The 72,089-nt window shown below is 43.6% G+C and overlaps 1 protein-coding gene and 1 long non-coding RNA gene across 2 annotated transcripts; one reads left to right on the top strand and one right to left on the bottom strand.

Moving 5' to 3' along the window:
* Window positions 1-28,863: 28,863 nt before the first annotated feature.
* LOC142071064 (uncharacterized) lies at window positions 28,864-71,142 on the top strand. The gene is made up of 5 exons (XR_012667016.1): window positions 28,864-29,232; window positions 32,497-32,586; window positions 56,911-57,034; window positions 58,637-58,811; window positions 70,973-71,142. It is a non-coding gene; the product is annotated as an uncharacterized LOC142071064 (long non-coding RNA).
* LOC142071248 (uncharacterized) lies at window positions 62,999-69,271 on the bottom strand. Its single transcript, XM_075126148.1, has 3 exons — window positions 68,358-69,271; window positions 67,510-67,969; window positions 62,999-63,005 (listed from the first exon to the last, which is right to left on the bottom strand). The coding sequence occupies exons 1-3, from the start codon at window positions 68,935-68,937 to the stop codon at window positions 62,999-63,001; spliced, it is 1,047 nt and encodes a 348-aa protein (XP_074982249.1). The 5' UTR covers window positions 68,938-69,271.
* Window positions 71,143-72,089: the final 947 nt, after the last annotated feature.

Raw genomic sequence — 72,089 nt, 5'->3', positions numbered from 1 at the left:
TGTGAGAACTCAAAGTTCAAAAATGATGGGGATTTTCCTTTCTAAATCCACACAAAGTAAGAAATTAGAGTTAATTAATTTACCCACTGAATAATAATTTTCCTACCTGTGTGTTCAATTAGACAGCTTCATCCCTGAACAATGAACAAACAGTAAAAAAAAATATTTCAGGATAACAGTTTATTCTGTAAGTATACAACAATGGCTAGATCCAGAAGTCCTCTCTCAGGCAAGACTCCTCATTGATTTCTATTGTACAGGATCAGGCCCCTACTCAGACTAAGTTCAAATAAATTGGAATTAATATAATCTACTCTACAGACTAAAGTACGCATTTACATTCTCAGAACCTGGTGGAGTGGATTTGGACATGAGTTATTCATTCAATGATCTGCTAGAGCTAGCAATCAACCATAACCTTTTCGCTATGGCAACTGCATGATTTATATAGTAAACAACAGCACGTCAAACTTGACGGCTTTATGACTGTATCTTAAGCTATTCATCAAACTAGTTTCTGAAGGATCTGTACTTGCTCTATTTTTATTTAGACTTCATTTCAGATATGGTAAGTCAGAAATAAGTAAGGTTGCATCTCATCTGCATGCAGCAGAAAAAGTAGTTGAACTGTATATTCCATCTGCAGAAAACAAATTTTAAAAACCATTGTCACCAAAGATAAACAAGTTCATGTAAAAACATATTTCTGGTTATTCTTATTATCAAAGCAGAGGACAGTGATGGATAATTCCAGTTTAATTTATGCCCCAGACCCATCACCAAGATGACAGTAAGGCTGCAATATATAATTACTATTATTGAATTAATTATTAAATACAGCTATATTTCCTACTTTAACTATGTCACTGTGACGCTAGCAGGCCAGCTTCTTGCCCAATCTACAGGCATTAGCTAAAAACAGACAAAGTCATCGCTAGAGATCAGATCAGTTCACCTGTACATTAGTTTTACTAAAAATAGGTATTAGTCTTATAAGAATGTACTCAGCATTGAGACGCTATGAAATGCTTATAAATTGCTGCATGCATTAATCTCACTTGTCATGTCTGTGTTCCATGCTGTAAGAAAATATGTAAATTTTGCTTTATAATTTTGAAAATGTTTGCTCTGAACTTGTGAACCCAAGCATGGGAATCGTCTCCCCGCCCCCTGCCCTCCCCACCCAATCCAGGAGAACTATCAAAGTTTGAGTGGGCCATTATAATACAAAAGCATTGTTAACTGACCCATCCACCCACAAAGAAGTATGTACATAAGGTCTCATCCCATCACTTTGAATGTTGGAAGAGGGAAATAAAAATAGTTGTGAAGATTTTTCATCTCTTTGCTCTTTAAACTCTTACAGGGCCAGAGAAACGAAACTGAAGCCAGAGATCCCCAGGGGTTATCTCCTGGGTCTGCCCTGAAAGACACTTTGAATTGACAGATCCCTACAACTCTGTCATTCTTAGGATTTAGATGGCAACTCATTTGTGTGTATATGTTTGCTCATTTCCTTTTCCTCGTTAATAAACCTTTAGATAGTTAATATCAGGATTGGCTAAAGCCATTGTCTTTAGTATAAGATCTAGTACCAGACGATCTGGGATAAGTTACTGGTCTCTTGGGACGGGAAGCAACCTGAATATGGTGTAATTTTTGGTGCAAGTGACCATTTATCATGAAGTCCAGTCTGCCTGGGTAGCAAGATAGACTGGAGAATCTGTGATTCCATGGTAAGACTATGACAGTGATCTGGGAGTTTACGTTTGTTACTGGCTTGGTGAAATCGAATTATAGAACACATCACCAGATTGGAGCATCTGCCCTGTTTTTGACATCCTGTCCTCAGGTAGGCACTCACGGTAGTGAGCAACTCCAGACAGCATGACAGCCGCTTTGCGCTATGGTACTATCAGTCTCATCAATGAAGCAGGGTTGATCCAGGTCAGTACTGGAATGGGATAGGATAGGAGATCCAAAAAGGCGTAGCTAAGTGCGTCAGGAAGTGACACTTGTGACTCAGGAGGTGGAACTGTTCCTCTTCCATCTGTATTGCACTAATGCCCAGTTATGTTGTTCAGTGCTGTTGGAGATCATAACTTTCAGGAAGATGTTAAATTGATGTCCTGACCCCCTGTGGCACTTTTTGTATGAGTGTGGATGTTAATCCTGGTGTCACAACCAAATTCCAACTCAGGTAATTACATTCTGCCATTCTAAATATTCCCTGGCAGTTTCAGTTATGGCATTATTCTCCTCAACTGTTGTCTCATGTTACTGAACACCAGTTGTGTCCCCCAGAAGTGGCTACATTTCAGTGATGGGTAAAATGATGCTTATAGATTCCTTATCTACTCCATAGTAGGAGGGTATAATCAATGGTGTCAAAAAGAAGAGGAGGATGGAGAGGAGGTCCCAGATTTGGTGAGGGAGGAAGAAAGATCTTGCTGTTAAGACACTGGACTTGGGAGTCAGGAGATGTGCTCAGTTCTGGGCTGTCACAGAAAGTGATCTTGGGCATGTCACTAAATATTTTTGTTTCAGTTCTCCAGTGACAATATGAGAATTGTGATTTCTTGTGAGGACAAATTAATAAATACCTGGGAGGCCCTGGGATGCTACTCTGAAGAAGGCATTATAGGCTATATAAGCTGTATTTTAAAAGGATCTAAGGATGAAGTTGGATCAGGTTTCTTTGTGCCAAAATGCAATTTTAATTTAGTATCACTAGGTGCTTATTTCTAGCTTCAGAATACTTTGTATCATGTTCATGACTGTTTTAAAAAATCCCCAGTGAAAAACTAATCTTTTTTTAAAAGTTAAACTGATTAGAGTAATTCATGTATGCAGTGCAGCTGTAGCCCTGTCGGCCCCAGGATATTAGAGAAGCCAGGTGGGTAATATCTTTTATTAGACAGAAGCTGGTCGAATAAAAGATATTACCACACACACACACACACACACACACACACACACACACACCTAAAGTAATTCATGGCAGGGACGGTTTTGCAGTGTCCAGAGATCGGGATGAATGCCACCAGAGACAGGGTTTTCCACTGTGAATGTTCAACTGTTCGGTTCAAACACTATTCAGAGATTTCCCTTTCTAAAATGTTTTCATGCACTTGGGTAGATTACACTGAGACTTAACGGATTTCAATGCACCATACCTATCACTAGTTCAGAAATTCTTTCCAGGGCTTATTGAAATTAATGAACTGGTTGGTTTGATTCTCAAAAGGATTCTCAAAAGGGAAAGGCAGGGGTAGATTAGCCTCAGCTATACACAGTCTTGCATCAGTTTAACCAAAGGAGTGTTTTTAAACTTATGTAACTGCATAATAGGGTGACCAGATAGCAAGTGTGAAAAACTGGGATGGGGGTGGGGTGTAATAGGCGCCTGTATAAGACAAAGCCCTGAATATCAGGACTGTCCCTATAAAATCAGGACATCTGGTCACCCTACTCCATAATTCTGCACAGACATTTTTATTTTGGTTTAAGAGTGGTTTATATTGATCCAGCTTAGGTCAACTCCTTACTGACTGAAACTAAAGCAAAATAAGCCACTCTTAGGGCTTGTCTACACAGGGAAAGTAGCTGGCATTGCCATAGCAGAATAACTATTGTATTATAGCTATTCTGGTAAATCTCCCTGTAGACACTCTATTCCAGAATAAAGTCAATTTTATTCTGGAATAATTTCATTATTCTGAAATAGTCATTTTTATTCTGGACTAGAGTGCCCACTGGGAGAGTTATATTGGAATAGCTCTGGTGCAAATAATAGTCCCTGTGTAGACAAGCCCTTAAACTGAAATCAGAGTGCCTATGCAAGGTTTTTCACTGGTTTATTTAAATTCAACTGGTACAACTTTCTCACATTGGGCAAACCCTTACTTCCGCTCCATCCCCAGACACGTTAACAGACTTTTCCAGTAGCGGTACTTGCTGCAGATGCATCCCAAGTCTTCAGGGCAAATTAATCATTAAACACACTTGCTTTTAAACCATGTATTATATTTACAAAGGTACACTCACCAGAGGTGTCTTCTCCAGCTTCATGGTCTGGGAGCCCACCTTGGGAGGGTTGGGAGGGTATTGGATCCAGGGGGATAAACAGTTCCTGGCTGTTGAGGAGAACAGTTTCTCCACTTGCCTGTTGTGCGCTATCCTCCTCCTCATCTTCCTCATCCCCAAAATGCGCATCCCTGTTGCGCGAGACTCCCCCCTTGCAGGTGTCCACGGACAGGGGTGGGGTAGTGGTAGGGGCATCCCCTAGAATTGCATTCAGCTCATCATAGAATCAGCATGTCTGGGGCTCTGACCCGGAGTGGCCGTTTGCCTCTTTAGTTTTTTGGTAGGCTTGCCTGAGCGCCTTAATTTTCACATGGACTGCTGCGGGTCCCTGTTATAGCCTCTGTCCACCATTCCCTTGGAGATTTTTTCAAATGTATTGGCATTTCGTCTTCTGGAATGGAGCTCTGATAGGACGGATTCATCTCCCCATACAGCAATCAGATCCAGTACCTCCCGTTCGGTCCATGCTGGAGCTCTTTTGCAATTCTGGGACTGCATGGTCACTCGTGCTGATGAGCTCTGCATGGTCACCTCTGCTGATGAGCTCGCCACGCTGGCCAAACAGGAAATTAAATTCAAAAGTTCCCGGTACTTTTCCTGTGTACCTGGCTAGTGCATCTGAGTTGAAAGTGCTGTCCAGAGTGTTCACAATGGAGCCCTCTGGGATAGCTCCCGGAGGCTAATGCCGTCGAATTGCATCCACACTACCCCAAATTCGACCCGGCAATGTCGATTTCAGCGCTAATCCCCTCATCGGGGAGGAGTACAGAAATCGATTTTAAGAGCCCTTTAAGTCGACAAAAATGGCTTCGTCGTGTGGACGTGTGCAGGGTCAAATCGATCTAATGCTGCTAAATTCGACTTAAACTCGTAGTGTAGACCAGGGCTCAGGATGAAGGATCCCAAGAGATAATAGCACTCACGATCACTAACTATTTGGCAAGAACCCTTGGGAATGTTATGCTCCTTGGACATTCAACACTCAAAGGGAAGTGTTACAACTACTGAAAGGCTATTAAGACAAGTTAAAAGAAAATAAACCTCTGTGGAAAAATGCACAGGTGTTTGACTGGCTAGGGCTTATTATTGCTTCTCCTTAATCTTTTTCCTTGTTTCAGCTGTCCATATTTTTATTAAAAGGACATTATTTAAAAAGGGCACTGTGCCCAAGAGAATGGCTCTTACCTGGCTGATTTACTTCTAGAACATATACAAAATAGACTTTACACTGCAGTCAGCAACAGCACAACTTCTAATGAAGGATACTGCATTATACAGAAATCTATTAAACCATTACCTAAACCCATCAAAGAGTTCCAGTTGTTACTCACCACTTACAAAGGTGTAGGATTTAATCATATAGCAACTTGTATTCATAAAATACACACACACCAAACAAACTGCTGTTTGTTACTAATCTCTTAAAACACAACCAACATACATTAATGGACAAATCTTCAAAATTGCACGTACAAAAATGAAGACACACAAATATTCTAATTTATATGTGCACAAATACACTGGCCAGGCACATCAAAACAGTATATAGATTCGTGGATTTTTAAGGCCAGAAGGGACAATTATGATAATCTGCATAATGTAAGCCATAGGACGTCACCTAATAATTCCTACATCAAGCCTGAACCATTTGAGAGTCACTGTGCCTGAGCAACAAACCACTTCAAGGACAACTGATGCAACCAGTGTTATGTAGTCACCACAGCAACAGTTCACTCGCCGAGTGCAGATGTACCCATCGTCACAAGACACAATCTGAGCATACTTCCTGATGACCACTACTGGTGACATGACATCAGGCACTAGGATGATGTGATAGAAGAAAGCAAAGACAGGCACACCTGCAGTACAGCACCCAGGTAAATATTTTGCTGTGCCTCCTTAACAAAGAAGGTAGTTCCCCCTAACCAGTACCAAGGAACAGTGTGTTCCCTGTATAACCCACACACCTTCTGGGTGTGTTGTTCTGGCCCATCGGGGGTGGGGGGGACAAGAGGGGGAGAGAGAGAGAGAGAGAAGAAAAAAAAAAGAAAAAACCACCACCGTGCACAAGCCATGTGGCTTTTAGCTAATGCAGTAGAGGCTCATTCTCTCAGCTCCAGAGGTCCCAGGTTCGATCCTGCCCGCCAACAACCAGGGTCACCAACACCCCCACCAATAGCTTATTTCTGTCTACAACTACTTCTCTCACATCTCTTCAGTATCCTTCTTCTCCTACGCCAGCAGGCCCATCTATGCCCAGAAACGCTAAATCTGGTAACAGCAGAAGCAGCAGCAGCATCTTTTCAGTGGGAGAGTCTGCACCTCAGCCTCTGACCAGTGGCTCCCCAATTACCTAGTTCTGTCTCTTAAATTTAATCCATTAGACCGACATTTTGAGGACACACCTCTAGGAGGTTTTCAGGCAGAACAGCCCGGTCAAGAGATGGCCAGTGCAGAAGAGCCCGTCTATGGCTCTCAATCCCTATGTCTGGCTATGACCCCTGGATAATGACATCTGTTGTATGAAGAACCACCTCTGCTACCTGACCCCCTTCACTTTTTGGGGAAAGTCCTTTTATGCCATAAGAGAACCAATGAGAACTCTGAGCTTTTTCAGGGGGCTGGATTAATCTTTTTTAAAAATGCAAAGCTTAATTAGAATCTCCAACAAATGCTGGCGAAAGAAACAGTTCCCAGGCTATTTAGTGAAGGACTCAAACAGGGTAGTAGCCTAAAGGAGCTCAGGCCTCAATAAGTAGATTGACACGAGGCGTTTGATGCCACAACACAGCAGATTCCCAGAAGGCTGTTCCCCTTGTAAAATGGAGCTAATAATTAACGTAAGGCTTAATTAGACTCTTGAATACAGGGAAGAGGGGGAACAGTTCCCAGGCTGTACAATTATTTAGAATCTCAAATGCTGGAAAAATAACCAAGACCAGTGTGGACTGATTCTCAGCAGTGCTCAGCAAATGCAACATGCAGTCAGGGTTATACTTGCTGGCAGAGAAATGAATTTTAAAGAGTTTGTAGCCATTCAATTGCATCCACTGGGTATAGATATATACCTACAACTAGTCAAATCATTCCCCAGCTTAGCAGACTTTCAGGACTTCACCCTGGCCCCAGGGCCGTCCTTACCCATACGCAAAGCACACAACTGCGTAGGGCACCAGGAAATTGCCCTGCGCAGCTGCGTGCTGCTCCAGCTCTTCCCAACACCCCGCCCCTGCTCTGCCCCGGCCCCGCCCCCACTCCCCTGAAGATTGCAGCCAGGCCCTACCCTGCACTCACAGCATGGTAAGTGGAGCGACCTGGCCCCAGCCTGCTCCCAGAGGAGTGGAGCAGGATGGGGCGCGGCATGGCTGGGAGCTGGGGAAGCGGAGCAGGCTGGGGCTGGGTCACTCCACTTCCTGCAGGAAGTGGCCAGCCCCTCTCACTCCCCCCTGTGGAGGCCTGAGGCCCCATACAGCCCCCCCCACGGGGGGGCTACGTAGGGCACCAAAATAGCTAGGGACAGCCCTGCCTAGCCCCAAGCTCTCTCACAGCAGTGTCTACAAGAAACACATTCAGTCTACCATCTCGGTCTGCCAGGAGACCGGCCTCAATAATATACATCTTTGGTACCTCCTGGCTGGGTAACAATGCTGAGCACAGTTGGGCATAAAAGCTACAGCCCAGAGTTACCTACAACTGGTACAGCATGCAGCAGTGAATCTCAGCAATGGTGGTTACCGTGAGAACATCAAAGCTGTGCTCCGTTGGTCCTAGAAACACTTAGAAGTCAGTAATATGCAGCATTGTTCAGTCTCCTAGCACATTATCTATTAATTATTTACATAGATAGAGACATTTTTTGTCCATCACTCTTGTAACACTTTCAGCCATGTTCTTCAAACTCCCTTAGTCTCAGGGGCTCTATGTAAATTCCCATATTCATAATGCCAACATTCTAAGGGATCATCTGTCCATGAACAATGTACAGAAACTGCTGCATTATGAGCACAATTAATAATCATCATACTTAGCATTTACAGACCACTTACGTACTCAGTGTACACAGACACTAAACTCCCCGCCTCCCCCATTTGTAATATGCTTCGAGATACACAGATGAAAAGTACTAGGTATTATTATTATGATTAGGTCACTAATTCTCAAAACACCATAGGAGGTATGAAAAATGTGAGAGAGAGGTAGAGCGACTTACCCAAGGCCACATTGCAAGCCCGTGGCACTGCCATGATTAGAACTCAAGAGCTCTCAACTCAGAGACTATCACAGATATATCACAGGTGGTAGAGATGGGCAGACAGATACTGGTGAGACTGTATCTTGTGCTCTGATAGTTTAGATCACTTTTATGTAAGCAGGGATCCAAAGGCAAGGAAAGTACTTCAGCAATACTTGTAAAGGAGCTGAGATGTCAATATGGGAAAGAAAATACATTTGCATTCTCAGGAAAGAAGGAAGTTTTGATGGATTCTCTGGGGAAGGAATAATAATTTCTAGCTCTAGTTCAGTGCTTTTCATCGTAGATATCAGATAGAGAATGAAGAATTTAAATACCAGCAGTAGTGAGTCTCCAGGTCATTCCAAGAATTATGTTGGCAGAGCAGAGATAAGAACCGAACAGGCAAATGGCATGGCTGGATCCAGATTTATTGTGATAGTGCTTATGATGGAGAGGGTCAACTCACCATGCTAGCGCCTTCTGCTGGTCATCTTGCAGATCAGCTGCACAGGTCGGTATGCCGACTCTCAGTGGTGTCTTGCCTGCCATCAGTCCTGCTCCTGGACCCGTGTCACTCTAAAGACTGCAGCGTCCTCTCGGGACACAGCCCTCCAGCTGTGCCACACTCTGTGTTCCCCCTTCCGGGGTACAGTACTGCAGTCTGACAGTCCAGCCACTTCCTCAGTGGCGAGTGGGGGAGGAGGGGACCCAGCCCTGCCCCCTGCTCTAGGTCCCAGCCCAGGGACCCTGTAGATGGCAGCCACGTGCTGCGCCCCCTCAAACCTCTCAGTCTACTTCCCCGCAGCCTCAGCACCTTCTCTGCCCTTATCTCAGGGCCTCAGCATGCCAGTCTTAGCCGCCAGGCAGGAACTCGCCCTCACTCCCCTAATCCTGCCCAGCACTGCTCTGTTCAAGGTTCTAGCATTCTCCCTCCTCAAGCCCTAGGGAGCAACTGAACCTGCTCTGCAGCTCTTCTTATATGGGCCTGCCTGGCTGCTCCTCACAGCTCCTCTCTTATTGGCTGCTTTCTGCGCTGCCTCCCTAGCATGCCATTAACCCCTTAACAGGCCAGTGTGGGGTGGACACCCCATCACAGTGCTAGTGGTTGCAGCTGTAGTATCTCTGCAGGATGTTGTGCAGGAACACAGGTGCAGAGAATGTGGTTAAGTGCTGTGAGGTCAAACCACCTTGTCTCAAAAGACTAGTATTTTATTAAAATGATGGACATGGAGTTTTGCTTATATATCAACTGCCTCACATCTTCAGATTCTCTGCTTCTGTGACTTAGGCAAAAGATAGCCAAGTAAGCTTCTTCCTCTTACTCAGTTTGAGATTTAAAGCTATACTAACTATTTGAAAACTAGAAGCAAACAACAATATCCCATCATCTATCATTTCTACATCAATGCTCAAATCAAATGCTCGGCCTTCATGAAAGCACTGGTTCTGTATTAGGAACTAGAATGCTGCCAACTCTCTATGTCCTTGGTCACCGTCCAGTTAGTCCCTCACTGTGGAGTGGTACCATATCTTAGCCCAGTAGTAGTAATGCTTTACATCTGGTTTCCCCCCTCCTCCATTCATTTCCTTTTCCAGGCCAACATGCTTTGGTGAGGATGTCTAGCATATTTTTCCATTTTTTAATGGTTTAAAGAAAACAGATATATTTCATGAAACAAAAACTCTCAAGAAAGAACCAATAACGAGCCAGAAAAAACTTGTATCTTTCTCCTGGAGTGTCAGTTTCGTAGAGCATTAAATTTATAATTTGAGGTCTCTAACGTTACTAAATTTAGAAAGCCAAGTAATAGCACTTCTGTGTGTGCCAAAGGATGATCTAAGGATGAGAGAAGCAATATATCTTGTTAACAATTGAAGGAGTTGGGAACATTCCCATACTGAGAACATGCTTTGTAAATTTCAGTTTGAGTAGCAGGCTTAGATGTATGGAATATTTCAGCTACAACAGCAATACCTCTGTGTTCTGTACTCACAGCAGAGATTATCCTTAAGGGAATTATATAGACATACCGTCAGACAAAGCTGACACATCAGGGAATAGCTCTACACACAAATAAAATGCCAAGAAATTTGGAAGTTATTGTGACTGATGCCACAACGATTCCTTTTTCCTTCTCTTCCGTATGCCTCTCATTCACAAAGATATTTGCAAGTTAGATGTCATGCTATTTTAAAATAGCAAATCTTTCATTCCTTCTCCTGTCTTCCTGGTTAGGGGCTAATTTGCACAAACAACATCAAGTTGGCCCCCAGTAAGCAGCAAACTGACTGAAAGGATTTAGAAGTTCTTTTCTGGGCTCTGTTTAAGACCAACTTTCAGATGGTCTTGAGTTACAAATGCACCAATGCAAACGTCCCTGAAGACAAGGGGTCTTGGGATCCAGGAGTCACATCTTCAGTTGGTGTAAACCAGTCTAGCTCAACTTTAGTCGGTGGAGCTATGTTCATTTACCCCAGCACCCAAAGTTTCAGGAAGAATGGCAGACTGGTGACATGCTGTTCTCCCGTCATTCTCTGTACATGAGGTGATGGCTTTACCCAATTATTGCATCTCTGCTTTGGCATCAGTGCACTTTGCTTTCAGTGTAATCTCTGGCTTCTTCATGCATGTGCTCAGAGTTTAGGATTTGCTGCTGGGGCTTTTCCCAGGGAGAGCTTTCTCCTGCCAGAGAAGGACATACCTGTTTAACCTCCTTTTCTGTTCTCTTTCTCTCACTATTTTTTGTTGTGTTTCAGATCGTCATTTTGGATTTTTTGCCCCTTTTCTATAGAGCTTTTGGAGGAAATTCCCCACATCACTAATTGTTTCTCCACCTTCTCTGAGAATTTTTGGATTATTTTATTCAAGTTTGATTTTGTTATTTCGCTGTCCTGTGCATATGCCCAAAGATTTCCATGTCAGACCTAACAGCAACCCACAGTTGGAGCTGTTAAGGGGGCACACCATAGTTGGATGATATTTAGTTATGCTGGAACCTACTAGCTAGAGTTGGCCTACTTGCCGCTGAGATCTGTTTCTCTCAGGGGATCATTCCTTTCCAACAGCCACCATTTGTTCCTTATCTCAGCTGCTGGGTATAAGGCAGCTATATTTCCCCGATCCTCCTTTCCCAGCATGCCACATATCTAACCCAATAACCTGTGGGGGTCCCTCCTTAGTGGTATCTACTCCTTGTTTTGGTGTGATGAGACCAGCTGCTAATCATCAGGTGCAAGACAGCTGCGAAAGCTCTCACAGCCTGAAACTTGTTCTGTACTGAGGCCCCTACATCAACCTCACTCACACAGTCTCTTAGTGCATGGGTTGTTTTTCACAATGCCCTTGCTGCCATCAGTTAGATGTGCAGCCTTTGCTGAACTTGCTTTTGCAATCTGCCTGCTACATTTTTCAAACATCTAGGTGCTCTTCAAATAAGATGGGCGACAAGTACTCTTTGGTGTGCACAGAACATCTACCTCTCCTCATTCACATCTCTGTGAAAATTTACTCTGCCATGTCACCTATCAGAAGAGAGTTAACATTACATGATAATATACTGTCAAGATGTGTACATCTGACCTAGTGACCATGTGATATTACTACAACCTTTGTTCTACCTGAGGGGTGGGCAAACTATGGCCCAAGGGCCATATCTGGCCCTCCAGACATTTTAATCTGGCCCTCAAGCTCCCACCAGGGAGCGGGGTTGGGGGCTTGCCCTGCTCCACGCAGCTCCTGGAAGCAGTAGCCTGTCCCCCCTCTGGCTCCTACGTGTAGGGGCATCCAAGGGGCTCCGCACGCTGCCCCTACCCCAAGTGCCGCCCCTGCAGCTCCCACTGTCTGGGAACCATGCCAATGGGAGCTGCAGGGGCAGTGCCTGTGAACAGGGCAGCACGCAGAGCCACCTGGCTGCACCATCACGTAGGAGCTGGAGGGTGAACATGCCACTGCTTCCAGGAGCTGCTTCAGGTAAGTGCCACCCGGAGCCTGCACCCCTGACCCTCTCCTGCAACCCAACCCCCTGCCCCAGCCCTGATCCTCCCTGCTACCCCCCAATCCCCTGCCCCAGCCTGGAGCCCCCTCCCTCACCCTGAACTCCTCATTTCTGGCCCCACCCCAGAGCCTACACCTCCAGCTGGAGCCCTCACCCCCTCCTGCACCCCAACCCCCAATTTTGTGAGCATTCATGGCCCGCGATACAATTTCCATACCCAGATGTGGCCCTCGAGCCAAAACATTTGCCCACCCCTGTTCTACTTATTTCCTTCCTCTACATACAAAGGAGGAACATGTATATCTGTTTATAACCCGCAGCCTTCGAACCACATCTGAACTTAGACCCTGATCCTGCAATTGGATCCCCACAGGTGAACGCTTGTGCCTACAGGGAGTCTTGTTGATTACAAGGAAGCTCTGCATCTGCAGGGTTCACAAGTTGGATTGGTTCAGGGCCTCAGTCTCTAAACTCAGTGTTAGGGAAAGGACTGTTTTTGTTTTGGTGCAAGACCTACCACACTTCTGGGCACTCATAACAAACCAACAACTGTGCTCCCACTACTTTTTGGTCTTTGCCCTTTTGCAGATTTGTCCTTATTGGAACATAGTTTTTGGCTGAGAGTCCAATGGAAACTTCCGCCTCTCCACACTCAGCAGAGGCATAAGCCCAGGTGAACTTTCATTCAGATCAGGCTCAGGGGGCAGCAATGGTCAAGCACAGGCTGAAGCTTGTTCTGTTTCTTTAATTCTTGACTCCGAGGCAAAGCGCATGAAAAAGTAACTTGAGACTGACGTTATGTTGGCTTCCGGGGAGCACCACAGTCATGGCTCATTTGGTTTCCCACCCTTTTGTCCCTTCCCCCACAATACCAGACCTCTTCTTATGACATCCAACAACAATTACTCTTTTATAAATAGTACAGTGTTAAAAACCCTTTGAGTCCTGAGGCTGAAATGATATTTCCTTTGAAAAAGAAAATTCACAACTAGCCTTACTCATGTTTACCATAACCACAGAGCAAGAACAGGAGCAGGAATGCAATCAGGATCTAGAATCATTCCAGCCACATGAAGGACTTCAATCATAACCTACTACTGCTTTTACTCACAGTAATTTCAAGTAATCCAGAATCTGTTTTGCAGCAACATCTTGCGGTTATTTACATTTACAACAATATTGTGTAAAGTACAGGAAAGTCAAATAGCTTAACCAAAAATCACACGATGAGACAGTGGCTCCGCCTGAATTTGAACCTCAGGGCCTGGCACTCTTATTTTTGCGAGTAGTATAGGCCAAAAGAACCCTAAGCAAATTAATGATAGTTTATTAACTTGTACTTGTATGGATTGTATTCATTACTAGGTGAAAACTGTTGGATAGGTGTAAAGTGTAAAAGACTGAAAATGGCTGGAGAATTTAAAAACTGGAAAGTAACAGACTATGAACCAGGTGATATTCTAAACAAAAAGAGCTCTCAACATGCCTGCAGTTGTTTCCATCACTTCAGACTGACTCAATTGACATTCTAGGCCTCAGAATGATACACAGACAGTGACAATCCTGGAATCTTATTATATAGCTATATTTGTAGAACATTTTATTAACAGGGAGACAACAAGTTAGAACAGGAGGTTGGAAATCAGGACACTTGGGTTCTATTCCTGGCTTTGCACAGACTTGCTACACGACCTTGGGAAAGTCAGGTAACTGTTCTGCAGTTAATCCATTTGTAAAATGGATGCAATAGCTATTCATCTCGGAGGTGAATCAGGGCGTCTAAAGTATTTTGAGATCTTCAGACAAAAGGTACTGCATGGGTGCAAAGTATTTAACTATAACTGGGAACCAGAAACAGAAAAATGACTGTTATTACTAGGATATAAATTGCATAGACATTTACAGGAAAGAAAGGACAAAAGGAGCAGGGGAGTCAGGATTTAGCAAGCGTAGTGCCAGTAGGTGATCTGTACTGAGCCAGTCTTTGTTCCAGGCTGGCTGGAGAGCCTTAGCTTGACTGCAAATTCAAATGAGGGGCAGCTGTTCACTGGGCCAGGAAATCCAAAGGATGATGTTAGCCAGGGATCTTGGGGTTTTATTCGGTACCAGATGGTGACAGCATCGCTGGACATTGAGAGCACGTGAAAGCCTGCAGACGTGATTTCTGTGCTGATTGCTGAACAAAAAAAGATAGTTTCAATTCTGAACTCCAAGAGCCTTCAGACACAAGGCTGTGGCACAAGTTCTAGCAAGATATCCTGAACCAAATGTATTCAGTTCATTGGAACAGAAAGTAACATTTTGAGTTTCTTTCACAAAATGTATCTAGTTATGTCCTCACAAACTACAAAGGTTGTCAGAACACATGCTGGAGCTAATATCTTGATGATATGCACACAAGCTTATGTATCACAAAATCTTACAAGTGCGAGAAAAATATCTTTGTATAATAACAAACAAACTATGCTATTTTTACTGCACTGAAACTTGTTTGGTATAAGTAGATACTTTAAAAAAATCCCTATTCATAAGAATATGATTTGTGCATAGTATAATGATAACTTCCAGTTGCTGATTACTTCACTTTTCGTCCCAAAGGATCTCAAATTGCTTTACAAACTTTATATACAGTATATTCTCTATTTTTTAAAAATATTGCCCATATATAAATAAGAATATGGTACAGAGAGCTGGGGAAATACCTCAAAAATGTGCCAAGAATATTTATGAAAAATTGGAATGTACTTCACCTGCATCAGCACTGCTTTTGTGTGTGCTTTCTGCAAATAACTTTTCATGGACAAGTTTTCCAGCAGGACTATTTGCAGAAACAGTGAATGATATGTGAATATTAGGGAATGTTTGTGGAAAACAAATTTTGAACTTGAAAACATGAGCATATACCCCAGATTCTTGATCCTAGGAACAACATTTATCCAATCAAAATTAACCAACAGAGCTCAGACTCTGGCTTCTAAATAGTCATAACATGCTGCTTGAGAACAATCTCCAGACCAACATATAATTTCAAATCATGAATAAATTCATGAAACCCATAAATGGCTCAGAGACAATCCAAGAACTGAAAAGGGGGCCAAATTTATCAAATATTCCCTAGAAATTATTTGCTGAGATAACAGTGATTTAAGTATTAATAAAATCTTATAATACAGTTCAAATAATATGGCTAAATCTGAACAGCCCCCAATAGCAACTTTACCTCTGCTCCTTTAACCCTTATAACCTCTAACTAAGAGTTGGAAATCCTCACAAAAGTTAAATCTACCCTCTGTATGAATCCCAAAGGTACAGTCTTGAGTTGTGTGCTGACATAACCTGCACTAGCCTATGTCTGTGATCTGTGGGAGACTTCCACTATGTGTTATGAAGACAGAGATTAAAGGTAAATCCTTAGTATCAAACCCCCGTCCATGAAAAGTTGCCCAAATTTATCAGCAGGCGATGCACGGATGATAGGTGATGTGTAGCTTCCTGATGCCAGTGCAACAGGCAGGACCTGTACTGAATGGACAAATGAAGAGAATATGTGCTGGGTTTATCTCAGTCCCCTCCATCAAATGATGTGAGCAACTGACCTTAACGAAGGGAACACAAGCAGGATCTGCACTTGTGCACACACACACACACACCCCAGCTCCCTTCTCCCCTCTAGAGGAAGACGAACCAAAGATAGTTATCCACTTGGGTGTATTGCATACTCAGCGACTAGCAGTCCCTGTGCATAGACGAGATAAAGATGTATTTCTGCACTATATCTAGGGGGCAGGGCTTCAGAACTATATTTGGGGAGTGGTTAGGGCAGGTAGAGAGGGGTTTCCAGGCAGGCCATTAAAAAAGGTGCAGTCATTCCCTCAGCTCACCTTGGGACAACATAGCTCTGTGGCACTCCCAACACAGGGGTCAGCTTAAAAGGCACAATGTAGCCCTTAGGACAGCGATAACTCAATAGGCGGCCCATGGGCAAAATTTGTCCCACCAAGGCTTCCTGTGTGGCCCACCCAGCTCACCTTAAAAATATGTTTGTCGTTCAATTTACGAACAGTGATGCACTGCCTATCATTTGCCTATTACTTCCTCAGTACACAACTTACTGGCACTGCTTAATTTGTAATGAAAAAGGTGCCCGGGCACAAATTAAGCATTAGCTGGGCAGCCAGAGAGGAGCGATTACTGCTTTCTGGCCACCCAGCTCTGAAGGCAGAGCCTCCCCCAGCAGCCGCGCAGAAGTAAGGGTGGCATGAGGTGGCCCAGACCACATCCGAATTTAGACTTAGGATGTAGCAGAGTCAGTTGTGGCAAGTCAGCCGGAACTGCAGGTGTGGGTCAGTGTTCCCCCAAATTTTTCCCACCCATGTGCGGAACGAAGTTTGTTATATGCACCAATATGGAGGTGATGTGTGACACGTCATCTTCATATTGATGCACATAATAAAATTCATGTGGTGGGGGTGGGGCCAAGGGGTTCGGAGTGTGGGAGGGGGGCTCAGGGCTGGGGCAGAGGGTTAGAGTGCAGGAGTGTGAGAACTCTACCTGGGTCCGGGCCGCGCCTGAGCCTGGGCCGCCCCATGCCACCCTTACTTCTGCACTGCTGCTGGGGGCGGCTCTGCCTTCAGAGCTGGGTGGCCAGAGAGCAGCAACTGCTGTCCAGGAGCGCAGAGGTGCTGGGAACTGATAAGCCTAGAGGTGCCAGGGCTCAGCCCCGGCAAGCCTCAGCTCAAATTAAGCCCTGCTTACTGGATCTTGAGTTCTTGCAATAGCACCAGCTACACTTGAGCTCCCCATTTTTGTATTAATGATGGAAAGGGAGTCAAAAATGAAAGCGAGTGGGAGTAACCATCACAGAGTTGACAGCAAAACCAGAGTTTTTACCCCAAACTGGACAGTGGATTTTCTTTTTATTATGCCACCTCATTTAATTGCAAAATCTGTGTGTTTAATATGACAAACCGTTGTATCCATCCGGAAGGCCACCAGCGTGAGGCGCCACTTTGAATCAAAGCACAGTAACTTCCAGGCAGCCTGTCCTACTGGCAGTGTTGCAAGACGTGACAAAATTGAAGATCTGAAGTCTTCATACCATACTTCAAATGTCATTCTCACCACATCAGCGACTGTACAGGAAAAAAGCAACAGCTGCTTCTCTTTGGATAAGGTTGGCACTACTAAAAAGAAAAAAAAAAGCCTTTCCTGGTTGCTGAGCTTGTGAAGGAGTGCACACTGGAAAAGATGGAGGAGCTTTTTGCCGGAGATAAAAACAAAGATGATATTGTGAACTGTGTGAAGAAAGTTCCCTTGTCTGATTCCATGGCAGTGCGAAGATTGTAGGTCAGCACTGCTTTTCAGTTTAAAAAAAAAGAAAATACATGTCTCTTGCAGTGGACAAATCAAGCGATTTAAGTGACACTGCTCAGCTATCGCTGTTTGTTAGATTTTATGATGGTGAAATTTTCCAGGAAGAATTTTTTGTGTTTAATACCATTAGAAGCCTATACCACAGAAGAGATCATCTTTGAAAAGGTAAAAGGCTTTTTTGAAAAAAATGGTTTAGATCGGCAGAAAGTAAACTGCTTGTTACAGACTGAGGTCCCTCCATGATAGGGAAAGAGCAGGGCTTTGCTTCATATTTGGCAGCGATATACCCTTCATTAAATACACTGCACTGCATCATTCACCAGACTGTCCTGTGCACTAAATTGTCTGGGGACTTGAAAAAAACAATGGGAATTGTGATGAGATTAGTGAAACACTCAACTTCTAGCTTGAAACATTGTCTTTTTAAAGCTCTTTTATATGACATTTCAGCCAAACACAGTGGCCTGTTGCAGCATAATGATGTTTGCTGGTTAAGCTGGAGGCATGTGTTAGAGAGCTTTTGTATGCTTCAAAAAGAAATAGACTTTCTTTCAAACAACAAGACCAACAAGGCTGGAATTTATGAATGATGTCCCCCTCTATGTCAGAGGTAGATTTTTCCTGTGTGATATTACTGGTCACTTGAATTCCCTCAACTTGCAGCTCCAAGGCTGTACAAACACGGTCAGGAATCTGTTTGAAAAAGTGTGTGTCTTTCAGAGGAATCTTGAAATCTTTCAGACAAACTGAACAGGAAAGATGTTACACTTTCCCACATTGCGTGTTGTCACTACCCATGGAATTTCAATGAAAATGATGCAAGAATTCCTAAACAATCTGAGCAAAAATTTTAAAATGCTATTTGAGAATTTTAAAATACCAAAGGATTTGCTCTTGTTTGTGAGTCGTTTGTTGTCTCTGCCGATGGATCTTGGCCTACTGAAGCAAGGAATGTTCTTGATTCAATTGATGAAGGTGCCTTTCAAATACAAATTGTAAGGCTCCAGAGCTCAGATATCTTAAAGGCAAAATTCCGAGAAGTGGGACTTTGTGATTTCTGGACTTAATATGCTAACCAGTTTCAAAATAGCCAGAATCTAGCCATCTATCTGTTAATGATGTTAAAAGATGAGAATCTGAGTTTTCTACCATGGACATTATAAAAAACCAACACAGCAATCGCCTGACAGAGAAGCATCTTTACCAGTGCATACATCTTGCCCTGACCTCCTACAAATTGCTGTTCACAAAGCTTGCCAGAGATTGATGTCACCTCTCCCATTAGAGGTTGCCACAAACACAAATAATGTTGATTTATAAACTTTGTTAAAAAATAGAAACAGCAATACTTATGCTGCAATCAAGGTCTTTATTTATTGGCAGCTGAAGTTTGTTTTTTTGATTTTGTCAGCCTTCTGTCCAAATCGTCCGCCTCTTGTCCTAAAATTCTCAAACAGGTCTGCAGGTAGATCTAATTGATTATTATCACTCTAAAATATAAAGACACTAGAAAGACTTCACTTAGCTAGTGTTTGAGTTAGAAGATGTCCAAGAAAAGTGAGACCATTTCTCGAAAAGTAAAAACAAAACCAAACAAAAACACCAACTCTTTCTAACATCTTTGAATTCCAGATTGGCTTGGATTGATAACCTCAAGCCACTACAGATATTCTGCTATGGACATGGAAAATACATAAGGAGTTTTTGCAATAGTGGCCACAACTTTGCATCTGAACAACTGCTTGGCCAATCAACCCCTTACAGTCTGTGTTGAGGATCATTCTCTCCCTTTCCAGCCAGTTGTCACTTAATTAGGAGTCATACTGGACCACAATCTAACATACCAGTCCCATCTACAACACTCAAATAAACAGATCACCTCCCAATCTGTCTTGATCCAGAAGCTAGTCTCCTGAGGAGCAGAGGCAAATGTTCTATGAACCTCAGTCCTGTGACTTCAAAATATTGTTCAGCCGTTTGGGGCAGAAGTCAGCACACACATCTCATTGGTTCGGATCTGAATACAGCCACCCGTATCATTAGCCACATATTAACATATGTGCTGGTTGATATCACTCCCCCAGAACTTCCACGACATACCATCACTCTTAAACCTACATGCAGGGCTATGACAGATGAAAATAACCTGCTGTACACAAGGCTGACAACAGTTCCAATAGGTGCAAATAAGCAACACACACTTCACACTTCCAGAAGAAAACACCTACACCTTAGTTCCTTGTAAGCTACATGACCATGCAGCAGCCTATTTAGTGCCATGTAGGCACTCAAGGAAGCTGCCTGGGGACCTGCTGTGGCTGGGGACTGCCCGGGGGAGAAGCACCGCTCTCCTGCCCCCACCTAGCCCAGTCACCAACCTGCCGGGGTGCCCCTTCCCCAACTTTGTTGTGGCCCGGACCTGTCACAGCCAGGGTGGCACGGTGTGGCCCAGGTGCGGCCTGGACTCAGGTAGAGTTCTCACAGTCCTGCACCCCAACCCTCTGCCCCAGCCCTGAGCCCCCCTCCCACACTCCGAACCCCTTGGCCCCACCCCCACCACAAGAATTTTATTATGTGCACCAATATGAAGATGACGTGTCACACATCCCCTCATATTGGTGCATATAACAAACTTCATTCCGCACATGGGTGGGAAAAATTTGAGGGAACACTGACCCACACCTGCAGTTCCTACTGACTTGCCACAACTGACTCTGCTACATCCTTTTGCAGCAGTCATTCATGCATTCATGTCCAGTGCTGCCCTCAGATTACATGACAGGCTCGCTGAGGGATTTCAAAAGCCCTAATTTACATTTACCAGTTTGCAACCTCGGAGGCAGATCCTGGACTAGGCATAACAGACAGCTGAGTGGAACAGCCAGAATTGCTGCCACAATGCAGAAATTTGGCTTAGCCCAATCTTCCCAGTGTGACTGCAAGACCGTGACACAGGTGGTCAAATGTGGTGGAGGAGTGCATAATTAGAAGATTGGAGGATGGGCTGCAAGACCTTACTTCCCTCAGTGTAGCAGCTAGATGGTTGAATAACCTAAATATCGACTTGTGAAGACAATGATGACTCAGAAGTGAGGTATAAGGAGGTGTAATTTACACATTAGTGAGTGTAAAAATCTGTAAGGCTAATATTCATTGACTTAGACATGCTCAGGGGCTGGACGATGATTTAAGAAAGCATAAGTTAAAGAGAAGGGGGGGGGGGCTATTTTAAGTTGTATCTTATCCTGTTAGATGTTTGTCTGGCTACAACCCCTCTCGTCCAGCCCCTTGGCATGCTTGATTCTATTCTGTTACCTAAATGTAAATCCACAGTAACTCTACTAAAGTTAATGGAGATACTGTGGATTTGCACCAAAGAAACTGAGATCAGAATTTGGCTCTTAGACTCCCAAGTCTTTTCTTTGATGCTCTTCCATCCAAGTACTGAGCAGGCCTGACTTTGCTTAGCTTGTAAGATGTGGTCAGAGGTGATATAGTTACATGTATTTGCAAAAGTACATAGAAGGTACCAGAAGAATATTCTACCTGATGTTGGTTCATTCTCCTTGAAATACCATATGCAGTGTTACACTGTTCTGTATGAGTAGCATGACATATTACCCTTTGAACTTTGTTACTGGATGGAAGTCTGACTGAAATTGGCTGGTTCTTCTGGCATAATAAGCTATCGGAGAACATACTGGTTTAAGTATTCAATCAAGCAGAAAAGTTTAGTATTTATTACATAAGCTGATGAATAGTTGTAACAGTGACCACTGGAGTCTGAATCACGTGACACGGTTAATAACCTTTTGCAAGCCTGATATAACCCTAACCCATATCAGGCACTGTTACATCTTACACCCTGCAATATATAACAATATTTGAAAATGGAGGAGAAAGATTGCTGCACACTAATAAGAGAGAAGGAGAAGGACACTAATGTATAAGAGCTGTTTGAGAATTCCTGCTGACAATCATACTAAACAGGTGTGTAGGAGAATATAAACATAAGAAAAGATAAACCTGGGAGCTTAAATTCATCACTTTGCTAGACACTAAAAATCATGGTCTTAATAAAAACCCTGGATTTATGACTTATGACAACACTCTGTAACCCACTTCCCACCCCACATACTTTTTGTCCTATGACTACAGGACTGATAATGGGCCACTCTACCTGGACTGGTGCCTTAAAATATGTGCTAACTACTTACGCTAAACTGTCTGTTTGTATTTAGCTTTGACACTAAAAGTACCTTTCCCAGTCCAGAGAATAGCTCTATGTAGCTGAAAAGCTTCTTTCTCTCACCAAGAGAAGTTGGTCCAATAAAAGATAGTACCTCCCCCACCTTGTCTCAAAAGAAAAGTGTGTCAGACAGAATCGTTCTATGAATATTCTGTAGGAGTGAAATTAAATCAGCAAAAGATTTGAGATAAAAAAAGTAACTCCCTGTATAGGAGAAATGTAGCAAATAGTGGGTTATTATTTAGTCTTTGATTCTATAACCACTCTGCAAGCAGAACTGCCACTAATTGCTAGTAATGTAGTTAATATTAATAACTGAACATACCATATAAGTATTTTTAAATCTTCCCCTTTTATCCACAGCAAGTAGCACATGCTCCACCAGAATGAAGGCTACTACAGAGACAAACAACTACCTCTTTATCTGAGCAACACAATGTAATTAACCACACAGGATACTGAATTTCTGCCACAGAATGATCAACATATCTGTAACTTTAAAAGGATGCATGACATGGTTACTTTCTCTGCCCTTGGGACCATCACAAACAGGCTGGATGCTTTCAAGTTTATAAGCACCACTGTGTTATTCATTAGGTCCCCTCCACCAGTTCATCAGAATGGCCTTGTGCAGCAGGACAAAAATGGACAGAACTTCTCCCTTAGCCCACTCTCACAGGAGGGAGGAGAAAAAGATCTCCTCATCCTGAGATCCTGCATTGATTCCTTGGCCCCTGCAAAACTTCCCCTTCATTTCAGTCCTGTCTTTAACTGTTCCCAGCTGATGGGTTGATTGCTCTCTTTAGCTCATCAGTCCCCTGCCTAAGTAAGTCATTGAGCATCCATCTCCCAATTAAGTCCATTCCAGGGGGTAGGAGAATAACTTGTAGTGACCAGAGGGCTAGGTCAGCTCTAGGCCCTGTGACAAAGTTCCTCCTCTGCCTTGGTGGGTCCTGCGCTTATTGGCGGATTTGCTCGCCTCAGAGGTTCACGGCAGCCCTCAGTTTGGCCACTTTTGCTAGTGGCTCAAATCTGCCATTCACTCAGTTAGCCTCATCACTGGCCAGCATGGGGAAAGGAAGAAGAACAATCCCCGCAGTCTCTGCTGATCCACCTAGTGGATCGGGGAACAGGCCAGAGACCTGGTGGGACCCACAGTCCAGTTCAACTCCTCCAGTATCAAGTAGGGAGTTGGGGGAACAGAGGGATGGGGGGAACCCAGGCCCGCCTCTACTCAGGGTTCCAGCCCAGGGCCCTGTGGATTGCAGCTGTCTACAGTGGCTCCTGTAACAGCTGTGTGACAGCTACAACTCCCTGGGCTACTTCCCCATGGCCTCCTCCCAACACCTTTATTCTCACCACAGGACCTTCCTCCTGATGTCTGATAATGCTTGCACTTCTCAGTCTTTCAGTAGTATGCCTACTCACTCTCAGCTTCTTGTGCCTCTTGCTCCCTGCTCCTCGTGTGCACACCACAAACTGAAGTGAGCTCCTTTTTAAACCCAGGTGCCCTGATTAGCCTGCCTGTCTTAATTGATTCTAGCAGCTTCTTGATTGGCTGCAGGTGTTCCAATCAGCCTGTCTGCCTTAATTGTTTCCAGAAAGTTCCTGATTGTTCTGGAACCTTCCCTGTTACCATACCCAGGGAAAAGGGACCTACTTAACCTGGGGCTAATATATCTGCCTTCTATCACTCTCCTGTAGCCATCTGATCTGACCCTGTCACAGCACCTAGCACTCTGTCACAGGAGGGACAAATGAATTTCCCTTTACTGCAATGGGTGCAGGGGGTGGATCAAGAGGACAGGAATAACTAAGCAAGTGTGGCATAGAAGTAGCACTATGAGGAAATGTGCTCTTGCCTACTAAATATCATGCAAGCCTCTTCTGGTGCTATAGATCTATTTTAATATGTAGCTGCATTTGTTGAAGCTAGAACACCCAACTTGTTTGCGGAAGTCTCGGAGCACTTGGTGTGTGCAGGGACAGCCGACTGAATAGAAATAGAAGGGAAGAGTTTGGTTGCTTTAGAGAGAGTTGAATTTGTTTGAGCTTCACTGAACTATGCAATTGTCATGGACACCTAAACATCGACCTCAGTGGACAAAAGACAAAGAAAGGACCGTGACATTGGCAATTGTGCTGTAACAGAGCAAACTGCAGTGAGTCATCTCCCTGCTCTGCTTGTCTGCTATGCTCTTGTGCGTATATATCACAATACCCTTGTCTGTCCACAAGCATAAAGGAAGTAGAAATGATACTACTAGACCAAATCCTGCAATCTTTACAGTCAGAACTCTCACTGAACTCAGAATTTTGATTGGGGTCTGCAGCATTTCACCCACTTACCATTTACATACCAAGTTACAAGTTACCTTATAACTTTAAAGCTCAGACATTAACTGAAGGAGAGTAGAAATACACAGATATATACCCATGAATCAGAATAAGCCTACCATTGTCTTGGTAGTGTCTCTGTAATCCATACTATTTAAATTATCCATACTATTTAAATACTGGATCTGGTGAGCCAATGCATCTGATGAAGTGAGCTGTAGCTCACGAAAGCTTATGCGCAAATAAATTTGTTAATCTCTAAAGCGCCACAAGTACTCCTTTTCTTTTTGTGGATACAGACTAACACGACTGCTACTCTGAAACCTGTCAATGGGTAGTGGTCATGCAGACTATAGGGCAACCACGAATGCTTCTTTCATAGAGTCCCTGTGCATTACTTTGGCATAATTTGGCCTAATGTTCAGAATTCAGGATCTATTCGAATAAACTCCCAAAAGGTCAGAAGTTTATCTTACCTGTCTCAACTGCCGGAGGTTGCAAAACAAAATACTTTTCTAGCACCTCAGCTCTTCTACTTCTGGCCTCAGCCAGAAGCTAGACAAGCAGAAACATGCAAAAAATAATAATAATTGGGAATGAAGAGGGTGGGGGAGTTGGCTAAACATTTAGGAACCTTCAAGAAGGTCCATCTGTAGTGAATTGACTCTTCCCTAACTGTCACATGTGGGAGGCAGTGTAGCCTAGTGGACAGCGCACTGGACTGGGACTCACCACACATGGGCTCTGTTCCTGGATCTACCACTGACTGGCAAATCACTTCACCTCTGTGTGATCAGATTCCCAATCTGCAAAATGGGTATAATGATAAGACCTTTGAGAACTAGTACAGATAGAGCTAGACATTAATTATTATTGTGACCGACCTGGTTTTCAGAGCACTGCGGTTACCTTGTCAGACTGAAGAGATAGGAACAATCATCTGACCATTATCTCATACACTGCAATAATACATACATATTTCCAAAGAACAGTTCAACATTTCACATTGTTTTAACCACATAGATGAATAAATACAACAACTTAGAGAACAACGAAACATCACTGAAATGTGGGAAATGGGTGAATTTTCCAGCGTTTCTCTCAAGAATGGTTTCTGGAGTGTTGATACACCTGGCTTCGCCAGGGAGGCCTGGTATTGAGAGTATTTTTCATGCTTAAAAGCTGAGTCATAAATTTAGCACACAGAAGCAAACCTAATGAAAGATTTTTTTCTGGCTACCCTTTACATGTTTCTGTTAAAATGCCCAGTTATTGGAACAACAAGTACAGGCACTGAGCATCCACTATCACACTCCAACTAATTAGACAGAGTTTGTGCCAATATGGGCTTTACTCAAACACATTTTTGTACCTGAACCATTTTGAGGAAGATCTGGGAAGCCTGATAACAGCAAAATTAAGGTTTATTCCTCTCATTCTTTCACAGACCTTATATTATGTCTTTCTTTCTCCTTTCTCTTGTCTGGCACACCCTGGGAATTGTAGTTCCTGAACCCAAAGCTACAGGAAACCCCTAGGAACAAATTTACAAACACAAATGGGGGTAGCTATCTGCAGTAGCTAGAAAAACAACACACTCCCCGTTCAGAATAATCATTGTAAAAGGTGAAGCAGTCTAGCCATCACTCAAGTCCAGTAACAAAATCTTCCAATCTTTTAGGCAACCTCCTTTGTCTCACACTTCTACCAATACCAGGAGAGTCGGGAACAAGAGTAGGCAGTGGAGCAATTGCTACTACTATGGATAGTCCATCATCACTGTCGGTGTCATCAGTGTCCTCTGGTCCAAGCTGGAAACCAGACTTATTCCTAATTGTCTTTCATGTGCCAGGTGAATCAAATCATACTCTCAGAAGTGTAGGTACAACATGAGGTCAGTTCTCAAAAATCTATTCATTACAAGGGACAGCTCATGTGATATGTGTCTATGTGGCGGCAAGTGTTCTGGTATCATTGTCTTGTAAGGCATGTGTTGGCTATGTAAGTCTTTAGATCCTGAAGTACTTTATCTTCTCTACAATACAGATGCTGCAGAGGCCAACCCAAATGGCATCCATTTGAATTGCAACAAACCTTCTGGAGTGATGAAAGCAGTGTACTTCTGGGATTCTTTCATTAAGGACATCTAGTGGTAAGCTGTGGATAAATCACTGCTCATAAACATTCTTGCCTCCCACAAGGTGAGCAGCATTTCACTGGCATTGTGTGGAGGATGACAATCCATAACAATGTTGAAGTTTAGATCTCTCAAGTTCACATACATTAGGCTTCCTGGTGAGAACAGGAGAAATCCATTCTGAGGAATCAGTCTGTTCAATAGTACCTGCTCTGAACAGTTTCCAAATCTCCTCAAGCAGTTGTCTCGGTGAAAATTGGTACATTTCACAGTTTATGTTCTACAGGCACCACATTGTTTTTTAGCTGGATATTGTGCTTGAACTTTTTTTGCAACATCTGTAATACCGGTGAAAACTTCTGGAAAATCCTGGTTGTAGTCTACCCTCAGTTTACAGGGTAGGTTCTGTACTATTTGCATTTAATATCATCGTTGATAATTCCATCCTAAAATAGAAACTCCCTTTGGGTTACATAGATTTTTTTTCCCTTGAGCATTACAGCCTTCATACTTGAGGGAAAATAGCCATTGATGGGGATGGGAGATCCACCATACCCTCTGACATATATGTCTGGAGGATCCAAGTCAGGTTGGGAGCTGGCAAATAGTGTAGAGTTGGATGGGAGTTATAGTGCAAGGCAAACCAGAATCTGCCAACATCCTCATCTCATGGGCATTGACTCACACTTGGCAATATGGAGTGGTATGGTGATCTCCTGTCACATTCACAACACCGTCAGGATTCACTTCGCCATCATTGTTATCTTTTAGAATTTCAAATACAACATTGATGACAGATTTATAGACTTTAGCAAAATGCCCTTTTTTGTTGCACTTCTTGCATACCGATTTCTTAGCAGGACACCCTTGAAAGCCTGTCTCACGAACAGGGTCATTATATCTGTAGCACTGGTAGCAATGTGGAGTGTGGGAGAGTAAAGGCACTGTGGATGTAGACTTAGGAGCTTTCTGGGTTGCAATCTTGTATCTGACTGCATTAACCTCTGCAGTCTGGAAGACATCTGATGTCATGGCAAGTGACTTAGCATAATGGATGGTGCTTTTCACTTGTGGGGCAGTTTCTATGATTTTCTCCAAGGTAAGGCCTTTTGCAGAGGTGAAAGTAAGCCAGTACACCCCGGTATGGCATACCGGCAAGAGCCGGTGCGCCGTACCGGGATGGATCGGCTTCCCCAGGCACAATTTAAAGGGCCTGCGGCTCCCAGCAGCGGCTGGAGCCCCCAGCCCTTTAAATTGCTGCCAGAGCCCCGCTGCGGGAACCCTGGGGTGGTAGTGGCGGGGGGGCTGGGGCGGCGATTTAAAGGGCCCTGGGAGGTAGCGGCGGCCGAGCCCTGGGCCCTTTAAATCATCCTCAGAGCCTCGCTGCCACTTTCCCAGGGCTCTGGCAGGCTCCAGGGATGATTTAAAGACCCCGGGGTAGTGGTGGCCGGAGCCCCATCCCCGGAGCCCTGCTGCTGGAGCCCTGGGGAAGTAGCAGCGGGGCTCCAGGGAGGATTTAAAGGGCCCAGGGCTCTGGCCACCGCTACTGCCCAGGGCCCTTAAAACCACTGCTAGAGGCCCCGGTTGCCGCTGTTACCCCAGGGAGGGGGAAGGAGGCACTTACCAATACAGGGTGGGCTGGAGCTGGCTCTGACCTCCCCCAGCCCTGCCCCTTCCGCCTGAGGCCCCGCCCCTTCCGGGGGCCAGTGTCGGCCCCAGCCCAGTCCCGTACCGGTAAGTCCCAAGACTTACTTTCATCCCTGGCCTTTTGTCATGAGGAGCTGTTCATGAATAGGGCTCTGTATGTGTCACAGATTTCGTGGCTTTTGCAGGGGCCAGTGTGGCTGACCCCAGAGCCAGATGCTCAGGTGGCCCCCAGGACAGCAACTGCTGCTCCAGTGGCCCTAGGCAGTGGTCCCCAACCAGCCAGCTGGAGCAGCCACGGTCCCTAGCCCCAGGCAGCTGGTGCTGCGGGCTCCGGCACCCCTCCAGCAGATTTAATCACAGGTATTTTTAGGATAAGTCATGGACAGGTCACAGGCCATGAATTTTTGTTTATTGCCCATGACCTGTCCATGACTTATCCTAAAAATACTCGTGACTAGATCATAGCCTTATTCATGAATCTTGGAACCTTTGGTCTTCATGACAATTTGTTCACAGGTTATACCCAACTCACATAATGGTCGATGGGCTTGTAAGGCATCTGCACACAGGAACAGAACTTGAAGTGTTAGGCAACAATATTTAGTAGAGGATTAAAATGATTGTCCAGGGCTCAGAGAGCAGCATCATATGGAGCTGCCTCTTGAGGTAAGTTTATAACAGGAGGAAGATTCGTTGCCCTTCAGAACCAAGGCAATGAAGCCGTAAGGCTTCTGTTTTGCTGGAGTGCAAGAAGAAGTTTCTATAGCAAGGATATAGTTGCTGAAGTCAGACTTCCATTGTTTCCAAGGGAGCACATGATCTTTTGGGGTAGGCATGAAAAACGGTGGAGGCAGAACTTGCATCATGGTAATAAGTGTGGAAGCAAGCTGGAGACATCCGATGAACTGAGCAAGAAGAATCAGCTGATAAGAAATGCTGCTTACAGAAATGGCTGGTTGGCCCTAGTACGGTTTGTGGTGCAGCTGGGATACTCAGACCTGCAGAGGAATATGCTGGCTGGGAAAAAGGAGCACTGTGAGAAAAGAGGCATTGCTCCTTTAAATTTCTCTTCTCCGCAAGCTTTAGTTGCAGATAGCAGCAGGCACTGGGCCTATGGAGTCTCCCTGGGGGCAGCAGCAGCAGGTCACAGCAGCAGGAATCATGAGGCACATGGGTAAGTTAGGTTTCTGTCTCTCTGTGGTTCTTTTATGCTCATCACCAATTTGTTTTGTATCTGAATCCCTTTGAGGAAGATTTGGGTAGTTTGATAACAGCAAAGGTAAAATTCATTCCCCTCACTCTTTCACAGAGCTCACATTCTTCCTTTCCTTCTCCTCTCTCACCTCCCTCTTCCCCTGGCACATCCTAGGGACTGTAGTCCCTGGACCCAATGCTACAGGAACAAACTGACAAACACAAACTTGGGTAGCGCTGTCTGCACCTAGCTAGATAGCTAGTTAAGTGTTTTCAAACTAAATGTGTCAGAATCATATAATGGTCTCCGGAATAAAAGAGTAAGAAAAGTAATGTAATAAGAAGATAGGCATTGTTATCCTGGATCAGACCCATAGTCCATCAAATCCACTCCAGTTCCTGTCTCCAGCAGTGGCAAGCATGAGGTGCTTCCAAAAACAAAATTAAAGAATCCTCCCCCTCCAGTGGAAAGATTTGGGATAGTCTGCCCCTTACAGTGGTCTTGTCATGATTCCTAAAAGTCAGAGACTGATTTAAACCCTTTTAAAATTTGTTAGCATTAACTACTGCAACTCTGGATATTCTTGTTATCCAGATAAATGTCCAGTCCCTTTTAAAATCCTGCTAAATCCTTGGTCTCCTTAGCATTCTGTAGCAATGGAGTCTCACAGTCAAATTACAAGTCTCTCTAGCTCTGTTACTCAACTCAGTACTGATACAATATGACAAGCAGAGAGTAAGGAGGCATAAACAGGTTAAACGTTGCCTGTAATACAAATGACTTCCTATCAGAAATGAATTCTGAGTGACTTATACTGTACCTAAAGCTTTAATAATGTATTGATATGGTAGGTGTCATTAGGTAGCACTGTTATACACAGGTTTCCAATCTTACAACCTTGTTAGTGCGCAAGCAAGTTTTTAGTCTTTGAAGAAATGCTTCTACTGCATTGTTTGTTTGGTTGTAAGGTTCACAATAAAAGAAAATGTTGCAAGCAGCAAGGTTTAGTCTGCTTGAACAAGTTATTGGTGCAGAGTTGTTTCCTCAGTGTGCGAACAGAAAGCATCTGGGAGAATTTCCACAACTTGTGATGAAGTTGCATACTAGTCATTGTGGTGGAGGAAGAGAATTTGAGAGAACTGAATACAGGAGACATATCTGAATGTATGATCCTCTTCCTGCTGCTGCTGTCCCTTTAGTAATTCTGGGCTAAGAGATGCTCAAGAGTGCACTAGGCCTAAGGAAATTCTATTCTTGCAGTTTTTAGAATTAAATGCTCATATTTAGGAATCTGAATATTACCCAGAGGGTATGCTCCCCACAAAATGAATTATCTCAGTCCAAATAATGGGCTAAATATGCCCATTATTTTAAAACGATCTCCACATGTCTATCTTACTTAAAACCCAACCATCCCCATGGTAACCTAGGCAAGCCTAGCTTCTTCTGCCACACCAGTGGGCACCTATCTCAGTCTGTACTCTGAACAACCTCCTGACCAACTCCCTGGTTTCTTGAGCAGGAATCCTGATTCAGAATGATTTTTTTTTAATTCCAGAGTTCTTGCACTGCTCTACTTACAACACTGCTGTTTAGCCTGAATGATAAAACCATTGTCTAATTTATTGTTTTCTTCTGATTATACACAAATATGATTTTAATTCTTTTTGACTTTCTCCATGTTTTATTTATACTGTTTCTCCCACTTCCTTCTTTTTTTTTTTACCAATTTTGTGCTGTTCCAACTTTCTCTGTGACCTTATCAAGAGCCCCAATCAGCAAAAATATACGTGCACACCTAAACTATGGTGTCTTACCTTCAGTTTTGCAAACTCAGATCAGACATCAGTATAATCATTTTCTAAATCTCTACCATGTCAGGAATTATTTGCCCAAAATATTACTTCCGTTACTCTCTTCAATTTACACAGAAACATTCCCAGAAAGATTAGGATTTAGTTTATTTTATTAAAGGTAAAAAGAATCATTGACTGCATAAAGCAGTCCATTTTTAAGTCAAGTCAACCTCTGCTGTTCAAAACAAGCCCAGGGATATGTGTGGAGGCCTTACAGTTCCTGAGCTATCATCAGTAATGTTGATCTATGGTTAGGCTATTTTTTTTTATATATATATATATTTATATATATATAACGTTGCTGCAGGCGGCATGCTGATGGGAGTTAGACTGCTTCTCAAGCTGTCCAGGTTTCAAGTCTTCTTTTTATAAATGAGACTCGTTTGTAGTTAGGGAGAGTTGGTAGTGGCAGCGCAAAACAATCCTGTCTCCTTTATAAAAGGAGTTTTCTGAAGAGAGCGGATAATGTTTGCAGAGGATGTTTCTATGTAGACAGCCCATCAGAGTCTCTGCAGCAAGCTTTAAACTAACACATCAAAGTGGACTCGCTGCTTTTAACAGTGTCTGGGACACTGGTGATTACAAACCTGCAATAAGATAAAGATTTTTCATATGGGGTATGTTTCATCACATCTACTGTGTAGAGCTTTACGTTTTGAGCCAAATTTCAAAACAAGGTGGTCCTAAACCTATGTGCACAAACGTTAGTGCAATTGTGTTTCTTATGTAGGTTGTGCATTTTACTGATTTGTATGCACAGTTTTTGCATCTGTGTATACAATATGTCTTTAGATTGTGTGTGCAACTGTAAGCACTATTTCAGTAAATGAGCATGTTAATTTAAGAGCACAGTTGTGTGTAAACTTTTTTATTACAAGTGTACCTCCACTCACTGAAAAATTTGCCCTCTAAATCTATGTGGTGATAATTATAGTGATCTATATCCTATCACCACTCTTCTTTTAACTCGATAACACTATCTTCAAACACTTCTCGTTCAGGCTGAAATTTTAGATATTTAATCTCAGGGCTTGTCTATGCTGACAGCACTGTAGAGATGCAATTGCACTGTTGCAACTGCTCTGCTGTAGTGCTTAGTCAAGATGCTACCTATGCTGACTGGAGAGCTTCTCCCATTGGCACAGGTACTCCACCTCAGGTTGAGAGGTAGGTGGTAGCTATGTTGACGGGAGAAGCCCTTCCATTGACATAGAGCTGCCTACACTGGGAGTTAGGTTGGTATAACTGTGTTGTTCAGGGGTGTGGATTTTCCACACACCTGAGTGATGTAGTTATACTGACATAAGTTTGTAGATCAGGGCTCGCTTTCAACTAACTATTGTTTCTACTGTTGTTTCAATGTGTTGTTTTCTACTGTTAAAATAAGCACTTGGGTTTGAAGAAGGTTGTCTATTCACCACTGGTCATGGACTCCTGAAGGGAAGAAACAGGTGCCAAACCCAGCTGGACCTCCTAGGTAAGCATGGTTGATACAGACGGTACTGCAGCCCAGGGTACAGTCTAAATGTGGGAGAACAACAGAATTCCACCACAGAGAGCTGAAGACACAAGGTCTGACACCTAAGGCAGTACACTCAGAGAGACCAGAGAGGTACAGAGTGGCAGCTAACCCTGTGATTGTGATGGCAGGCTTATATTTTTATATATAACATTTTATAGTGCCTAAGAGAGAGGAAGGTTGGTCTTGTGGTTAAAACATCGTACTGGGAATTAGTAGATGTGATGTCAGTTCCTACGTCTGCCACAGGTTTCTTGTGTGACCTTGGGCCTCAATTTCCTAAATTCTAAGATAAGAATAATCCTTGGGAGGTGAGGAAGTGAGTTGCGAGGATAAATTCATTAATTTTTGTGAGGTGTCCAGACAGTGCCATGATGTGAACATGAGAAAAGCCTATCAATAAATAATAATCCAAACCTTCTTAAAAACTGGAAAATTGAACCTGGCATGTCAAAATTTTCCAGGAGATGGCCCCTTTAAATGTTTATGTTGCTTTCTCAGAGCTCCTCAAACTTCCCTACTTTTATTTGAATATCTATGGACCTCAATCCCATCTCCCCAGACTTTGGGACATGCACCATGCCACCACTAGCCTTCTTGCCCGTTCAAAGAAATGCGCAAATATCTCATTTGCCAATGCCCAGTGTGGCCAACTCTTGCCATTTTATCAGCAGTCTCATGTTATTTGATTTTTTTCTTAAAGCCTGAACTTCTAGAGTGGGGTTATTATACAGAATTCTTGGCTTTCATTTAAAAAACGCTTCTAGTCTTCATGGTTGCAGAGAAAAACTTAAAAACCAAGAACCTTAAAGACTCCAAAATCGGAAGGCAAATAGAAAGAATCTAATTTTTATTTTTTAAAATCTCATAATTTTTAAGCCAGTTAATGGGGAGCTCGTGAGTTTTGAACATTTGGGGTTGGTAATACTGAACTCCACTGGCTTTCTCTTAGTTCAGACAGGAGCCAGTTCAAAACTGACTTCTTTGTTTTAAAAATTCTCCATGAACTTGCTCCCACCCACCTGATAAACCCTGTCCCTCCCTGCTCAGCAAGCACTAGTTTCCTTTCTGTCCCTTCCCACATTCCTAGGTCTGGTGGTGCAAAAGCTTTCTTCTCCTCACTTTCCTGAATCTCTCTGCCTCATCTGCTCTCCATCTCCTCCTGTGTGTGCACGTAACTTCTCTGAAAATATCTCTTATCTCCCTAGTGCTTGCACCTCTTAATTTTTCTCCCCCTCTATTAGTGTTTATTATTTGCTTTTGTAACCCTATTCTTCAACTCTGGAAAGCATTTTGGGATACTTTGTGTGAAGGAAGTTATTTTAAAAGTTCTATTATCTAATTGTTATGCTGGAATATAGCAAAAAGACAAAATAGTAAGAATAGAGAGCACTAAGAAGGAAAAAAAACAGCTATAAAACAGAACATTTTAATGCTTCCAGAAAATGCTGTTATAATATCTTCTTCCATTGACAAAATGTCATCAGCACAAACCTGCAGTATGGGGAAGTAAAAGGCTGGCAGCTTTACTTTGTTAAAAATACTGAACTTTAAACTCCCAACTGAACACTGCTTTGTTTAACTATTTATGAGGCGCTGGAAAAATACTCTAGCAAGTTCAAAATTTAGGAAATTTAAAAACTCTAGCAAGTTTACAGTTGTGTGCGGGATACTTCAAACCCCTACCCGTGGAAGCTCAGTGCAGATCCAGGCCCAGAAAGTAGATTGTTGAGGATTGTAGGCAGTGCAGAGAGCATGGAACCTGTAGGGTTTGCTAGTAAACCAATATCTGAACTAGCCAGCAAAAGACTAATTTCTTCTGCACAAATGTTACATTAGCAACCAACCGGTGGCTGGAAGAGGGCTAAGATATTGGAGAGTCAGCAGACAACAAAAGGCCCAACGTAAAAGCGAACAGGTTCTAGTACTTCCAGCTTTAAGACTGGCAACCCAGAGCATGATGGAAAACCTTACACTAGTTTCAAAAGCTTTCATGAAAAGGGTTACTGAGGCTGTTACCCTGTATTCAGGAAAACTGAGAATAAATGTATACAGTATAGTTATACAAAAGTGATTTTGTTATGATGATATTGTGGAATTCAGTGTTTATGGTCTTTCACTGACTTGTGCAATAAATGTGATCAGTTTACCTCTTAATTTAACAATTCCATGGATGATGCATGAGCTAGAGTAAAATCCACCTCATTCTCCCCCAGTTGACTCTGCACTACTCACAAAAATAAAATAGCTTATTTTTTCCAATAAAGCAAACAGATATGATACACAGACCAACTGGATGAGCAAGAAGGTGCACTTTTTATATAGTTACCATTCTGACTACGACCTCTAAAGGAGATTCACTTTCCAGGAGGAGAAGTCTGCCCCAAAACAGCTTGATAAACCAACTTCTGAGTCCTGAATAGATGGTGTAGGATTATTTTTAATAATTTGTTGTTGAGGATTTTAATTTGAAGGTTTGTATCCTGTTTTCTTCTTCAAGACATTCTTCTTGCACTAGTATAAATGTATTTTGTGGCCAGTCTCAGGTATCTGATGTTTTCTGTTCAATTTGTATTCACCTCTAAGTTACACATTTCTCAACTGAGAGAGTATGTTAGAAAAAAATAGTATCTCTGTGCCCAGTGTAAAAAGCCTGCTGTACAGCTGTTGCATAAAGATATTTATAGCCACACTGCATACATTGACCATGGTCATAATTACATCATGTGCTGTTGTGAATACTGGTTGTTTAGTATTCATTATTGCAGTTAGTGATCCTGAGTTTTACTGGCCTTGTAGTTATTTCAAATACAAATTTACCACTCCCCCCACTAAACAGACATGGACATTGCTGTATAGATGCTTGTACTTTTATTTTCATTTCCTCATATATTCAATCAACAATTGGAATCAAAATAAATCAATCCTTAGGCCACACTACTATGGAGCTCACATGATGTGGGGGAGGGATAGCTCAGTGGTTTGAGCATTGATGCCTGCTAAACCCAGGATTGTGAGTTAAATCCTTGAGGGGGCTATTTAGGGATCTGGGGCAAAAATTGGGGATTGGTCCTGCTTTGAACAGGGGGTCGGACTAGATGACCTCCTGAGGTCCCTTCCAACCCTGATATTCTATGATGCCATTTCAAAGTCCCTTCCTGTCCCATCACCATCACATCCAGCCATCATACTCAGAAAGGGCCAAAAAAGTGTCAACGTCTCTCCTCTTAAAAGCCACAGTCAGCTCTATAATCTCACAGAAGAAGAGGGAGAGTATTAGCCTCTATTTTGTAGGACTAGTTCCCAGGGACATTTTGCAGGGAACTTACATGTGGTTGGGAATAGGATACAGGACACTCAATAGCACCACTAAGGGGATGAACACAACATATGGGCTGTAGTGTGTGCCACCCTCTTGCTCCCCCTACATCAGGGTTTTTCTCAATTTATCTGCATAGGTACAAATCTGCTGGCCAAACCCTTAATCTTTTTCCAACCCATCCCCTTCTCACCCCCACCCGCAACTGTCTGTGGTCTTCTTCCTCTGCCCCTGCACTGCGGAAACTTGCCAGTTTGGGTGCCTTCTACTGCCCTGCCATGACTAGGGGGATGTCTCCACTCCTGTTTAGCACTGAGAACTTCTTAAGCAGAGGTGAGCCTGGACCAAAAGCCCGGATCTTAACACCCTGCACTTAGATGAAATTCCTATGTGGATCAAAACTTCACAGGTCAGGCCCATCTTTACTCTTAAGTATATTAAATATTAAAGTTAGTAACTTTTTAAACATAAAAAATTACAAACTTGGTACGTGACTGTTAATCACAAAGAACTAACAAGGGGCTGTGTTCAGGTCATCTTCACAAACCTATGCACAAGCGCTCCTACTATGCCATGGAGCTGGAATAACTCCTGCTGGATCTGGACTGTCGGGAGCAAGTCTTCCTGTTGGAGGGAGAGGCCAACTCTTACTACACATGATAAAGGAGCAGCTAATCCATAGCAAGAAGGCATAGATGGCAGTTTGCCCTGTCCAAAGCACAAGAGATGTAACAGACACCAGTGGTGTAAAGAGAGCTAAGTGGGAACTGGAAAAAGATCTGTTGCACATACAGTAAGGTATGGCGCCTGGACACAGCGGGCACTTTGGTCCTGATTCAAGAGAGCACTTAAGAACGTACTTAGGTCCCTCCTTGTTCAGGGCAGCACATAAGCATAGACTCCAATGGCACTTAAGCTGTCCTGAATAGAGATGCTATTCTTAAATCGGTGCCTGAAAGCGTGCGCAAGGCAACGATTTGCCAGGTACACTTGCCCGGCGTTCTCAGGGTACAATGTTCCCGTTTGGCTCTGGGAATTTAGCAGCAGCTAACAGATGTGTATGTTCTAAACCATATCGACAGAACCAAGCACAAAGTGGGAGTTGCCAGGCACTATCCTCTGTGTATTTAGTTCCCTAACGTCTGCCTGCAATGGGGATTGCGGTGTGGCCATCCCACAGGCAGAATGGATTGGTTATCTACTGCAATGGTGCCCATGCTCGCACAGGGGCTATGGGAACACAGAAAGCTCTGTGCAGTTCCTCTTATTCCAAGTCACTGGTTGGTGTGACTTTTCTGACCAAGGATCCTTGCTACCCAAGAAATAGGGTGTCTGGTGCCTGCATTCTCTGTCTCATCTCATTTTCCTGCCTATAAAGGTAAGAGCACTTCCTTCTATCTAGGGGGTGCAGAGGTGGCTGTGCATTCCTGTGGTGAAAGTGGATTACGGTTATTTCACTGGTTTCAGAGTAACAGCCATGTTAGTCTGTATCTGCAAAAAGAAAAGGAGGACTTGTGGCACTTTAGAGACTAACCAATTTATCTGAGCATAAGCTTTCGTGAGCTACAGCTCACTTCATCTGTAGCTCACGAAAGCTTATGCTCAAATAAATTTGATGGTCTCTAAGGTGCCACAAGTCCTCCTTTTCTTTTTGTGGTTATTTCACTGCCTTCCTGGAACAATGTGCATTTGAACAGCCTCAGGGAATGCAAAAGCTCGGCATCTGTGCATCTCTAAACTGACCTGGGCCCAAAGGTCAAAGAAAACAGCCTGTAAATAATTAGCAAAATCCTCTAAACACTGAGAGCATATGTAAAATAAGAAGCATTTATTTCTTTCCCTCTTCCAAAGAAAAAAGATAAATGATAATAAAGAGCCAACAATCATAAAAATTAATCCTTTGGCAAAAGATATTTTTAAAAATTAAAACAAAAATGCTACATTGTTTGCTGACCTGTCTCCAGAAGTATTACTGGAACAATCTCTTGCTACTTTCTTCATTGTTAGGTTTACATACTCTGTAATTGTAAACAAACAAGCCCGTTGTATGCTTTTAGATACTCTACATATAAAAAAAAATCAACAACAAATCATTAACTGAATGCAGAGTTAATAGCTTAAGAATATAAAGCATAAAATATTGCAACAGCAATAATAGAAAGGAAAAGATTTAAAGAGCATGGAACTATTACAACTAGTTTTGAGAGAGCTCAATGTGAAATCAACCAGAAAATGATCATTCCATGACTATAAATACCGAGCACTAAAACCAAAGCAAAGTCTCTCACATTGTGAAAATCCATAAATAAAAAAAACTTTCCCCAAAAGCATTTTAGGGGAAAGTATTTAATGTGGCTATAAAATAAAGAATTTGTTTTCTTTATATTAAGTGTAGCTTTGATTGACTCTGTAGAATTAAGTACTAATGTTATTGTAAGTAAAACACAAAGAACTGGAATTTGTGTTTGGCAAAAAATCAAGAAATAAGTGAGTCACAAAGTCTAAAGATGTGATATGCCTTTATATGGCTTAGTTAGGGTTACTTTTGATACACTGTAAAATGAAAGTATTCCTTACGCAAAGAAACAAAAATCTTTCCTCTTTAAATACACACAAAGAGAGAGGCCCACACTGCAGTGATCTGTATACATAAATTCTCTTTCCAAGTACAAACAGATTAACATATGTAACACATTTTAGGTTGGGGGTCAACATCTTGGATAGGCACGTCCGACTGATAAGTAAGTTCTCAAGTAGCTTGTAGTTTACTGTAAGTATATATCACCTCGTTTTATTTTATGTAACTTTTTAGAATGAATCAGTTCAATAATGATGGCTGTCTTTAAGCAGTGGTGCCAACTTCCCCAGTTCCCAAGGGGTGGTCAACCCCTGCTCCACCCCTGCTCCCCCTCTTCCCATCCCCACCCTGCCTCTTCCCACCCCTAACCCGTTTCACTCCCACCCCCGCCTCTTCCTGCCCCAGCTCCATCCCCTCCCTCCCCAACACCTCCTGCACACCGCTGAACAGCTGATTGTGGCGGATGAAAGGTGCTAGGAGGGGGAGGGGCTGATTGGCGGGACCCGCTGGTGGGCAGGAGGGCTGTGGGGTGAGGGGGAGCTGATCTGCAGGGCTGCTGATGAGTGCTGAGAACACACTATTTTTCTTCATGGGTGCTCCAGCTCTGAAGCACCCATGGAGTTGGAGCCTGTGTCTTTCAGACCTGTTGAGAAACTGACAGAACACAACCAGAGAGAGGCAGAACCCCATGCCAACGTTCACAATCGTATTATAAAAAGAACAGGACTACTTGTGGCACCTTAGAGACTAAGAAATTTATTAGAGCATAAGCTTTCATGGGCTACAGCCCACTTCATCGGATGCATAGAATGGAACATATAGTAAGAAGATATATATATAGAGAGATATATACATACATACACACACACAGAGAGAGAGAGAGAGAGAGAGAGAGAGAAGGTGGAAGCTGCCATACAAACTGTAAGAGGCTAATTAATTAAGATGAGCTATTATCAGCAGGAGAAAAAAACCTTTTGTAGTGATAATCAAGATGACCCATTTAGACAGTTGACAAGAAGGTGTGAGGACATTTAACATGGGGAAATAGATTCAATATGTGTAATGACCCAGCCACTCCCAGTCTCTATTCAAACCCCAGTTAATGGTATCTAGTTTGCATATTAATTCAAGCTCAGCAGTTTCTCGTTGGAGTCTGTTTTTGAAGCTTGTCTGTTGCAAAATTGCCACCCTTAAGTCTTTTACTGAGTGGCCAGAGATGTTGAAGTGTTCTCCTACTGGTTTTTGAATGTTATGATTCCTGATGTCAGATTTGTGTCCATTTATTCTTTTGCGTAGAGACTGTCCAGTTTGGCCAATGTACATGGCAGAGGGGCACTGCTGGCACATGATGGCATATATCACATTGGTAGATGTGCAGGTGAACGAGCCCCTGATGGCGTGGCTAGTGTGATTAGGTCCTATGATGGTGTCACTTGAATAAATATGTGGACAGAGTTGGCATCGGGCTTTGTTGCAAGGATAGGTTCCTGGGTTAGTGTTTTTGTTGTGTGGTGTTTGGTTGCTGGAGAGTATTTGCCTCAGGTTGGGGGGCTGTCTGTGAGCGAGGACTGGTTTGTCTCCCAAGATCTGTGAGAGTGAGGGATCATTTTTCAGGATAGGTTGTAGATCGTTGATGATGCGCTGGAGAGGTTTTAGTATTATATATGATGTTTTACTTAAAGTCCGAGCTCCTGAAAACTAGACAAGAATACAAGAATCACAGCTTTCATTTAACAACAATAGTTGCAAAGAAAATCTGGAAAATGTGACCTAAGTGCCCCCTGAAAGTTTCAAAAACCAGTAAGGAAAGAAAAAGGACCACAAATTTACTATTTTTGAAGTCTCATATTTAAGCCCATCTCATACTTTTTGGGGGCCTGACTCATGATTTTTTTATCTTTAGGGTTGGCAGTACTGAGACCCGTACCAAAAGAGGAAGTAATAGCAACACAATGCTACTATCCAAGGTTCAGATCTTGTGTGGTGGTGACAGGGCCGGCTCCAGGCACCAGCGAAGGAAGCAGGTGCCTGGGGCGGCCAATAGAAAGGGGCAGCACTCTGTCAGTTATTGGGGCAGCACGTCCGGGTCTTCGGCAGCAATTAGGAGGTCCTTAATTCCCTGTCTTCCACTTCGGCAGCAGCTCAATCGAGGGGGGGGGGGCAGGGCGAGTTCTTTCTTCTTTTTTTTTCGCTGCTTGGGGCAGCAAAAAAGCGGAGCTGGCTCTGGGTGGTGAGCACACTCTCTTCCCTTTGAAGCTAACAGCAGTGGGGGGTGCTCAGCATCTTGTAAATTTGGGCACCAACAATTTACACTGGTAACACTGTACTGACCTTAGCAAAACAGCAGCCCACAAATTCCAGTTTGCTGAGCCTTTGGAATAGATCCAGTTTAATCTCAGTCTGCTAGCTCTCTCCCAAGCCATGATTCTCATTCAGACACAGGGTCATTTGTTCCATAGCAGTGGCAGGATTGGATATAATGGATACATAGAGTTGGATACATAGAGCATATCTGAGACACTGCAGTCCATGTCTCCTTCCCAAGTCTCCCAGCAGTAATCAACCGGATAGATGACAAGATGGACTCCTGAGGCACCGTGCATAAGAGATCCCTATGGGGCAGAAGAGCAACTCCCCAGAACTATTTGCTGCGACATCCCATGTAAAAGAGGATCAAGTATATTTACAGGTTTCCAATACATGATCAGGTAATACCAGGACTAGAGCACTAACCAACAGGCTCTAGGCTATTTGGATGATGAAATACTTAACCAGTCTAAGTATGCACATGTATCACAGATGTAAGCAGTGTCAGGATGAGCTCCACCCTGACATCTGGTGGTGAGGTGTGGCAAGTTGTGGAAAAGAACTTCAGGGGCCAATCTCATTTGCATAGGCACACCCACCCCGCCTAGAATGAGGCCATAGCTGCCCAAATGGTCACTTTGGCTGCTGTGGGATCCCCAGTGTCTCTGTTATTGGGGCAGAAAGAATAAATTGTTATTATCCTGATTATGGGAACTGTGCTTGGAACTGTACTTGGCCTTTTGTTATGATGGAGGGACTCACCATCAACTAAGTAGCACTCGCTAGGCAAGGGTTCCAAAACTTTATGAATTGAGAGAGGCTGGGGACAAGTATTAATACTTGGTGGCATGAGCCCCTTGGTGAGGGCTTTACATGCTAATTGCACTTCCTCCTCTCGTCACTGTGGAATATCAGAGCTAATTTTGATTTCATTAGAAGTCTAGTTACAGACTGCTGAGCTCACTTTGAGCTAATAGTGCACCAGCACTGAGTCTCCCCTACTACAGGCTGAATTCACCAAAGAGCTGAACTGACTAAGAGCTGAAATCACTGAGCGTTGTGTTAAGTAGTGAGGGAGTCTGAAGATATATTGTGGAGCAGTTTATGGGACGGCTGGAGTGCCTTGGGGACAGGCTGGTGGAGCAGTTCATAGGACGGCAGGAGCTGCTGATGGGACGCGGAGCAGTTTGTGGGATGGTGGGAGCTGCTTGTGGGCCACAGAGCGGAGCTGAGCAAAGTAGTTTGTGGGGCGGCTGGTGGAGTGGAGCAAAGGCCTATGGAGCTGTGGGGCGGTCAGCTTCAGATCATGTAAGGTGCTTCTTACCCCCACCCCCATCTCCATCCAGGTTGGGAGGTAAAGCTCTGCAGATAAACTTTTGAACTCTGGGGCTGCCCTGACCAGGGACAGAGACTTTTGGGTCATTGGACTTTTGGGACTTTGGGTGATTTGGGGTTGCTGGACTCAAGAACCAAAGGGAAAGGGCATGCCCCAATTTGCTTGGGGTGGGTTTTTTTGCTCATGGGTTATGTTATGAATCCTGTTGGTGGTGTTTCCCCAACATAATGCCACATTGTTTCTCTCTGTTATTAAAAGGCTTTTTGCTACACTCAGACTCTGTGCTTGCGAGAGGGGAAGTATTGCCTCTTGGAGGCGCCCAGCAGGGGTGGTATATATTTCTCCCAGGTCACTGGGTGGGGGCTCGAGCCAGTTTGCATTGTGTTATTGGAATGGATCCCCTAGATATTGAACCCGGCCCTTGTTGCTGCCGACTCTGACGGGCAGAAGGGTTACACAGATGTACCCACAAGTAATCAAGCAGCTAATTATCTTGATCTCAGAACCAATGCAGCTTCAGCATTTGATAAACCCAATTTGCCACCTGAAAATGATTGGGGATAAAATAAGGACTGAATTGTCTTTTCAGCATTCATGATCAACTGCATTTGCACGAAGAAAGGAAGTGAGGGAAGTAGAGAGAGGACAGCCACGAACCATTAAGAAACTGAGATGAAAGAGGAGCTACAACAGAAAATAGGCATCCTTAGTTTGTGCTGAGGACTCGTACTCAGTCTAATGGAACCATCTTTGAACTCAGTTCAAATAATCGACAAGTTGTGATGGATCAGGAGTGGCATACATAAACGAACATATAACTGTACTGTACCTCCTCAATGTGGTGTCCTGGTGTTCACATTCATTTCTCCTCGCTAGGCATCCAGCAACTACATTTTTGCTTCACAGGGACCACTGTCTGCAGCTGTTGGCACTAATCAGAATTTGAAATGTCAGTGGCAAGGAGGTACCGGTAGACAGCTTGTGGTTAAGACAGTTTTGGTTTGGTGGTGCTGTGTGTGGCGCTTTAGGAATCTAGGTGGATCGTTGTGATGTTGTGAATTCAAAAATGATGCCTCAGAAGTCTGTGCGGAGGATTACAGATAATTAAACTATTTTTCTTTTAGGCTTAAGGGATGTGTAACTGACTGTGTTCTCAGTGCAGATAACTGTAAATAATGTAGTGTATTCAATGAACGATTCCTTCCTCGTACAGCTCTGATGCTAAAATAAAATCCTACCAAGCCAGGACATCTCAGTTTTATTATTTTAAATAGAACAAGTGGAGGAAGGAAAGTGAATCACTCAGGATTATGAATCTTTCTGCTCCTGGTTACCTGATTAAATCCACCCTTGATTAGTAGCGACCAAACTCACTTTGCCATCTGATTGCTGTTCTGTGGCCTGTATGGAATAAATTGGTTCACTTTCTTCTGGACAGGTTGTAGAGAATAAGGAAGATAACATCTGTACCTCAGTTTACCTGCTTGAGATTATTCTGTCTGACTACATGGAGCTGAATCAAAAAGGGCTGTTAGAAAGAGCAAGCAGGAAACAAAACAATGGTCAGAGATAAAATATCTCTGGGTAAAAAACTTCAAGGGAGCTAAGGGAACAACGGGTAGGCCATTAATTGGAAAGGTGCTCTCTTTCCAGGCACCTGCCAAAGGTTTCACGACTATTTTGCCAAGGCCAGAGACTAGAGATCTAAAGGACCATAAACAGTTAAAAGCACCCCTCAGAAAAAAGAAAGGGGAAAGAGGATGGAGTTGCAAGCAGCTGCCTGAGAGGAGATGCTGACAAAGAGAGACAGAGGGGCAGAGTAGGCAAGAGGGCAGTTGGGTACACACCCTGTGGGATGAGTCTGAGGCAAGACTAAGGCATGCAGACTTTTGCTAGTTCTGTTTAGTAGCACTGTTTGTTTTAACCCTTTTCTCTGCTTGCTATGTACTTGTGGGTGAATAGACAAGGTGTGTGTTTGGAAGGAGCTATTTTGAGTTACTTTAGTCAGCTACTGGTCACAAGCTCCTGGAGGAAAGTTTCTTGCAGGTACCAAATACAGCTGAATCTGTCCTGCTAACATGATTGGAGATGGCGGGCTGCCACCCCAGGACCCAGTCTAAGAGTGGTAGACCCACACATGCCCTAGATCAGTCTCATGAGCCCTCCAGACCAACAAGAGCTATTTAACACAGGCAACAATAGGATTTATGTTTACAGGGACTGGAATAATTTAGTTGTGCAGCTAAACATCATCAGTTTCGCTGTAGTACTATTAACTAAAATTAATGGAATAATATATGGTTTCATATAGCGCTATTCATGCCAAGTTATTCAAGATGTCCATTGGCAAGAGAAGGTGATAAGATAATAACAATGAATAAATAATTAAACAGATTAGATTAGATTGATCCCATCAAAGCTTGAAAAATTCAGTGATCCACTCACCTGTGGCAAGTAGGAAGCTTTTCCGGGTGATGGACTTCAACTTCTGCAGAATTTCATCTTTTATTGAAAAAAAGACACCCTGCCCCCCAAACACCCTGGTTGGAAAGAGAACTTTCCACATGTGAACTGATAAAGTGCTGGCTTCATTAATGTATAAGTGTGTCTGCTGCTACTCACAAAACAGCTGCTCTGGGCAAAATCTTGAGAACTCCAAGGATTCTGGGGCAGTTGAAGCAGGGTGAGCTCGAACCTGGGATATTTTTGGAGGGGAAAGGAAGAAAAAGGGAGAAAAACTTATGGGGTAAAGCAAGGAGCAGCTTCCCCCTCAGAGCGCTGGTGTGAGCAGGCCAAACAGGCGGCAGTGGAAATGGCTGGTGGAGTCTGGAGGGAGGCTGCTCAGAACTGGGCGAGAGAGATAAGCCAGTAGCAAGCAAGGCAGCAACTAGCAGCAGAAAAAAAGGATGTAGTAAGGGGGGAGCCAGTGGATAGGAGCCCTGGTAACAGAGACAACACATAACTGTGGATAGTGGGGTGTGGGCACAATTTAAAGTTTCTGGTTGTATGCAGCAGGGTTCAGGGCAGGGCATATAAACCCTGGCAGAAATCAGGGGGGCACCTGACCTCAGGTATCCCTCCCACGCATTGGCCACTGCCTGGCAGTGGCCAGAATGGCACCAGGAACAAAGCTGAGAGGAAGAAAGTTCAGGAGGGAGGGAGAGCAAAGACCGATAGTAGGAACAACAGGGGTAGCCACAAAAGGGACAGTCTCTAGAAAGAGGAAAGACAGTGGTAGAGGCGGAAAAGAGGGAAAGTTAAAGGAAGAACAGTACAGTTAAACAAGACGAAAAATAACCAAAGAGTCTCTAAGTAATCTAAGAAACTATTAGAAAAATGTTAGAAAATTGTGAGATGAGTAAAGAAAAATGAAACGTGAAGAAAATAAGCTGCAATTAAAGAAACTGTAATTAAAAAGAGAAGCAGACTTAAGTAATGAGGAAGTGAGCTGTAGTAGAAGAAAGAAAATAGCAAGGATTGTAAAACAAAACATCCGGACAGCATCTTAAGGTACACAAGATGAAGTGACAAGAATAGAGAAACTGCCAGAGACCAAAGGGACTGTAAGCCAGAAAGGAGCAGGGGGCGATAATTGTTCAGTCTGGAAGCCAACACATTGCATCAAGGAATATGTGAACTCAGAACAATCAACAAAGATTGCACAAGAGGAATCCTCAAGAGACAACTAAACACCCTAAGACCTTTTCCTCCAAACTCTGGGCTTACAGAGGCTGAAAAGTGAGAAACTGAAAAGTGAATGTACAGCAAAGGAGTTTATGTTCTAGTGCGTTCTATTTTCTAATTCAAAATTCTGTATTTCAGTAAATATAGTTACCTATAAAGTGAGTTTAATTAATATAACAGTTGTTAATATATAGTAGATACCCATAAAGCTACAGTAATTTACTGTGTATGCCTAAATGGCCATTCCTGCTTAAAACAACTAACTGATTTACTTGTGATTATTCCCCACTTAATTGATTTCTACTTCACCCCAACTGATTTGAGATAAAACACAATTTTGCCTCTCCTTATTGTTCTGATTCAGAACGCCCCCTCCATCGGGCTCATTACATTAGCCTCCTAGCAAAACGTCCTGTTATACTGTCCTATAGATATAAGTTTTCACCAGTTTCAGTAAGCCAAATTCAGATGTTAGTCTAATTCTAGAGGGAGTCTAAACTGATATAATTTAAGACTTGTCTACACAAGAAAATTGCACCAGTTTCATCTAAAGAAGTCTTCTGGAAATAAGTTTAAAGTGAAGAAGTGAGTCAGTCAAACTGAAATAAGACTGTCCATTCAGGAGTTTGCACCAGTTTAAAAGTCAGTTCAAGTTAAAAACTGATGCAATTTTCTTATGTAGACAAGGCCTTACATTTTCTTACAGCCCCGCACACTGAGTATCTTACATCAACTAATACTCCCTCTACATACACAGACTAATTTACTGAGGGTAAGATTTTTAAAAATATTTAGGTGCCTAGGTGCTTATTGGGGTTTCCAAAAGCACCTCGGCACCTAACTCCTATCGACGCATTTTTGTAAGTCCCGCGAGGCTCCTATCAGCATCTTCAGGCATCTCAATACATTTAAAAATCTGGCCCTTAGACTCACACCCGCTTACTATCATTTAATTTACAAACCTGTTTTCAACCACTTCTGAACTGGGCTGAGTCTAAGAGTATGTCTGCACTGCAATTAGACACCTGCAGCTGACCCATGCCACCGGTGTCAGGATAAGGGGCTGTTTATCTGTGGTGTAGATGTTCAGACTGAGACTGGAGCCCAGGTTCTAGGACCCTGCGAGGTGGGAGGGACCTAGACCTTGGGCTGCAGCATGAGCCGGAACATCTGCACCACAATTAAACAGCCCCACAAGCCCGAGTCAGCTGGCAGAGGCCAGCTGCAGATGTCTAGTTGCAATGTAAACATACCCCAACAGTTTTCAGAATAGCAGCCATGTTAGTCTGTATTCACAAAAAGAAAAGGAGGACTTGTGGCACCTTAGAGACTAACCAATTTATCTGAGCATAAGCTTTCGTGAGCTAAAGCTCACTTCATCGGATGCATTCAGTGGAAAATACAGTGAGGAGATTTATATACACACAGAACATGAAAAAATGGGTGTTATCATACACATTGTAAGGAGAGTGGTCACTTAAGATGAGCTATTACCAGCAGGAGAGCGGGGGGGTGGGTGGGGGAAGGGGGTCGCAAAAAGAAAAGGAGTATTTGCGGCTCCTTAGAGACTAACCAATTTATTTGAGCATAAGCTTTCGTGTGAAAGCATCTAAGTCTGAGTTAGCCACATGCCAGCAGCCAAGAAGCCACTGTGATGAATGTGGTATAGATGCTTATTGATTTGCATGGACTGGCAGACAAACAAATAGGAATTTGCAACTACTAGGGTTTTTAAGAATATGCAAGTTACAGGAGGTCTCCTCAGTTTTAGCTTACACTCTCTAACAGCTGCATTCAGCTACTCAGTATATAAGTTACACCAGCTGGAACTCTTTACACTCACTCACTTTGGGGCATGTGTGTAAGTACACCTAAGGGAGTCTAACTTACATAGTGCCTCTGAATTTGTCCCAGTATATTTAACACTACTAGTTAAAAATATCTCAATAGGTAACAGATGCATAAGTACACCTTGAGATTCCCCAGTGTTCTCCTGACACCCTGCAGAATATTTATCATGATTCAATAGACCCAAAAGCTCAACTTGCATTGGATGAGGAAGGTGGGTCTTATCCCTCTGCAGTAGATCCAGTTCAGAGTGGGAATAGTTATGGCATATCACCTTAACTACAGGCACATAAGCACAGGACAGACAGACGTTTCAACACTCTTGTCTAGGGATCCTGCCCTCAACACACATATTTGATGCTCATACATGGTCTCTTGACTGCCTCTAGTCCTGCCCATCTGTTGGGATGGCATTACGCCAGCTGACAAGGTAGCATGCCAACTTTGCTAACACAAATGAGCCAAATAAAGATAGAATGTTTTAGATGTACTGACTTCATAATGCTACAAGTCAAGTTTCTTATGAAGAAAGTTCCTACCCATCTCCTCAGCCCCTCTCTACTAGAAATATTTTATATGTGATCTCTCCTATTTGTCATCGGTATTCTAACACACACACCCAAACCATGAATACTGAACACAACGTTTATGGGTATTCAAGGTTGCCAAACAAGGCAGGTGGCATTGTAGCAGACACACAGGTAGGCCCATTAAAAGTCCACAGAGGTTCCATGAGCCAAAGAAATCTTTGAGGGGGGTTCCCTCCAAATCTGCACAATTTTTGCAAAGGGTTTTTTCTTTGTTTCTTCTTCTGCTTGGCTTCACTCCCTGACATTTTAATAACAGCTCTTATCATAAGACACAACTGAGGTTTTTCAAAATATATTTATTAGCTTATTAAATAGAACAGCATTTTCTGGTATCGGAATAAGCACATACAGTCCATCAAAATCCTACAGCTCCTATCATGTTTCTACAAACCTCAGTGTAGAAGCAGTGCACATGGCCAGCACTATAAATATAAAACCCAATTTTACCCCCACTAGCATATTCCATTATTATCTTAAGAAACTTTGGTATTTTTGTACCCAAAAGGGCAAGAATTTTTTTCTTCCTGTAAACTAATTCTGGACAATTCTGCAGAAATCCTCAGGCAGACCCTACGTTTTCTGAATTTATGGATTTTCCATGCTTACGCATTATATTCTCAGCTCTTCAAATCCATTAATAACCATGCACAGGGTGTCAAAACATATGTTAGGAACAAATCCATCCTATTGTTAAGCACTGTGAAAACAATAAAATCAGAGGGTGAACCCATTCAAAGAAGTCCAGGTGGTAAAGTTTAAACACAAGTTTGCATTTGCCCTGTAAAGAGGGCAATTGGCCAAAACTACATTTCACAGAAAAATGAGAATTTGCACAAGAAACTTCACCGAGACAAGGTTGGAACACAGAAAAGAAATCAAATGGTGTAAACAAAATTTAGTTTCTAAATAGAAGTAGTATAGATTATCACCCAGTAGGTTAACATTATGTCCATCATAAACCAGAGCCTGGATAGCAAAGGCAGACATAGAACAAAAACGCGTGTTCTCCTTTCAAGAGTAAAAGACTGTGACAATGCTATCAACCTGATTCAGAGCCTCTTTGCTGGTTTTTTCTCACAATGCATGTTCTGTTCACTGATTAGTACATCATTAGCATGGACCACCTTTTGTGTATTGGCATGAGTGTAATGTCTTTGCATTCCCGGGCACTCTGGTGAATAGCATTGGGAAGGTACAGAAAAGAGAACAGTGTGAGCCCTCACAGCAACTGAGCTATGCAAGCTGAATCTCCTTTATTTCTGTATGTTTATGGAGTTCCCAGAAACTTTACATCGGTACTAGACAATGAGTCATCATCATTTTCTAATGCTTGGAAGTCACTTGAGGGAGATTATACCCTCCAGAGGTTAAGTTGTTGCCACTAAGTCATGGAGGCTGTACTGAAGGCTGTGCTTGCCTCACTCTCTTATCTGCCTGGGTCACTCAGATGGCACTCTGTTCTGGATATTGGGGCACAACTAAGTTGGACACAGGTAGAGCCAGACAATGCCGCCTACTTTTTAACCCAATAAACCCAAAACGAGCAGTTTTTTTACCCCCATGGAGATTCTGTTCTAAGAAGAGTAAATAAGTGAAGAACCAGCTATGACCTCAGATTCTGGGATTTTATTTCACTTAATGTCCAAGGAAGGGACCAGGCCCTACAATCATTCCCTGAAGTATAAGTTCAGAGAGCATGTGTACACGTGCATGTAGCGCTGGGAAAGGTTTCTGGGAGTTATCATAGCCAAGATGAAAGTAACCATCTGTTGAGCGGTAATTCAGACAAACAAGATATTCAGCCAGTGTGACTGAAGAACTCCAAACATCTTTGGTTTGAAGAGGTTCCGTCTGTGGGCTGAACCCAATCAGGTCTGACCCCCTAGAAACTTTTATTTGAATTAGTGTCACCTTTTAATAACCTTTCACTGCACCTCCCAAAAGATAATGGGTTTCATTAAACGAGCTGTCACAACACCAATTTCTCTTCACACATCTATTTATTTTGATCTTTCAAGAGAAAAATAAATGAAATCAGTCATGTTGGTTTAGAGGGTGTCCAGGGACAATTACTTGATTGGCATCGCACACCAGTGTGTGAATCACCACAACACACTTGTAGAACAGAATATTTTCCTTGTAGTCTTGATGCTTTAGCATCTGAAAGGAATGTGTGTGTACATAGATTGACTTTTTTTTTTTTGGATGAACGATACTCTGTAAAATATCAGAGAGAAAAATGTCAGACATACATTGCATAGCAATCGAGGGCTAATGAAGATCCAGGTATTAAATCAATTAAGTAGTATCAAAAGCTACCTAATCATCAAGGAACAAAATTGGCACCACAATATGTAGTGAGTATGGGAAAGCCTAATTTACTAAACATACCCTGCAGTCACATAATTGCATGTAATTTTACCAGCATAATTAACTAATTTAATTACCACTTCTCAAGTGCATCAATTATTGACATTACAGAGTTTTCAGACAGCAGAATTACTGTGTGGTGCATTCAGAGAATGCAAAATGCTTTGTATGCCTATTTTCCAGTCACCGTCAATAACAGAGAGGGAATATGAGTGGCAAAAGGAAAAAAATTAAGTGAATCACACAGAGCACAGCTTGGTGGCCAGGTTTAAAAACTGAAACAGAAACCAATATGTTTATACAGGACTGAAATGTCAGAACAATTGGGCAAAGGTGAAGATTCAAGAGACAAAAGCTGAACAAGAAACTAAGACAGAGAGCTGCTATTTCTGAGTTTCTATAGCTGCTGCTGTTCTAGCCGAAGTCAAGTATGCCAGCCACCCTTCCTGGAATCTACTAGCAGAGCGCCTGCTCCTGCAATAAGCTCATGAGGATACCCACAGGGGTGCAAGGGTCCATCTGCACAGAGCTCCTGCTGGGATCAGAGCCAAGACAGGCCCAAGCCTTTGGGTCCTGATCTGAAGTTCCCTAAACTTCATAGGCGTTTGCATCCCGGGTTTTGGATCAAGCCCATCCCATCTTGTAATCACAGAAACACAGATGTAAAAAGATGAAAGATGAGCACAATGTATTAATTAAAAATTTAACGTTGTGGCATGGGATCATTATTTCAACATGATAACACACAATATTTATACACACTATGTAAATATTTGCACAAAACTATTTTGCTTTCGCTACGTGCTTTTCAAAGTCAAAAGAGATGTCAATGTCTGCTCCCTATGGAGTCCTAAGAGTCAGAGTCAGTAAAAAAAATGGACAGCGTCTGTAAAAATTACGCCTTGCGTCAGTAAATTTGTTAACAGGGTGGATGGAAACCCTGGGAGCTGTGGTATGATTTTCTTTTCACATTGCCCTCTTGCACTTGACCTTTGCACAGCTGTTTCACAGTAGCTGGAGGTGGCTGAACTGTGAAATAGTGATTACGGGAGAGGGGCATTTTAATGAGACAATACAATCTAGAACAAGGAGATGCAAGAAGAGGGCATTCTCTCTCATATGCCATCTGAGATCTTTAAATCCTGTTGTGTCAGAATTGCCCATTTTAAAATCTCATTCCAACATTTAAATACCTTTTTAAATAGAAATAAAAGCTTTTAGGGAATTTGCTATTGCAGCTCTTTTTAGTGGGTACACGGGGACATTAAAAATTTAAAATAAGTAATTCAACTAAATAATATGTCCGCAAGAAACCTAAAACAAATTAGAATTAGGAAAGAATTAGAATTATGTGTCAGATTCAACAGAAACTCTATGCTGCCTCAGTAGCATGCCTCTCCCATCCACGGTCTCACTAGTCCATTAGATCCATTTAGGCACAGCTGCCCTTTGGGAATGATGCACAGAGGCAGAATTCCTTCTGAAGTTCTCTGTTGTACAGGAGTGCAGCTGGTGCTACTACACCTGAAATAACCTACTCCCTCTGTGCACGCAGCTCGCTCTGCTGACCACTGTGTTTAGGTATGGGACCATGGCCCTGCCTCTGCCTACCCTCTTTGGAGTGTCTTGCACATGGGTCCCCATTCAGGAAAGCATTTAAGCATTTGCTTAAAGTCAAGCACTTGCTTAAGTCTCACTGGCTGAGATTTAGGGACAGTGCTTTCCTGAATCAGGGCAGAGGAGAGAGCAGTCCCGTGCTCCAAAGAACATGAGGAATGTGGCCATTCCCAGGAGCATGAAAGAGTGCTCCTTGCACCTTCACCCTTCTGCAGCGCACCTTGGAGCGCTCAGGCACAAAATATACCCCATTTGGGGGAAGGATTTGTGCCTGTGGTGCAGAAGATGTAGAGAGATTTCCCTAAACCCTGCCATAAAAATTCATGTTGATATATCATTTTTTTTAAATGCCATCACCTAAGTTGCCTCTAAGTTGTGCAGTCTATTAAGCCCCGCGCAGGGGCTCAGGGCTGCGGCGGGGAGAGATGCCTCTCCCCCACCACGGACCTGCTGCGGCGGGGAGTGGTGTCTCTCCCTGTCAGCCCCAACACGGACCTGCCCCGGACTTGCTGCTGCTGGGGGAGAGGTGCCTCTCCCCTCCCTCCCCCAGCCCAGGTGCTTCTGCAGGGAGAGAGAGCTGGGGGGGGAGTCCTCTCTCCCCACCATAGCCCCGGGGCAGCCTGCACCCCAAACCCCTCATCCCCGAGCCCGCACCCCCAACTGGAGCCCTCAGCCCCTGCACCACAACCCTCTGCCCCAGCCCTGAGCCCCTCATCCCCGGCCCCACCCCAGAGCTCTCACTCTCTACCCACCCCAATCCTCTGCCCCAGCCCTGAACCCCCTTCCACATTCCAAACTCCTTGGCCCCACTCCCACCACATGAATTTTATGTGCACCAGTATGGAGGTCAGTGGCCTGGGGGCGGGAGGGGAAAAGGGGCAATGACATTAAAGCACTGTCGCAGCAGCGCTTTAAAGTCAGCTGGGTACTGGCGGCCACTTTTTACCGGTACGCCGCAGCAGCCCATACCGGCTTACTTGCACCCCTGGTGCTACCGTAATACAAACAAAAAATAAGAATAAACAATTATTGGCCAGCATGTGCCAATCACTGCTTTGATCACATTACTTGTGTCTTTTCCCTCTAACCTTAGGCTGTTTTGTGTTTTCAGACTGTAAACTCTTCAAGGCAGAAACTGTATGTCCCTGTGTTTTGTACAGTGCACTGCATATTTGGGTGCTAGTTGAATATAAACAATAAAATAGATTGTAAGCCCCTTGGGAGAGGGACCAGCTTTTTGCTCTGTGTTTGTACAGCACCTAGCACACTGGGGTCCTAGTCCATGATTAGGGCTCCTTAGCTTGAAGGCAATACAAACAGTAAATAATACCAACACCACCCAATGACTCTTAATGTCACATGTAAATTTGACCCTTACTATTGGTTATATGCCTCCAGGGTATACAATCAGATTATGGAAAAATCCTATAGATAGAATTTACTGCTGTCTTACAAATATTTACAACCCACTAGCTATCTATGTATGTATTTTGTGGTCTATACCTGTATAGGATGAATCCAATTGTGATCTGGAGAAATTTTTCTAAAAACCTATAGATTGTAATAGAGAATGACAGAGAAGCACTTAGATGCTGCAGTGACAAGCGCTATAGAAAACCCAAAGTTAGACAGATAACCTCCCAGTAGGATTTTTTAAAACCAGTCTATAAAATTCCACAGTAGAGGTAAACTCCTTATTAAAATTCAATATGATGGCCCAAAAACTCTAGAGAAAAGTTATGATTTTCCATTATATTCTCTACAATTTTCCCATAAAGGAATGGGGAGGTTTGGGACCAATTGTTTATCAGTCTATAATTTTCTTCCTTGCCCACTGTAGGAGCCACTTTTTCCTATGACTTTTAGACCAGGTCTGTGCTCAAAAATTAAATCAACCCAGCTATGTCACTCAAGGGAATGAAAAATCCCTACCCCTGAACAACATCGTTAAGTTGATTCAACCTCCAACATAGACAGTGCTAGGTCAACGGATGTTCTTCCATCGACCTAGCTGTTGCCTCTTGAGGATGTGGAGTAACTCTGCCGAAAGAAGAACCCCTTCCATCACTGTAGCGAGTAGCTACATTGAAGTGCTACTATGGCACAGCTGCAGCGTTGCAGAATAGTAGATCAAATGAAGTATAAAACCGATCATCAGAAACACTTGTCATGAAGCTCTCCTGGCCTAGGGATTGGTCAATTGGCTAGGAAACAATAAGACAGGTCTCGAATGCTTTCCCATTCCGCCCCTTCTAAGTCCTCAAACAAGTTGCCCTTCCCCCCCCCCTCACTCCCCAGCCTCTTTTCTAGTTCAGATTGTTTTGGATACACCCTTCTTCCAAATACTTTGATATTTTAATAAATCTTTAATAAATAGTTTTGGTAGGGCCTACGACCTGCAGCAGTCTCTCTCTGGTGGGCCTTAGTGACAGTCTGAATGGAAATCTCACACTCTCCCCACTTAGGAAATCTCACACTCTCCCCAGCAGACTGATCATTGTTTGCAGACGCCACACCAGATTGATCACGGTTTGCCGTCTTTAGGCATAATTACACATTTCATATAACAAATTACTCTGATTTTTTCACTGTTATGTGTGTGTGCCTTGTAGATGCTTGGACACCCACTCAAGCATATCTACACATCTACAGTATTAGCACTGCACTCTATGTATTAAACACACAGCAGTTACTGCTGGGAACTCTGCAAGAAGGACAGCAGGATCAGTATATGGCCCAAGAACAATCCTGCTAGTATAGGATAGGACACCAGAGGGTGGGTGGGAAAGGAAAGTGTTGCCATGTGTGCCTTACTGCTTCTCCTAAAAGGAGGAGTGTGTGAACATGCTTCTGCCAGTTGGAGGCCTAGCTCTGATCCCTAACCAGAAGACTATGCCCCTGGGGCCATGATGGCCAACACCTCTCGCCCTCCTTCCCACCTTAGCATTTTCTTAAGTGCTAGATATAAATCTTGCCTGCTACCATATGAGAGCACTGCAGGATTCTTCATATCTTCTTCCCCCTGACCATTATACCCATCAAGCACACGGCAGGATTTGGCCCAGAGCATATAATGAGTGGTTAACAGTTAGCTGGCTAGCAGGGTAACAAAAAGTAACCCGAGCTCTGCTTTGATCTCTTCTAAAGTGCAGGGATCTTGGAAATTTGACTGCTACCAGTTCACCAGAATGGTGCAGCCGAGCACATCAGGGAATAGCAGACTGCACAACGCACACGTCTGCTACACAAAGTAAATAACAAGAAGAGACAATATTGGGTTTGCCAGCATTGACAACGTCTTTCAACTAACCCAAACCACTGCAGTTTGTTTTAAAATGAGCTTTATTCGGCTTTAGCAGGGAAAATCGCAATAAAATCAACTTTCCCCTTATCCTGTTCTCAAAATATTTGCTGACTAATGTGGGCCAAGGAGAGGATTTGACCCTACACGTTTGGGATCACTGTATTTTATTCCCATTCCTGCTTCCTTAAAAGAAAGATGGGGGGACTTAGAACTGTTTCCAAAGGTGCAGGTGCTCTGTGCAGTCCTGCTAGAGGGACGGCAGGTATTGGCAGGACCTTCTAAGTACTGGGTCCACCACACCCCCCCTTGGCTCATGAACCTACGGCCAGTGAGACCAGCGGCAGGAGAAACAGTTAGGAAGCTTCTCATATGCTAGTCCAGACGTTTCCTTTTCACTACCAATTAACTACCCGCACCACAGAATGCTTATCAGCTATGTCAAAGAATGCATTCCTCACCAACACACACACTACAGCAGATAACATCTCCGGCTGCATCAGATTTTCTAATTAAATGTGTTGGAGTGGAGGAAAAATGGGAGGGAGAGCAGGAAACAAAGCACAGAGAGCATTTTATTTTTTGTTAATACTTTGTACTTTAAACTGAAATATAGGTTCATTAGCAATTTGCTGTGTGCTGAGCTGCATGGCTGTGGGTCTTCCAATCCACTTTGCCTGTGTGTCTCTCCGGCCTCATGGAAGAGAGAAGTTAACATATAGACTCTCTTTTAATGACAAGGTCAAAGAAGAACAGCCCATACACTACAGAGAAGGTGCTCTCATTTCCATACCTCCCATCTCCTGGCAAAGATTGTAAAGAGATCAGCAAATGGAAAGATATTGATTCTTGTAACAAATATTGCTTTAAAAACAAAAACCAAGGGGAAATAGCAGAAACTAAATCCAGTCAAGTAATAAGCTACACTAATGTTATAAAGGGTTTGTTCAATTCCTAGTCTAATTATGGGATCCAAATAGAAACAGAGCTGAGCACATAATTCACAATGAGCCATTTACTGGATGAATTTAGCCTCTTCTGCTCATGGAAATTCTATGAGCGAATCACAATTCCTTCAAGTTCTTCTGTAAGCACTCAACCAATTTTAGGGCAACATTTTTTAACTCTATGCACTGTCCAATAATTGCTATTCTGTTGGATAATTGTGAGTGGTCATCTGGTATTATTTCTATTTCCAGAATGAATGAGTGCACAATCACTTCTGGCACAAATAATTGCGCGTGCAGATTCAAAATTTGGCTCCTCAAATGGCATGTGCATCTTTCAAATTTTCTTCCAGATGATATTTGTGCTGTCAAAACTTGATTGCAGGAATGTTCACAGAAAGCGAACACAGAGGACATGACCATGGATGATGGAAATCAATTTAAAAATCTGAATCTTTGAGGAAGACTTTGGCCAGCTGGAGCGAGAATATGATGCTGAGGTGTGAATGGTAAGAAATGCAATAAAAGCAATCTATGTAATGCTTGCAGTACAAGCCAGATCCTTAGCGGGTGTAGATCATCATACCTCTCTTGACATAAACAGCTATGTTAATTGCTCAGGCCCAGGTCCTTATAGTGTAAACTCTTCTCCAAAGAGACTGAGATTTCTCTTATTTCTGTAAGGCTCCACAAAAACTGATGGCTCTATATAAGTATTAACTAATTATGACCTTTTCCCACTCTTTCAATATCATTTCTGTTGAACTGATTTTGGAACTGATAACATTGTTTCATTGTTAGATGTAGGAGCTCTGGCATGTGCTGCTATTTATTATCTTTTTTAAAAATTATGTTAATATTTAACTAATTTGTTTGTATTTGCATGCTATTATGTATGTGATGAAAAAAAAATCAACAAGAAGCTGTTAAAAACCTAATCCAAGCTGATTAATCTTTTGCCATCTTGGGACTTCCAGTGCTGTGTTCTGTATTACAGCATCAGCTTTCTAAACAGCAGTGGATTTGTAAAGCAAACTTTCCACAACACTGTCATCTAAACACTGAATTGGTTCTACTGCCTCCTCCTGCTGTTGTGATCATCTCTTTTTTGTCTCTCTCCTCAGTCTCTTCTTGGATGTACTCCAGTATCCACAGATATACACAGGTGGTGCTTAGAATCTGCAGAAGTCTGATATCAAGCTTCGGGATATGTATTTTTCCCAACCCCGGCTGTCAGTTTACATAGCTTCCTGGGTGGCATAAGCAGCAGAAAACATGCCTTTTAGGAGTCAGAATACTGCTATACACTGTTTTTCTTTGAATTGTCTTTGATTCACGGAAATTAAGACGTAATGAATGTTTGGGAGTCAAACTCTACATCACTTCCTTGTTAGATCTGTGTTTGAGAGTCATAAGTGGTAAAATATACATAGTTCCAAAAATCTGTTTTTAATGTGGAAATGTGCATTCTGGGTTTAAAGCCACTGATCTGTCAGAGCTATATCCTCTGGCCAATTTACACATTGAAAATGGGTATGGAAGCACCACTCAATCTGGCTATCCACTAAGCCACCCAACTCTGAGGATAGTCAGGCCATGTGCAAATGTATGTTGAAGGGATCCACACCATCTGTGAAGACAGGAGCCACAGAGCGTCCCATCCACCAGCCCTTTATGGTTCCATGACCCGCTCTCTTTGTTGTGTACTAAAACTATTGAAGACAAGAGTTATGGCAGCCCTAAGGGGTTAGAAACCCTTATGTGATTGTAGGAGCTAGGAGGATCCCATCCCTTTCCTGTCAGACAGGCAGGGCAGTCTAGAGCAATGATCAATGGGTTGGAAGTAAAGAATTCCCAAGTGTTAATGTTGGCCCTCCCCTTAACTTTCTGTGTAGCTTTGAGCAAGTCACCACACCCCTGTGTTCCAGACTCCCCATGTGGATAATGGAGATAATTATATTTATCTATGTACATCACAGGGGAGTTGTGAGGATTAAGAACCGCCCTTTGCACATTGTGCTATAAAAGTGCTAAGTAATTTTACAATTATTTTATCATATGGAGCTCTTTTTTAAAACAAGATGTGAAAGGTACTTTTTTTTCTATGACAGGCCACCATCTTCTTTCTTTGGATAAAAGCACTTTTCAGAGCTGTTCACCAGGATAATGTTTTCAGACAGTCTCTGTAAGGTTCCCCAGGCTGCCTGTCACTCATGTGGAGGAGGAAATATGTCCCTTTCCTCACAGACCTTGGGGAATATGAGAGCATCTAGAAGACTACATCAGGTGGGTTCCTTTTTTCCCCAGAGAATGTGTACTAGTTTCCATGGCTGCAGAGCTCTAGTGGATCCAGAGTTCATGCAATGGCTCCACATAGCGAACATAGATGAGATTATTCCAGAAATTGGAATCCAAGCATCCATTGCCTAAATTTGATTATTCCATACTCCTGTATGTGGAATGAACCAGGTCTTTATTGCAAACAAAGAAAATCCTTTAAAAACCCATGTTTTTTGTTTTCATTCATTCTCAAAAACATTTCAGAGTTCAAAATATCATTTCCTTTCTACAATTTGAGGTTGTGCATATAGTTGATTTAAAAAAAATAAATAAACAGACAGATCACAGCAAATGCATCCAACATTTGTGGAAAGTTACTAATTTTGAAGTCACACTGTGTGCAGAAAAGGGTGCTAATGGATGCTATTCCTTCCACCTGAAGCTATAATCAGAATCACTTCAGTGGAGGCCATTAAAATCTGAATATGAATGTCTTTAAAAAGTCACAGACCAGCTCAGAAGATTATCAGTCATGATATTGAACACTCCAAGTACATTCACTTGCAAAAAGCCAGCACACCTGTCCAATATTTTTGTACATTAACATTTGATGGACATGCTGGGTCTGTTAAATGAGTGACATCTCTGATTACACAGTTTTATAAAATCACTAGAAAGGACATGGCATAGTGTTGTAGTGACGCTCAGACCTCTTAAGCAGACATCTGATTACTATATTCCTGTATAATGTCTCTTTAAACAACAGCTTACCGTTGTAATAATTGTCTTGTTTCTGATATTTACATAGCAAGGATTTGTAAACCTGTTAATACTTCCAAAAGAATGAACAAGACTTTAGCCACTTGAAGTGACTAAAATTCAGTCCCGTCAAAATAATCACTAATGAAAGGGATGAACTAACTGCTAAACAAGCACAGAGTCTCAGATAAGCATCCAGAAGTTAGAATGCTGATCTAAAACTTCTATAAACATTTACAGGCCCCTAACATCCATTCCCTGCAAATACTGCATCTCTAATGGGCCTAGGTTTCTAGGTTATGTGATTGAACTTCTATGTTCAGTCCTCTTTGCAGGGCCCAGAAGATAGTTGGCTACCACTCCCTTTTAGTGTTGCTGTTCTGTTGCCGAAAGTTGCTGGCCCAAGTCCACATATGTGTGCTGAAGAATTTGAGAATTGTCCATTCCCGGCTCTGTCATTGACCTGCTATTTGACCATGGGTAGGTCAATTCACCCTTCTGTCTCTCCTTTTCCCACTTTCCTTTGTCTGTCTTGTCTATTTAGACTGCTAGTTCTTTGGGGCAGAGACAGTCTCTCACCACGTGTGCACATGGTACCTAGTGCAATGGGACACAATCTCACAGTTGGGGTGTCTAGGCATTACTACAGTACCACTAACCACTCCACCTGGCATAATATGTGGCAGGGGTTCTGGAACAATTTTGATAGTGGGGGTGCTAAGACCCATTGAACCAAACTGTAAACCCTGTATATAATGGAAACCCCATCAAGCCAGGGGATGCTGCAGCATCCACCCCCTTCCCTCCCTCCCGCACCCCTAGTTCCAGCACCTATGATATGCGGTCTCATATAGCTATGGGGGGCATGGATCAGCATTCACGTAGCACTCCCAGTCTGTACCCGGTCCAGACCAGGGTAGCTTAATGGTCCAACCAGCAGACCAAATACGGTGATGAATCCTGGTCTCGTGCCACCTGAGGCATGTTGTGCATACACTAAGAAAAATATTTAGCTATGAATTTTCATAAAGCCTGCAAACCATGGCCAACAGTAAAATCAAAGCATCTCTATGAGGGTCTTTTACACATTCCACTTTAACGGTGTCTTTGGGCTGGAAAGGGTGAAAAGAGGTGTCCTTGGCCCAGGACCATCCTTAGGCATACGTGGCATACGCAGCTGCCTAGGGCACCCGAAAATTTTGGGCACTACTGGGACAGCAGGTAAGAGCAGGTCAGCTCCCACACACTCAGCATGCACTGCAGTCTCCTTAGGTAGGGGCCATATTCATAGAGCCGAATGTGCCAGCATGGGGCATTCTACATGAGGGAGAGGGTAGCAGGTGTCTCTGTGGGGAACTGTGACTCTCCGCTGCCATGAGGCAGGCCGGGTGGCTCGGTATCCTTTGCTGCCTCGTCCCTCTCTCCCAGGCTGCCGCAGCGTCTGCTGCACACGAAGTTCGGTATGTGTCAGCAATGGGGGAGATCTTTTGGGGGTCCGCAGGCAGGGGTGTTGGCTGTACTCCAAGTTGGGCATAGGGGCACCAGTTTAGTAATACTGCATAGGGCCCCATAAATCCTAAGGACGGCCCTGTCTTGGCCTGTTCACAATCAATCAGTTTACAGACACATTACAGTCTTGGAATATACTGTCAACTGTCTCTGCTGCACGATTGTGCCTGTGTGTCATGATTACAGCCACAGCAGAGACAGCAGGGGGGGGGGGGGGGAGGGGGAAGTGACTGAGAATAGAAGACTGTGTAAAACCCCTCAACTCACATGTGGCTGACCACAAAGCTCCTAACTCCAGGAAGCAAGAGCTCCCTTGCCAAATATTGCATCTTGGGTCTGTGGCATAGAATACCCCTATGTTCTCAGACACCTAGAACACCCACTGTTATAGAATCTAAATATGTTTTATTATGCAAAATATGATCTCTATCTTATCAGCTTTAGTTATGGTTAAGTTGAAGTCACGATCTTTCCTCAGAAACCCTCTCCATTTCCTCCCTTTCTTTCCGCACACTTGCAGACATGGACTATATCTTACCAATTCTGCTTACACTATGTTCCTACGCTCCAGCTTATTCTCCCTGTCCAAAGGCAATGCTCTAATCCATGCCCTCATCATATCCTATCCCAGCCGTTCTCAAACTGTGGTTTGGGACCCCAAAGTGGGTTGTGACCCCATTTTAATGGGGTCACCAGGGCCAGCATTAGACTTGCTGGGACCCATGGCTGAAGCTGAAGCCTGAGCTCAACTCCCACCCAGGGCAGCGGGGCTTGGGCTGCAGCCCCCTCTCCCCCAACCCGGGGTGGCAGGGCTCAGGCTCCAGTCCCCTCTCCCTCCACCCGGGGCAGCAGGGCTCGGGCTCAGGCCTTTCCCCTGGGGTCATGTAGTAACTTTGTTGTCAGAAGGGGGTCATGGTGCAATGAAGTTTGATAACCCCTATCTGATCCTAATTACCATGACCACCTCTCCTCTCTGGGTTCTGGACACTCTAACTGTCCCACTCCTATCCATATAAAATGCAGCCACTAAAATCATCTTCTGCTCACAGATCTGAATGTATCATGCCCTTTGTTGAACACTTTCACCAGCTTCCCATACTCCACAACAACAAATTCAAGCTTCTTGACATAGGGGCCTTCCTACTTATCTAGCTTCATTCCTTTTCATAATGACAGGTTTCAGAGTAACAGCCGTGTTAGTCTGTATTCGCAAAAAGAAAAGGAGTACTTGTGGCACCTTAGAGACTAACCAATTTATTTGAGCATGAGCTTTCGTGAGCTACAGCTCACGGTATGCATCCGATGAAGTGAGCTGTAGCTCATGAAAGCTCATGCTCAAATAAATTGGTTAGTCTCTAAGGTGCCACAAGTACTCCTTTTCTTATTCCTTTTCATGTCACCTTGCCACTGATGCCAACCTTGACATTGTCTTTACCAATTCTCCTCACAACCATCTCTGTCCCTTCTTCCAAGCATGGAACTTGCTTCCTGAGTTGTTCCACAAGGCCACAGTCCTCTCTTCTTAAATCCCCCTGAAGGGCCACTTCTTCTCCAATGCCTAAAGGAAAGTCACCAGCTCAGTGTAGTACTTATGCATTCTATCAATTTACCTCATTACATAAATTCTTGTGCCATCATGCTGAGCTCTAACCTTTGCTGAATAACCAAGTTACCACTGATACTATTCCTGTCCTACAACACACCTCATTTAGCCACATTCAGAATTAGTGTATAAACTCCTCAAGGTAAGAATTATGTCTCATTTTTCCTATACTGGGAGGTGTCTAGCACATTTTTGGGCGGTGTTAAAATAATAATCACTCATTTCTATTATATGCATACACGCAAATACACAAAGAAAGAATTCATTTACCAGAATGAGTCATTCATGTTTGCTGTGAATATGTGGGTTTTAGCCCCAAACCTCATAATCTACAAAAAAAAATGCATTATATTTTAAGGGTAATATTTTCACATTTGTTTGTTCTTTTTATTTGGTTTACCAGTTTGTCATTCATTTTGTCTTTCATTATGGAGATCAAAATGATTGGCATTAAAGAAAGCTCTAATCTGGGGGAGTAAATTCAGACTAGTTTTCAGAATGGGAAAAGAAAAAATGTCTCTGCAGTACAGCATAAAGGGCACCACTATCTTATCATCCTTTGTGTTAAGTGTGCTACTTATGCTTACCTCATCTGCGTTTAATAGGTTGCCTTCATACTCCCTCCAAGGAGCCACAGATTCTCATGTTAAACAAGGGAGCTCTTGACAGCTTCTCCTTCCCCCGGGCAAGATTGCTCAACTAACAATAACTAAGATACCTTTTGACAAGTGTAGCTAAGAGCTGGTAAATCTTAGTCAATCTCCATCAGCCTGGATGGCACCTTTAGATCTGAAACTGAAAGAAACTCTCCTAGATGCCAAAATATGCTTGCAATTATCATAGAAAATATAAAAATCTAGTGCAAAGGAAAAATGAATGCAAAAGCAGCAATCAGTGATCAGTTGAAGGAAAATACTTTTTCAACTACAATTGTGGCTGAAACCCATAAATTAGATGACTGAAGTAATAAGACACGTGAAATGGCTTTTAAGTCCACTACCAGCTCTGTGCAATAAATTTTAAATGACATCCAGGCTTTTAGTGGACGGGATGATTTATTGCTGTCTGCAGGAAGAGAGTTTTCATGGATTATCTCTAAAGTGGCAAAACTCCATTCTGAATTTTTCAAAATTAGTGCAGCTCATGAACGTTACTGACAAGCAAGCAGAAGAATACTTTTTAAAAAGACTTCTTCTAACAAACAGTGCATGTACTTCACAATATCCACATACCGTGACAGGCAAGAGGACTACTGTTTTATCTGTTTCTAAAGAAAAGCTTGCTTCAGGTGTTTCTTCACCTTGGCTTCCAATGTCAGCTATATTTTACTGGTAAAAAATGTAAGGTAGTGATCCTCAACCTGTGATTCTAAAGCTGTCTGCCAAATTGCTGCACACAACATGAAGCTCTTGCAAAGTCTACAAGTTGGAATGGATTCCTTTAATTGTACTTGGCCTCAGGTACAGTGATTGGAGCATTGGTCACAGAACTGCTCCCCTTTCTAGGGGGCCTAAGTAACAAACTGGAGTCAGTAATTGTCATGTTCCCTCTCCTTTCAAGAATCCAGAAATCGATTAGGAGGGAGAGAGAGAGAGACAAAAAGTACACCTCCTGTTGTCTTTCCACCTAGGAGGAATGGGGAAGGGCGATGTATCCCAAACGGAGTCACTGAGAGCCATAACATAAGCATGCCACGGCATCCTGATGTATGATGCAATGTTTGTGCTGTGGCATTGCGTCACAGTGATGTCAGGATGTTTCACCATGTTTATTTTGAGGCACTCTGCAATTCTAAAGTGATGCCCAGCTTCAAATTTGAATATTACTTTTCTCTGTTAAACACTTGATAGTGCCTGACGTGCTGCCAAATGGGCACCCAAATTTATATGCCATCATAGACTGTTATTCGCAGCCTGAGGGTATGTCTACACTACGGAATAAGGTCGAATTTATAGAAGTCGGTTTTTTAGAAATCGGTTTTATAAATTCGAGTGTGTGTGTCCCCACAGAAAATGCTCTAAGTGCATTAAGTGCATTAACTCGGCGGAGCGCTTCCACAGTACCGAGGCAAGCGTCGACTTCCGGAGCGTTGCACTGTGGGTAGCTATCCCACAGTTCCCGCAGTCTCCGCTGCCCATTGGAATTCTGGGTTGAGATCCCAATGCCTGATGGGGCTAAAACATTGTCGCGGGTGGTTCTGGGTACATATCGTCAGCCTCCCGTTCCCTCCCTCCCCCCGTGAAAGCAAGGGCAGACAATCATTTCGCGCCTTTTTTCCTGAGTTACCTGTGCAGACGCCATACCACAGCAAGCATGGAGCCCGCTCAGGTAACCGTCACCCTATGTCTCCTGGGTGCTGGCAGACGCGGTACGGCTTTGCTGCACAGTAGCAGTAACCCCTTGCCTTCTGGCAGCAGACGGTGCAATACGACTGGTAGTCGTCCTCATCGTGTCCGAGGTGCTCCTGGCCGCGTCGGCTGGGAGCGCCTGGGCAGACATGGGCGCAGGGACTACATTTGGAGTGACTTGACCAGGTCATTCTCTTTAGTCCTGCAGTCAGTCCTATTGAACCGTCTTATGGTGAGCAGGCAGGCGATACGGACTGCTAGCAGTCGTACTGTACCATCTTCTGCCAGGCAGGCAAGAGATGAGGATTGCTAGCAGTCGTATTGCACCATCTTCTGCCAGGCAGGCAAGAGATGGGGATGGCTAGCAGGCGTACTGTACCATCTTCTGCCGAGCAGCCATGAGATGTGGATGGCATGCAGTCCTTCTGCACCGTCTGCTGCCAGCCAAAGATGTAAAAGATAGATGGAGTGGGTCAAAACAAGAAATAGACCAGATTTGTTTTGTACTCATTTGCCTCCTCCCCTGTCTAGGGGACTCATTCCTCTAGGTCACACTGCAGTCACTCACAGAGAAGGTGCAGCGAGGTAAATCTAGCCATGTATCAATCAGAGGCCAGGCTAACCTCCTTGTTCCAATAACAACGATAACTTAGGTGCACCATTTCTTATTGGAACCCTCCGTGCAGTCCTGCCTGAAATACTCCTTGATGTACAGGCACCCCCTTTGTTGATTTTAGCTCCCTGAAGCCAACCCTGTAAGCCGTGTCGTCAGTCGCCCCTCCCTCCGTCAGAGCAACGGCAGACAATCGTTCCGCGCCTTTTTTCTGTGCGGACGCCATACCACGGCAAGCATGGAGCCCGCTCAGCTCACTTTGGCAATTAGGAGCACATTAACCACCACACGCATTATTCAGCAGTATATGCAGCACCAGAACATGGCAACGCGATACCGGGCGAGGAGGCGACGTCAGCGCGGTCCCGTGAGTGATCAGGACATGGACACAGATTTCTCTGAAAGCATGGGCCCTGACAATGCATGCATCATGGTGCTAATGGGGCAGGTTCATGCTGTGGAACGCCGATTCTGGGCTCGGGAAACAAGCACAGACTGGTGGGACCGCATAGTGTTGCAGGTCTGGGACGATTCCCAGTGGCTACGAAACTTTCGCATGCGTAAGGGCACTTTCATGGAACTTTGTGACTTGCTTTCCCCTGTCCTGAAGCGCATGAATACCAAGATGAGAGCAGCCCTCACAGTTGAGAAGCGAGTGGCGATAGCCCTGTGGAAGCTTGCAACGCCAGACAGCTACCGGTCAGTTGGGAATCAATTTGGAGTGGGCAAATCTACTGTGGGGGCTGCTGTGATGCAAGTAGCCCACGCAATCAAAGATCTGCTGATATCAAGGGTAGTGACCCTGGGAAATGTGCAGGTCATAGTGGATGGCTTTGCTGCAATGGGATTCCCTAACTGTGGTGGGGCTATAGATGGAACCCATATCCCTATCTTGGCACCGGAGCACCAAGCCGCCGAGTACATAAACCGCAAGGGGTACTTTTCGATAGTGCTGCAAGCTCTGGTGGATCACAAGGGACGTTTCACCAACATCAACGTGGGATGGCCGGGAAAGGTGCATGATGCTCGCATCTTCAGGAACTCTGGTCTGTTTCAAAAGCTGCAGGAAGGGACTTTATTCCCAGACCAGAAAATAACTGTTGGGGATGTTGAAATGCCTATATGTATCCTTGGGGACCCAGCCTACCCCTTAATGCCATGGCTCATGAAGCCGTACACAGGCAGCCTGGACAGTGGTCAGGAGCTGTTCAACTACAGGCTGAGCAAGTGCAGAATGGTGGTAGAATGTGCATTTGGACGTTTAAAGGCGCGCTGGCGCAGTTTATTGACTCGCTTAGACCTCAGCGAAACCAATATTCCCACTGTTATTACTGCTTGCTGTGTGCTCCACAATATCTGTGAGAGTAAGGGGGAGACGTTTATGGCGGGGTGGGAGGTTGAGGCAAATCGCCTGGCTGCTGGTTACGCGCAGCCAGACACCAGGGCGGTTAGAAGAGCACAGGAGGGCGCGGTACGCATCAGAGAAGCTTTGAAAAACAGTTTCATGACTGGCCAGGCTACAGTGTGAAAGTTCTGTTTGTTTCTCCTTGATGAACCCCCCCGCCCCTTGGTTCACTCTACTTCCCTGTAAGCTAACCACCCTCCCCTCCTCCCTTTAATCATTGCTTGCAGAGCCAATAAAGTCATTGCTGCTTCACAGTCATGCATTCGTTATTCATTCATCACACAAATAGGGGGATGACTACCAAGGTATCCCAGGAGGGGTGGTGGAGGAGGGAAGGAAAATGCCACACAGCACTTTAAGCACAGCACTTTAAAAGTTTACAACTTTAAAATTTATTGAATGACAGCCTTCTTTTTTTTGGGCAATCCTCTGTGGGGGAATGGCTGGTTGGCCGGAGGCCTCCCCACCGTGTTCTTGGGCGTCTGGGTGTGGAGGCTATGGAACTTGGGGAGGAGGGCGGTTGGTTACAGAGGGGCTGCAGTGGCAGTCTGTGCTCCAGCTGCCTTTGCTGCAGCTCAACCATACACTGGAGCATACTGGTTTGGTCCTGCAGCAGCCTCAGCATTGAATCCTGCCTCCTCTCATCACGCTGCCGCCACCTTTGAGCTTCAGCCCTGTCTTCAGCCCGCCACTTACTCTCTTCAGCCCGCCACTTACTCTCTTCAGCCCTCCACCTCTCCTCCCGGTCATTTTGTGCTTTCCTGCACTCTGACATTATTTGCCTCCACGCATTCGTCTGTGCTCTGTCAGTGTGGGAGGACAGCATGAGCTCGGAGAACATTTCATCGCGAGTGCGTTTTTTTTTCTTTCTAAGCTTCACTAGCCTCTGGGAAGGAGAAGATCCTGTGATCATTGAAACACATGCAGCTGGTGGAGAAAAAAAAAGGGACAGCGGTATTTAAAAAGACACATTTTATAAAACAGTGGCTACACTCTTTCAGGGTAAACCTTGAAAGTTAACATTACATACATAGCACATGTGCTTTCGTTACAAGGTCGCATTTTGCCTCCTCCCACCGCGTGAACGGATTTTGGTTGAATGCCAGCAAACATACACTGCAATGCTTTGTTCTACAGTGATTCCCCAGTACGTGTTGCTGGCCTGGAGTGGTAAAGTGTCCTACCATGAAGGACGAAATAAGGCTGCCCTCCCCAGAAACCTTTTGCAAAGGCAGAACCGCAAATGCCAGGGCAAAGTAATCCTTTCACATGCTTGCTTTTAAACCATGTATAGCATTTTAAAAGGTACACTCACCAGAGGTCCCTTCTCCGCCTGCTGAGTCCAGGAGGCAGCCTTGGGTGGGTTCGGGGGGTACTGGCTCCAGGTCTAGGGTGAGAAACAGTTCCTGGCTGTCGGGAAAACCGGTTTCTCCGCTTGCTTGCTGTGAGCTATCTACAACCTCCTCATCATCATCTTCTTCGTCCCCAAAACCTACTTCTGTATTGCCTCCATCTCCATTGAAGGAGTCAAACAACACGGCTGGGGTAGTGGTGGCTGAACCCCCTAAAATGGCATGCAGCTCATCATAGAAGCGGCATGTTTGGGGCTCTGACCCAGAGCGGCCGTTCGCCTCTCTGGTTTTCTGGTAGGCTTGCCTCAGCTCCTTCAGTTTCACGCGGCACTGCTTCGGGTCCCTGTTATGGCCTCTGTCCTTCATGCCCTGGGAGATTTTCAGAAAGGTTTTGGCATTTCGAAAACTGGAACGGAGTTCTGATAGCACGGATTCCTCTCCCCAAACAGCGATCAGATCCCGTACCTCCCGTTCAGTCCATGCTGGAGCTCTTTTGCGATTCTGGGACTCCATCATGGTCACCTCTGCTGATGAGCTCTGCATGGTCACCTGCAGCTTGCCACGCTGGCCAAACAGGAAATGAGATTCAAAAGTTCGCGGTTCTTTTCCTGTCTACCTGGCCAGTGCATCTGAGTTGAGAGCGCTGTCCAGAGCGGTCAGAATGGAGCACTCTGGGATAGCTCCCGGAGGCCAATACCATCGAATTGTGTCCACAGTACCCCAAATTCGAGCCGGCAACGTCGATTTAAGCGCTAATCCACTTGTCAGGGGTGGAGTAAGGAAATCGATTTTAAGAGCCCTTTAAGTCGAAATAAAGGGCTTCATTGTGTGGACGGGTGCAGGTTTAAATCGATTTAACGCTGCTAAATTCGATCTAAAGTCCTAGTGTAGACCAGGGCTGAGAGATGTTGGCTGTGTCACAGAAAAGATATTTCTAAAGTCCAGAGGGGGAAAATTTGAGGATAGGAGCTCTCCTTCCTGATAAAACAATGGCTTACACATGACAAAAGCTCATAGAAGCGACACTCCAGTGAGACCACTAACTGGCCTCTTTGCCAACGGGTGAGTCTCAATGCATGGGTCTTTGCCTTTGTTAATGTCCATAGCAATAGTTTTTAAGTTAGAAAACTCTGTATGAATTCGTAAAACCTTTACATGTATAAAAAACAGTATCTTACATTTCTGTAGCGCCTTTCATCTAGAGTATTCCCAAAGCATTTTTCAGACTACATATAGATACCCTTATGCCATTGTTTAGGGCAGAAAGTGAAGATTAATGTCTTGTCCAATTAAATTACTGGGGAAATTTATGCCAATAAAATTTAATTATCCAAGATGGAATTTGATGAGGACACAGAGACTAACACCTCCATTTTTATATGCAAAGCGTGCCATGTGATCTTTAATGACCACAAATGGATGTGGCCTTGATTTGACATCTGTACCAAAACAGTAACCTCTACTCAGATGATGAGATATTAGTTAAGTACTGAGTCAGTAGGAAGAACAGCACACTGACTCATCATCCCCACTTCCTATAGCCCCTAAATTGTCCTAGGCAGTCTATCCAATTACTACCCAGGCCCAATCTTGCTAAGTTTACAAAGTAAACAGGCAAGACCACAGGGAATGGTGAGATGGCTGCAGAAATGTTAATATAAACTAGTTTAAAAATATTTTAACTGAATTATATCCCACTTTTAAAAATTAAACTGGAAATTAATAATAGCAATAATAATACCACCTAGCTGTTATGTAGCATTTTTCATTAGCTGATCCCAAAGTGCTTTACAAAGGAGGTCAGTATCATGATCCTCTAATTTATTGAAGCATGGAGAGATGAAATGACTTGCCACGGGTCACCCAGCAGGCCAGCAGCCTAGCCAGGAATATAACCCAGGTTTCCTGAGTCCCAATCCAGTGCTCTATCCCCTAGGACACACTGCCTCCCCTATTAAATACATGAAGAGATTCTAAGGAAAATATTAACATTCTGGGAGTGGTAAAGCAATGCCAGGACTAGAAAGTGATCCAATATAGAAGACATCTTTGAATTTGACATAGGATTTTTACAGTTCTTCTAATTAGATTCAAGTGAGGCCAGGCACTTTTTTCTCCCCGCCAGCACCATGTCTCTCTAATCCAGTCTTGTTCTGCTCTCTGTAGCACAATCCACACAAGCACACTAGGGCTCACTCAAGTAATGGCAAATTGCATCATAAATACGGGCCTTTGTATTTAGGGAGAAACAACATGTTCCTCTCATTAGAATAATGAGTACATGTTTGTAAATATTCACACTTCAATGTATAGGACTCATCTCTATCCCTATATGGCTAATTAATAGTCTGCAGAAAGCACACAAGACATACTTTTGCTGCATAAACAAATCTTATACTTTTGGATATCAGCTGATCACTATACATTCAGTAGCTTGAATATCTAAGGTGTGTTTTCCCCTGGACTGAGGCCGCAAGAAATTTTAGTTCCTCAACCCACCGTTGTCCCCAGCAATAATACCAGCCATGACCACCCATTTGTTCCCTTCTCAACTCTCTTCATTCTTTCTTCCACACAGCCCCAGCCATGGAACATGCTCCAGGAACAGATCAGCAATGCAACTACCCTCTCCTCAAGACCCATTTCTCTTCTGTGAGGCCTACAAGAAGCTAGACCAACTAATGACAGACCATCTGAGGGCCAGTCAGTTGAAGCAGACATATATTTAATTAATAAAAAACAAACCAACCAATGTTGCACATATTTTGATTGTACCCCTCTGGGAAGAGTCTTCCCATGTACATGGACTGTGCCCAGCTCATTCTGGGCACAGCTTGAGTAGATGATAGGTTAGATAGATGAACCCTTGTATCCTTTTCACCCCTGGCTGCGTGTGGGCTCCATGCAGATGTGTTTCATATAAAACTGTATGAAGATATCTGTGCTGGCTAATCAGAAATTTTCAAATACAGTAGAAGCATGCACCATTTGCTCTTCTAATGAAAGAATGTGTTTATGAATGACAGGCAGAGAGATGGAGAAAGTACCTGCCTAAAGCTTAGGTGCATTGTTCTGAGTATTTACTTAATTGGTCTGGTAGCTAAAGCATGTAATAGTATTCCCTTTAATGTTATTCATCCAGTCCAAATGTTCCCCAATAAAGTACAGGAGATTAATGTGTGAAAAGATCCATCTTTTAGAGATACCCAGAGGAACCAATTGATATGGTGTATTTCTGTAGTGGTCTTGCTACACAGATTTAATTCTCCAAAACATATTAACAAAATACTCACCCACAGTCTTATTCGGTAGGTGGGACTGCATCTGCAGAAACATTACAGCAAGCAGACAATGGAGGGGTTTTGTTTGACACATGCGTATAACTCCTTTTACCGTTAATAGGAGATATGCCTGCTCCAACAGAAAAATATGCCTCAAAGTCTGTGATAAATCAGTCAGATGTGATCTACTCTATGTAAAATGCACTGCCAAGGCTGATTAAATGAGCAGTGTGGTGCTCTTTCAATAGTACATCAATGCCTTTCAGCACATAGGCACAGACAGACCAGAGCTCCAGATAAAGGAAAATCATGACTTACATTTTCAGTCACCAGAAGAATTCATTGTAAAACATTAATAGAAAGAAGAGGCATCTTTCCCCATTCCAGCAAGGTTGGTAGTAATGTTACTGTGTA

Source organism: Caretta caretta, chromosome 2 (genome assembly GCF_965140235.1).
Source record: "Caretta caretta isolate rCarCar2 chromosome 2, rCarCar1.hap1, whole genome shotgun sequence".
Taxonomy (NCBI): Eukaryota; Metazoa; Chordata; order Testudines; family Cheloniidae; genus Caretta; species Caretta caretta.
This window is presented reverse-complemented; position numbering and strand designations above follow the sequence as displayed.

Excerpts from the sequence above, each read along its gene's own strand:
- LOC142071248 (XM_075126148.1), bottom strand. The coding sequence starts at position 68,937 with ATGCAGAGCTCATCAGCAGAGGTGACCATGATGGAGTCCCAGAATCGC. Across the intron at positions 67,970-68,357 it reads AGGCGGAGAAGGGACCTCTG|CTGCATGTGTTTCAATGATC; the intron begins GTGAGTGTACCT and ends TTTCTCCACCAG.